Below are 72,089 nucleotides of genomic sequence, written 5' to 3'. Positions count from 1 at the left end.
GACACTGGGGGTCATAAAACCGGTGTCCCACCTGCCCACAACCGTAGCAGGTTAGGGGGCCCCTATGAACAGGTTTACCCGTCGGGGCCCCTGGCTTCTTCTCAGGGGGAGGCTGGGAACCTTTCCCTTGGTTCCCTTGGGGATTACTTTGGGGCCCTTTCTGAGACTCCTTCTGTTTACCCTTGTCCCCCCCACTCTTCTGCTGGGGACCCTGCCCACCTTTGGCTGAGTCTCCCACTGGACCCTTGTGGACCCTGGTACTGACCCAGCGGTCCGCCTCCTCAGCAAGTTTTCTAGGGTTAGATATCTTGCTATCAATCAGGTGCTGGCGCAGCTCTGGAAAACAGTTATTAGACAAGTGCTCCCACGCAAACAAATCATAGAGAGCTTCATAACTTTCCACTTTGCTGCCCTTTACCCAACCATCCATGGCTCTGCAAAAATAAGACACATATTCAACCCACGTCGTACCAGGCAATTTCTTACATTCTCTAAAAGCTTGCCTGTACTGTTCGGGGGTTAAACCATATCGCAACCTTAAAGCATCTTTCATATGAGCATACGACATCCTATCCGCAACAGGCATGTCTAACAGGGTATCTCTTCCCTCATTCACAAAGCGACCCCACAACCCCGCTCCCCAATTCTTCTCAGGGACCTGGTGGGCCAACAATGCTAACTCATATGCTTTAAACCATTGACCAATATCTTCATTCTTATTGTAATCTTTGATCACATCTTTCGGGAAGTAAAACTTACTTTCTGCAGGCTCGGATGGAATGCTGCCACCAGAGGGATTCAACTCTAACTTTTTAGCTTGGATATCCAGTTCCCTCAACCTGGCTTCACGCTCCAAAGCTAACTTCTCTCGTTCAAACTCCAACTTTTTGATCTCTAAATCAGCTTCCCTTCTACCTCTTGCATTTTCTAACTCCAACTGCCCATTTATCTTTAGCGTTGCCATCTCCATGTTGTAAGCTCGCTCTTTCGCCATTTCTTCTCTTTCTTCAGGGGAAAGACCTTTGGAGGAAACACTGCTTCCGGGAGAGGGCACAGGTCCATTCACTGGCACCTCCTCATCCCCTTCCTCTGTGGGTACCACCACCACATCAGAGGGATTTCTGGATTCCCACCAGGCCTGTAATGCTTTATAAAAATCATCTTTTCTCGAGAGGCCGGTGGTAGGAACTTCAAACTGGTTGCAAAAGTGTTTCAGCTCATCTTTCTTGTACCTTTTTAGCTTACTCCTCTCGAACTCTTCAACAACAACGATAGCAGGGGCAGTGACTCCGTTGTCACTCATGGTTAAACTGGCAGTGTTCAGAAAATCAAGTTTCAGGAAAGCGGAGAACAAAAATAGGATCCTTCCGAATCAGATTGTGACTGCGTTATGGTCTGCTTTCACTACGTAGCGCACACTAATCACTGTACATGGGTCATAAATGCAAGGTCCAAATCCTCACCGCTGCATCCAATGTTAGAACCGGCTGTCTCTAGTTGGCAGAGGTATACACTTCTGACAAATAGGGACACTCCTTTTCTAGTCAGGGCAAGGGGATCACACCCTTCGATAACCCCTGCTCACCCCCTTGGTAGCTTGGCAGAGCAAAACAGGCTTATCTCAGAGGCTGTGTGTTAAGCAATTATGACCACATACAGTAATCAAGTGAATACACTACAAATGGACACGACACAGTAGTATTATAAAAATAAGTATCTTTATATAAGACTTAGCACAAGACCAAATAACGGCAAAACTGTACACAATCGGAATAAATACGTTCGGGAAGGAAAAAGGATAGTTCAAAGGTAGTTTCTTCTTTAGCACAAGAGTCTTTAGTATCAAGCAATTCTTCTTCTTGGAAACACAGTTCTTAGCAACAGGGTAACTCACACGGGAGCTACACAATGCTGGGGCAAAGATAATCCACAGGTTCGGCGTCGACCGCGAGGAGCGCTGCGTCGTACCCCCAACAACACAGTACCTTAGGAGAATGAAGCACACGATGATCAGCGGCGTCGAGCAATCCGGCGTCGCGTCTTCGGTGTCGCTCAGGCCACAGCAGGCATTGTCGATGATGCAGTTGCACAGAGTGAGCAGCGCTCACGGCGTCGAAGGGCACACGGTTGATGCGATCAGCAGCGGGGCAGACACGAGGTCCTCTGGAGTTAGAGCCGTACTCCTACTCACTGGCGTTGCTGCTGGCGTCGGTCGGGCCCAGCGTCCGGTCGTCGTGATTGCTGGTCCTTTCAGAGGTGCTGGATTCACACTTCCAGCGGATAGCACTTTTTAGCAGGTGAAGTCCTTTAGCCCTGTGACTTCGGCAGGAGACTGGCACTCTTCCAGTCCTTGGAGATTTTCTTAGCAAGCATGAGAGTACACACACAGTTCCTCTCTCCTGGTTCCTTGGCAAAAATAAAGAAGCACTGCAGGATTCCCCCAACAACAGCACTCTGGCAGAAGGGGTAGGCAGTCCTTTAGATCAGCAGGCTTCTTGTCCTTGGTTACAGGGTTCCTTGTCAGAAGTGATCTGATTTCCTAGTTCAGGGGTCCTTCTCTTATACCCCTTTTCGTCTTTGATCCCTTTGTCTATGCCGGGGGTTTCCCAACATCCTGGGTCTGCGGTGGGTGGAGCTAGGCAGTCGCACCTGGCCTATTCATTGAGCCGGGCCGGGTCCTCAGACGCCCCGCAGGAGGTGGAGCCAGCATTGATACTGGCAGGAGCAGAGCTATCGCCCTCCTGGCAGGAGGTGGGGCTAGGATCGTCCATGGCAGGCACAGAGCCATCAGTCGCTTGGCAGGAGGTGGAGCCAGCATTGTATCAGGCAAGGCAGGCTATCAACAACTACTCTCCCCCTACTCTCAACGTAAATGTCCCACTCATCCCACACTGACTCATCCAGACCTCTTGGAGCCACCCAGCTCCTGTCACACACACGCAAGACCAGCAGAGACCAGATATGGTTAGACAAGAAAATAGACACTTTCTAAAAGTACTATTTTCGAACCCAGAGTCCAAAAACCATCCACACCAACGGATGCGTAATTAAACCCCGAGCTCAGGGATACCAAACTCGACATTGCACCGTACTCTCCGAGCCAGCTAGGATCATAGCATTAATAATCCCGGCAGCCCATTCTATCCAACGGAGAGCAGGCTACCTCGCAATAGTGAAGCACTAAGATGGCGGCACTTCACTATCAGGACATGCCAACTTGGTCAGGCTTGTCCTACCTTACACTTACAATGCACCCTGCCCATGGGCCTACCATAGGGGTGACTAACATGAAGTTAAGGGAAGGTTGGAGGGGCTGGCAAGTAGGTATACCTGCGCAGCCTGCGTGACAGTACAAGACTGCACGTGGGTCTCGCAATGACCGACCCGTAGACATTCTTTTACAAGGCCGCTCCTGTGGGTGGCACAACGCGTGCTGCAAGCCCACGAGCGGCATTTGTATTTACAAGCCCCGGCACTCCTGGTGCACTAGACTAGGGACTGACAGTAAACCAAATAAGCAAAACATGGATACAATAGATACATCATTTTAACAGAGGGAGCACTTGCGCTATGGCACTGATCAGCAGTGACACGGCGCCCAAAGCATATACCAGCAAAACATCGTAAAACAGTAGAGGCAAACAGAAAAATGGAGGAGAGACTCAAGCCAATGATGTCAGGTCTAACAAAAATCAACAGTATATATACATTATTTAAATATAATGGTTGCTCCAATGCGTGCAAATAAGTGCTCAGAAGAAGTGCTCATGCGTTTGTAGTAGGAGAAGAAGGGAGAATAATAACATAAACAATTACATTTGAATTGTTCTTTTGTCAAACAACTGAGTTTGCATCAATAGCATAGAGGTGATTGCTTGAGTAAATATTGCCTCTCTGTGGATAATGGTTTTAGTCTGAAAATCTGGAGATTAATGACATTTCAACCCGAAGCTGGGGGAGGGGCCAATTAAAAGTAGATCTTCATCAGGACGGGGTAATCCATTAAAGGAGGGGGAGCAACTTCTGGGGAAGGGGGAGGATATGAATGTATGACGTTACAACGCATACATTTACAACGCATGCCTTTACAACACAGTTTTTACACCGCAACATCCCTTACAACGCATACCATTACATTGCATGCCATTACAACAAATGTTTTAAAAGTACATTTACAATGCATTCCATTGCATCACATTATCCCCTTCGATGCTGGTGATGGAACCATTCCGTCATCAGTCACGGTTGAGCTGTGCTGATGACGGAATGGTTCCGTCAAGACCACACCCATTATCATTGGGGCCCAGCACAGGAGGAAAATATCATCCGCAGCGATGAGGTTAAACTTTTACAACGCATACCATTACAACGCATACCGTTACATTGCATTTAAAGTAAATGTTTGATAGTGTAGGGGTAAACATTACTATTCTAACTCCGGGGGTGCAACAGTAGGGTAAGTGTTGGATAGTGTAGGGGTAAAAATTACTATTCTAACTTCAGGGGGTGCAACAGTAGGGTAAGTGTTGGACAGTGTAGGGGTACTATGCGTTGTAATGGTATGCGTTGTAATGACATGCAATGTAAGGGCTGCGTTGTAGTGGCATGCGTTGTAAAGGATGTTGCAATGTAATGACTGCGTTGTAAATGTAGTGCAATGTGTTTACCGGAGGATACATATCATTAAAATCCAATTAATGAAAGTGTGTGTAATGATAATAAGGACTCTTTCCCTCGCGTGCAAAACCTCACCTGAAGTTATGCACAGTCTGGTCAGATATCTGACCCTCAGTTCATGGTGTCATCAAAGGCCAACCGGTTCTTCATCTGTGGGGAAACGTCCTCTTGACACTATAAGTGTAACATGAAATCACTATTACTTTTGTCAGTGAAACCTTTGTATCACGCTAGGTAAGCGGCTTGTCTTTTACTGCCGAGCTTTTTACTTTTCATTCAATGACGTTTGCAGCTTCAGTGAGCCTTTTTTGATGAGTCAGGGGTATCTGAGAAGGTTTCTTGAATTTCACAAATAATGGTGGTTTGATGTTACATTTATACTATCAAGAGGATGTTTCCCCACACATGAAGAGCCGGTTGGACTTCATCGAGGCCACAAATTGTGGGTCAGATCTCTGACTATGCTGTGCATAACTCCAAGTGAGGTGTTGCACACTAGGGCAGGGCCGGCCCAAGGCATGTGCAAACTGTGCACCTGCACAGGGCCGCCAAACCCCAGGGGCCGCCACGACGAGGATCAGATCAGAAGGATCACTGGCGGCCCCCTGGCAGGATTTGGCGGCCCCCGGGCAATGTTTGAGCATTGTTGTTTTCACTGACTCAGTTTCACTTGCCGGCCCCATCAGCACCGAGACAAACACTTCTCAGATGTACTTTCATAAAATATCGATCCCTCTCACAGCCTCACAGAAAGATCTATTTAAATCGAGGTATACAGTTTACAAGCAGCAGCCACAAAAGAACACTGTTATTAGTTTAATTACTCGTGTAGATAATTCATCTAGCATTCAGACAGTGGATGTGACGCTCTTACATTCAGGGATTAGAAAATTCAAAACCTGCCTTAAGTCATCTTTTAAGGACTTGTGTTACCTGCACACATGCCACTTTTTCCTCCTGTAAAGCTCCGTGTGCAACCTCATGTATTGTGTTTGTTTACAATTGTCACTTTTACCAATTGTAACTTAACGTTTGCTTTTGTAATTTGTTCACTTGTAATTTTCTCCTCATGTTTCACTACTGTTCCTAGCAGCGCGCGTGCAATCATTTTCGCTTTTTTTTCCAAACAGGAAGGCTTTTTTCAAGGGCCAACAACAATTAAAAGAATGATTTGAGCGGAAAGCTAGGGCTTATGGCAAGTATAACAATGTGTGTGAATTATATGAGTGCACAAACCATAGATTGCTTAAAAACAACAAGAAAATGGCGCCTTGTTAGAACACCGCTGCTGGCATAGTTCCTTCGCCAAAACCCATAACATTTCAGAGCCAACTGGATTAGGTCTTTTTTTGGGGGGGGGGAGGCAGAGGCGATTTTTTGTAAGGACGAAAGGCTTCCTATCTTGGATCTCACTGAACGTGCTCCTTGTTGTTTTTGAAGCCCGCTGGGGTATTGGTACAGTGCCCTCTCACCAGTATAAGGGAGACAGGCAGCTAGCTGGTGGCAACTATGACTAGTGATTGGAACAGGGGGGGATTATTTACAAGCCCCTTGCGCGACCAGTGCGTCACTTTTAATATGGGAAAAAGTGGGGCACCGGCGGCGGAAGGGGCTTGTAAATAAAATAAGCCCCAAGGTTTTTACTGGTATCCTTGGTCCATGCGGTAAGTCGTGAGGGGGTGACACCATGAGTTACCCGCACCGGGTGACACCAACCCTAGTGACGCCACTGTATATAGGCATAGAAATCATAACCATATTTAGACTTGGCTCCGCCCCGTCCGGACCTCCTCTTCCGGGGCCCCCTCCTACGCTCCCTGCTCAGGGCCACCATGAGCCTAGAGCCGGCCCTGACTAGGGAAAGAGTCTGCATTATCAGTACACACACTTTCATTATTTGGATTTTAATATGTGTTCTCCCCTAGAGGTTGCTCGCCCTCCTTTATTTGGTTATCCTGTCCTGATGAAGACCTGCTTCTAAGATTCTGATTGGACCTTTCCCCAGCTTTGGGTTGAAACATCGATAAGCTCCAGTTTTTCAGCCTGGACTGAATACATTATCCACAGAGAGGCAATATTGACTCAAGCAATCACCTCTATGTTATGGATGCAAACTCAGCTGTTTGACACGATGAAAGACAGGATCACTGCTGATGCAAATGTAATTGATTATGTAATGATTCTCCCTTCTTCCCCTTCAACATAAGCATGAGCACTTATTCTGAGCACTTTTTTGCATGCAAATGAGCAACCATTATATGTAAATATTGTATATCTGTTGTTGATTTTCAATACAATTTGAATTATCATTATTCAATTGTGTTTTTGTGTGATGTAATCTTTGTGTACTCTTCCCCCTATAGAAATAAAACGTACGCCTTTCCTCCAGATTAGAGGTCTTTGATTACTTGTGCAGAATCAGGATATTCTAATTAATTCTGTTTATTCCATGTTTTACAATGTTTGTTTGGATCATTGTGTTGCCTGTATCACATTGTACCCAGGTCCTTTGGCTGTGTGGGTCACCCCATTATTTTGGATTGGTTTAAATCAATGAGGTCATTGGAGATATCATCAGTGATGCCATAAATGATGTCATAGAACTTGTCATGAGTACTGTAATATGTGAGTTCATAAACAGTGCATGGGGGTGCATGATATAGTTAGCTCTGCTACTTATAACTTGTGAATTTCTGTAGATTTTTTTTGCAAAATGTTAATGTTGTCACTGACGTATCTACCTAACTATAATGTTACTTTACGTATAAATATATTTATATATTTTTATCGATAGCTATATATATATATATATATATATATATATATATATATATATATATATATATATATATATATACAAACACACACACACATGGGCTTTAAGAGAATGCTTTTTTTCATACAATGTGTATCTTCATACAAAAAAAAAATCACAAATAAAACAAGCATTGGCAAAGCCCAACGGACAGCAGCTAAGGTTAGAGTTCTTCATATCCATCTGCAGTGGTTGCCTTATTCCAATGGTGACTGTGCCTTGAAATTTCCGATTTTGGCTTCCATGAACTTAACGTGTTGGAATCCTCAAAGTATCGCTTTCTAAGTCCAGCCTCATGTGCGTTTCACAGCCCTCCTCGGCCCACATCAGCCAGCCAGCTTTTCCCACATACTCCGCTGCACATCATTAAAAAAGCAAAACATCCTGTCGCATGCAAAAAGCAGATCTGCCGCTGGGGAAACGCCGGGCACACTGGAGCCTTTCTTGAAATTTCAGGATTATTTGTTAATTAGACGCTGTGCTTTTTTTTAAAAACGATAAAAGAGACATGATACAGAGCAGGCTATTAACAGTTCCCAATTACAATCTACCTTCCCGGGATATAATTTATGTGGTGCTAATCGCACGTTTATCCTCGGGGTGCTGCCCAGAACCAAAGCGTAGCGTTTACTCCTCGGTTTTTACACGCAGCCATTTGCCGAGCGCCCCCATTATGTTCGGTGTTGCACATTTCGAGCAAACCGCAGCTATCTCGCGGCCAAACCACTGCACTATGTTTAGCTGAGATAAATGGGCCTCAGCCCGTCCCGGGCCTGCCGGGGAAGAAGTGTGGCCAATTAGTCACACGTTTGGTGTTCTAATTAGGAGACGTCGAGCGCTGCAGAAAATGTGCTGTTGATTTAAGCACTTCCTCGAACAATGCTAAATTGTGTTATGCGAAATTCAATTAGTTCCTTTCCAAAATGTTTCCACATCTGTTATCCTTTAGGGCTGAAGTGATGAGGAGAGAAGGAGAAGTGAAAAGCCAGCGTCTCCACTGGTAAAATATGTGAGGCCTCTGGGACTAGCGCCTTTTCCAGCTTTTGACCCCAAACAGTGATGTACAGGAAGGAAAAGAATCGGAGAGCTATCACTGCGAGGCCCTTTTAACTAAATCATTACGGAGGAAATACTGCGACTGGAGGGGGGTGTCATCTCTTATCTCAGTCGTAAAGCAGAGTTTGTTTGAAAGGGGATGGCAGGAGGGAAGTGCCCAGCAAAAATAGTTGATTGCGTAGGTAGTTTCTAAGCGCACGTTTTGGCAATTTTAATTTGTTAAAAGTTGAACGTTTTTATAGATCGTTTTATTATCTTTCAAGTTAATAAGCACTTAAACTTCAAAGTTGCTATTTTTTTCTAAAAAAGTGCACAAATCATCTGCGTTTCTTAAGTTCACCAACTCGCCCAACCTCCAACAAATCGGTGCTCGACAACGATTCAAATCTCTCTTATTCGACACCACAGGCATCGGATTGAAGGATATTTTAGGATGGGGGAATTTAAAAATGTGAGAACTATTCTCCACGTATAGCGGGATTCTTCTTTGTAATGATTTTTTTTTTTGTAGGGTTATATAGCACAAACTCGACCCGAAGGTATCAAAGCGCTTTACATCAGCCCTAGTTGCGTTATAGATGGACGTTCATTTTTTTAGGTACAGTAAGATGAAGGGGCAGATTTACAGGAAACGGACGCATCTGTATAGATGCATCAGTTTCCCTGTGCCTGTGTGAAAAACTTTTGCGCCACCATAGATGCTCCGTATTTACAATATGGCGTACTATGGCGCAAGGATTGACAGATGCGTCCGAAATTCAGACGCATCTGTTGGCGGAAAAGTCAAGCATTGCTGAGTCGTGTCGCAAGCACTACTCAAATCCAGTTGCGGCCTATTACCAATAGACTGCGTCACTCCTTACGCCTGTTTCAAGCAGGCGTAAGGTTTTGACGCAGTGGCGTCCTAAAAGTCACACAGTGAAAGCTTGTAGATTCCACTGCGTCACTTTTAAGAGGCTTTCCTGCATGGGAACGCCCACCCAGCATACATTATACCTGACGCAGGTATAATGTCACGCCGGGCTTTACAACGTGACGCATATCCCTATATGCGCCAATTTGTAAATGTTCTGCATTTGTTATGCCGCCTTTGCGCCACAAAGGCAGAAGTGCTGCACAGGGCTTGAAAATCTGCCCTGAAGTGATTTGACCAGAATCAGAAAATGTTTGAGCTTCCTGCCAAAGTCGAACATGGTTTCCCAGCTTCAAAGTGTGCAGCCTTAGCCGTTAAGCCCCACTCGCATTCCTGAGTAGGGTGAATTAGCATGTTTGTTTACACATGCCCCAGAATTTTGGTTAACACCTTTAGCGCGGCGCGAATTTTAGCGCTGTGCTGAAGGTTCGAAAAACGGGCGTGGTCGTGACGGAACGGTTCCGTCATCAGCACAGCCCAACCGACGCTGATGACGGAACCGTTTCCTCATAAGCGTCAAAGGGGTTAAAAGGTTTGAAGTTAGTGCCCTAAGGAGGCTTTGGAGACTATTGTCCATTTCATGGTTGGCCAACTTGATCTGTAGTGCTCTCCTTTCGCCCCCCTCCGCTTGTTACTGCCACCAGCACTTAGCGTTGTAGGACTTGGAGACTCAACACTATATAACTAAAATACTTGCATATCCCATATTGCAAAGCGCTATTGGCTAAAAAGCCATGACTTGATGTTAAATGATGCTTTATTTGCTACTGATTCTTACATGATTCTGGGTGGATTTATTGGGTTTCTTATATGACAACTGGATAAAGCTATCAATATTTCCATAGTAGAGTTTCCTGTAGCATAGCCTTTTTAGATTTTAGTATTTGTTTCCATTGGACGGTAGTAGATCATTATTAAGTATGGCTGGGTTTGGGGGTGTGGCCGAGCCGGAGGCGAAGATGGCCGCCTGCGAGTGAAGCTCCAGCAATCGGTCAGTCTTGTCTGCGATTTCCTCTGGCAATGCATGAATTTCAGCATTTGATCGGCGTAGCTGATGGTGAAAGCGATGCGGCACACAATGATCTAAGTGCTGGGTGCCAGTACCCTTCCTGAGTAGAGAATCGTCGTGCCGGAGGAGGTGGGGTGCGTACGGCACAACCATATCTGGCGTCCCGGAGAAATACGATGAGCGCCTGCCCATTTACAAGAGGAAGGCCCCGCCGGTTCACTGCAGAAACGGACCGGGTGAGTCGGGCCCTATGCGGGTGGTGCTCACCCTCCCTTGCCATTTGATTGCGCCACGGCCGGAGGGCCGGCCGCTCTACCCCTCTGCCCTGCCATGCTTTGCTGGGTGCGCGAGGGGACAGGGCCCTCCGACTTTCACCGCTGGGGGTTGGGTGCTGGCCTGGCGCTGCGGCGGCTGCGATGGAGGCGGATGTGCGTTCGGCTGGCACCCGACGCCGAAAACAGCTATATTTGCCTGCTGGGACTCCCCGAGGCACCCAGGAGTCCTCCATGATGCCACATGATAACTGGAGCCACTCTACCTATATTTTCAAGATGCCGCAATTATAACTATGACTCACAAACAGTGAAGGTTGCACTGCGAGGCCTGACCATTAAGATCCTGTCAATAGTGCAGGCGCACCCCTTCTGCACTGGTGCCCACTAGTTTGCCACAATGACTCTCATGATGCCCTGAAGGGAAGCCACCATTTTGTTTGCCATACCCGACAGGACACAGCCCTTGCTACATTCACACATTTGCGCCAGCCTGCTACCCTTCTTGTCTGGAGCGTCTGGGGCCTGTAAAAAGCTGACACCTGACCTACTGCCTGTGCATAATACGTTTCCGTCTGAAATCCCCCTCTTCTGCCGCCCTGCATTCGTGGAATGGGACCCAAGGATCCTAGGCAAAGAACCCTGCCTTTTGAAAAAGTGTCTGAAGGTGCAACATCACACAACGTAGTCATGGTTGAAAAGGATCCGGCCACGGCGCAACCTGGGCCCTCGGGTGCCTCCGTCGCCTCCCTGCTGCTGGATATGAAGGCGTGATTCAAGACACTGGACTCCCGCTTCGACTCCCTGGACCAGACAATCACATCCTTGGGCGTCAAAGTGCGGGCCTCGACAGGCGCCTCGACGTGGCAGAGACTCATGTCTCTGACCTGGAGGACGGGAAAACTCAGTCTCTGAATGGCTGGAATGGGCGGAACGCCTACTCAAGGAAGTTGCCATAAAAAATGAGGACTTGGAAGCGTGCGGACGCCGCAATAACGTTCGCATCATGGGGGTCCCAGAGACGACATCTACAGGCCAAATGGACTTCTTTGTGGAGAAATTCCTTACAGACCAATTTGGCAGTGAGACTTTTACAACTGGCTTTGTGGTGGAGAGAGACCACAGGTCGCTGGGCCCTAGACCTAATCCGGGTATCCCCCCAAGACCCATCATAGCACGTCTCCTGAATTTTAGGGACCGAGACACCACGCTCCGTCTGGCAAGAGAACGCAGCACGGTTGAGTGGCAGGGATCCAAATTAGCCTTTTATCCGGACTTTACTCCAATGGTACAGGAGGCACGCTGCAAATTTCAAGGGGTTAAGGCTACATTCGCAATTTTGGACTCAAATATTGCATGCTATACCCCAAGAGACTTAAGGTTGATGTGGGCGGCAGATCTCGAATATTTGATACCCCAACAGAGGCCCAGGAATTCTGCAGCACACACAAGACATGGAATTCACAGACCTTGGCGAAGGGTACGCTTGCTTCCCTGCCTCACAGCGGCTCTGACCCAATTGCGGACCTATTTTCGTAAACTGGTGCTGGATGAGGGTGTCTTGCATGACCTTGTGCAATCTACAGTTTATATATGGGAAATCGCATTGTTCGTTTTGATTTTTATCTACAGATACGGCACTAGGCCGGGTCGATTCTGGGCTCCCATCCCCCTCTGGTGTAGCCGCTAAGTTGGTTTATCTCATTTTGGGGCCCACTTACTGGACCACAACTGTTTGCCCGGCGATCCCTATGATTCCCGAGCGTGTTAACTTACTAGGGGTTGGCCACCTAAGGGATGGTAGGCGGCTGGGTGGGGGGATGGGGGGTAAGTGCACACACTGCGAATGTTGTTGTTTACACTTTAGTTTAACATTGCTTGCCAAGTTTTCATCACTTTACAGTCCTGACAGGAGCATGTCTATACAGAATTTATATGCCACGGTAAGGTAACGTACAGGGGCCTTCAGCCATCACCCTAATGACCCGGAATATCCGAGGCCTCAATAATACTCGTAAGAGGTGCCAAGTGATTCATTATCATCTCCGGCACAAGATTGATATAGTTTATTTACAAGAAACACACCTCCCCCCTCTGATTCGGCTCGTTTTGGCGCCAGCTGGGGCACTCACAGATACTTTGCCAATTATAGAATTTACGCTAGAGGCACATCGATACTGATACACAAGAGAGTCCCCTTTACACTTATTGACGTGACCCGTGATCCAGTGGGCAGGTACGTGATAGTCACTGGCACTCTGTATGGCCACAAAGTCACTCTGATTAACGTGTACGCTCCCAATGTTGTTGCCCCTGAGTTTTTTCACCACCTGACTGCCCGGATTGCAAAACATGATCCACATGCGTTACTTCTAGGGGGAGACGTCAATCTGTTAATAAACACCACACTGGACAGCTTGTCCAATGCACCTAATGCTAAACCACGGGCGAGGCGTGCCCTGAAAGATCTCTGTACTCAGTATACACTGATAGACATTTGGCTGCAGCGTAATCCCACCCTCACCAGCTACACTCATTATTCTGGCCCACATGGCACATGGTCCAGGATAGAATATTGGCTGATCTCTCCCAGTGTAACGGATTGGTTTGGCTCCCTCATTACACTCCGTAGCACATATTCTAATCCCACTCCCCGGTGGCCTTGCATTTGATGCTTCCACGCCCGGAAGGGTATGAAAGGCAATGCCGGTTCCCAAGTATGGCCCTCCAGGATGATGTGTTCGAGGCAGAAGTGCGAGAGGCAATAGAGGACTATTTCAAAGTCAACACGGGCTCGGTGGACACAGTGGCGGTTCTGTGGGGAGGTTTCAAGGCAGTCATAAGGGGGGTATGCATCTCCAAGCAGGCCGGAGTGCTCAGGGATCTTCATCAGAAGCTGGCCCGCATCGAACAAGATATAGCCAAGCTAGACTCCCAGCACGCATCCCTCCCACATCCGAGAGCTCAGGCAGAGAGACTCGCCATTCTGGCGGAATACAGAGACACAGCAGACAGGGAGATACTCTAGCTGGGAAAATATCAGACAGCACGACGATACAGAGAGGGCGAGCGGCCTGGCAGGGTAGTGGCACAAATGCTGAGACCACCTTACAGCAAATCCTACATTACTGAATTACACTCAGCTTCCTGTGCCGTGCTCACCACCCCATCGGCCATTAAAGATGAGTTCCTGGACTATTACACCACATTGTACTCCTCCAGGGCAGACTCTGATGGAGCTGCCCAGACTGCTTTTTTGGATGAGATCGCACTGGTGTGTCTAGACAAATATATGCTAGACTTTATGGTGGAGCTCATATCAGTTACTGATGTCACACTGGCCATAATAGACACCCTGCGAAGTTCCTCTGCTCTGGGGCTTCACAGGGGATTTTTATAAAGAAATCAAGGACTGTAAAATCCTAGCAAAAGTTAATGCAAATATGCTATCACAGCTGATGGAGTATATCATTTCACCAATGCAATCTGGCTATGCCCCCAATGCTCTACGTCCCTGAATCTCCGCACGCTGTTTGCTGTGCAGTACAAAATGCAGCTCGACGTCCCAGCAGCTGCGGTACTACTAGACGCGGAGAAAGCGTTTGATTCTTTAGAATGGCCTTTCCTCGTGGAGGTGATGCAACGCATGGGATTGCCCTATGGCTTCATTTCCACAGCCTCCCTGTTATATAGTAAGTCATTGGACTGCCAAGCCATGCCTTCCCTGGACCGGAAACAAGCTTCAGAGGACCGGTTTCTGGCATTCCAGCCGTCTTCAGCCCGGCTTGCTTGAATCCAGTGGTGTGGAGAGCATGGGACTCACGTCTGAGCATACCCATCCCACTCGGGTTGGCAATTGCAAAAACCACAGTTGATGGACAGAATGCAGAACAATGTCATACATTCACACCAGTACAGAGATCTGGGCCTAAATACATCATTTGTTTGTACTCCACACCACCCCAGTTCAGACATGGCCATATGCAAATCAGTCTGACCCCGTGCCTCATGGGAACAGTCCAGCCCGAACTGCCAAGCCATGCCTTCCCTGGACCGGAAACAAGCTCCCGAGGAACGGTTTCTGGCATTCCAGCCATCTTCAGCCCGGCTTGCTTGAATCCAGTGGTGTGGAGAGCATGGGACTCACGTCTGAGCATACCCATCCCACTCGGGGTGACAATTGCAAAAACCACAGTTGATGGACAGAATGCAGAACAATGTCATACATTCACCCCAGTACAGAGATCTGGGCCTAAATCCATCGTTTTTTTGCACTCCACACTACCCCAGTTATGCTCAGACGTGAGTCCCATGCACTCCACACCATTGGATTCAAGCAAGCCGGGCTGAAGACGGCTGGAATGCCAGAAACCGGTCCTCGGAAGCTTGTTTCCGGTCCAGGGAAGGCATGGCTTGGCAGTTCGGGCTGGACTGTTCCCATGAGGCACAGGGTCAGACTGATTTGCATATGGCCATGTCTGAACTGGGGTGGTGTGGAGTGCAAAAAAATGATGGATTTAGGCCCAGATCTCTGTACTGGGGTGAATGTATGACATTGTTCTGCATTTTGTCAATCAACTGTGGTTTTTGCAATTGTCACCCCGAGTGGGATGGGTATGCTCAGACGTGAGTCCCATGCTCGCCACACCACTGGATTCAAGCAAGCCGGGCTGAAGACGGCTGGAATGCCAGAAACTGGTCCTCGGAAGCTTGTTTCCGGTCCAGGGAAGGCATGGCTTGGCAGTTCAGGCTGGACTGTTCCCATGAGACACAGGGTCAGACTGATTTGCATATGGCCATGTCTGAACTGGGGTGGTGTGGAGTGCAAAAAAACGATGGATTTAGGCCCAGATCTCTGTACTGGGGTGAATGTATGACATTGTTCGGCATTCTGTCCATGAACTGTGGTTTTTGCATCAGTTATGCATAAACACAACTTATTCCTCTCTCTGCCCTTATCATACTTAGGTAGCTGTGAAGCATGGTCCCAAATGTTCTCCACCATGTACAACCATTATGTGGAAAACCCCAAACAGTACTCAGAAAAAGATTATAATATGATTCTAGCTTACATTGAAACACACCAGGGATTCGATCCAGCGGGAAATGGGGGAGAGGGATCACTGGACCCAGATGCTTGTATGAATTTGTATAATACTAATGAAAACAGTACTTGGTTGAAAGATGAACTTTATGATTTTGCTAATTTTAATCATTCTCAGTATTTCCAGCAGTTTGTCACCAGGAACGTTACAAGTGAACGCATTATGCCCGTCCCTATCTTGAATTCTTCCTCTGCTTTCTGTGTACAGTGAATTGGGCATGTGCAAGTTGGGAATAGTGTTTGTAATTACACATATAGAATGAACATTTTTAGCAGTCCTCCACTGTTGACACCACCGAATGTGTATTTTGTATGCGGAGAAAATGCTTACACCTGGTTACCACGGGATGGGCTGGGCAATGTTACCTGTCTTTCCTGTACCCTCCCGTATATATAACACCATCAGATTATCACAAAACTCATCAACTTCATAACACAAAAATAGTTTCCAATAGACAGCGAAGGCAGCTCGGAATGACTGAGGTTGATCAAACTGATACTTCCTTGCAACAGTTTACGGATTTTACAAAGGGATTGGTCTCTTTTTGGGGACCGATATTCAATAGTAGAGAAATAAGACGATTTTCCAGGATAGTGGAGAATGTCATAAACATCACTACTGAGATTATGACAAATATTACAGTAGAGCTTCAGGCTACGAGGCTCGTTTCTCTTCAGAACCGGATGGTTCTTGACGTTATCTTGGCTGATCGGGGAGGAGCATGTTGGGTGATCGGCAGCTCCTGCTGTGTTTACATTCCAGACTCCGCCCCCACGGTTCACTTGGCTATTCAGAAATTGCATCGCATTGCTGCAGAAATGCACACTGAGAATGGATCCTGGTCACTCTCTAGTTGGTTTTGGGGGCTTTTATCTACTTGGGGTTGGAAATTATTGATGATAGTTGCTGGAGCCGCAGGTATCCTCTTCACTTGCTGCCTATGTATGCAATGTGGTCCAGCCTGTTGCTCCTATTGTGCCACCAAATTGACAGCCATGCTTGTCCCCTCTCCTACCCTTTATAAGCCTCAGATGCTTCAACAGGAGATTCGTGAGTTAATGGCCATTGATGTGGAAGTTTTCCAAGATTAATATTTCTCTTAGTTAGCTACATCACGCTAAAAGGAGGGTTTGAGGAACCAAAATCTGAATTAGGCCTAGTAAAACACATAAATACGGTTAGAAATTAGCGTGATGTACCTATTAGACTAATGTAGGTGTTCGAGTGTTAATAAGCTCACATATGTAATATCGTTGGGATTAACGTACACATTATTTAGCTTTTTGTCTTCTCACTAGCAATATAGTTTGATCTGACGGGCGCCATCTTGGGGTCTAGTCCGCTTGCAGCAGTAGTGGAAACCTACCATTACACTTAGTAAGAGCCGGTCTCCTGAGAAATGGTCTGACAAATGTAACAAGCTGCTGCTTCTGCATGTCAGGCCTGTCAAGGTTATAGGTGGGGTAGGCTGGATAAGCACATTCTAGGAGGCGCTGTGCGGACTCTCCTAGAGCTGGCAGAAGGGAGTCACCCTCCTCGATCTTGCTGTAACGAGCTGAGCTAAAACTAAGGACGCTTTGTGTGCCATATATGGTCTTTCCTTTGCACCAACCTGTACCAACTTGTATTTTTCCTTCTTAGGTAACGGTTTCGAAATGTAGCAGTATATATGCAATCTGTTGATAATGTGCCAGCAGTCTTCTCGGCGGACTTCGAGGGTTTAGGTAGCGAGAGGCTCCTCTGGCAGAGTTTTTTTGTATAATTACCGATTGGACCTTCTGCACTGCCAACTGACTGATTATTGGTAAATGGTATTAGGGCTATTTGTAAGTATAGCTCTATTGGGTTGTAATACATTTTCGGTACTTCACTGGTTGACCAACCTCTGAAAGGTGGCAGGGGCATTCTTCATTGCAAAGTGCATAACACGGAACTAAAAATGCTCATCTGGTGTGGAGAATGCTGACCTCTTCTTTGCCCCATCAGTCAAGGCGATCTGCCAGTACCCAGACGTTAATTCAAACGTGCTGAGGTACCGTGCAGCCCCTAGCCGATCAATGAGCTCATCAGCTCTGGGGATGGGGTGCGCGTCAGTCTTTGTGACTGAATTTAGCCCTCTGTATTCCACACAGAACCAGAGTTCTGGTGTGGTACCCGGCGCTGCAGCCTTCAGGACCAAGACCACTGGGCTGGCCCAAGGACTGCTAGACGACTCAATCACCCCTAGTGCAAGCATCTTTGAGACCTCCTCTTTGATGCAAGCCCTCACCCTGTCAGTTAACCTATAAGACGTGTGCTTCTCAGGTATGCTGTCTACTGTGTCCACATCCTAGACGCATCAATCTGTGACACCAGGAACCAGGGAGAACAGATCAGAAAACTGTCCCAGCAACTGGCGGCAGTCATTCTGTTGCTCATGGGTCTGGGTGGAAGAGAGGTTAACACCGTCCACTGACCCATCTTGCTCTGAGGCTGACAGGAGGTCAGGAAGAGGCTCAGTCTCCTCCTCCATTCCAGCATCTGTTGCCAAGAGCATGCCCACTTCAGACCTCTCTAAGTGGGGCTTAAGGCGGTTGACATGTAGGACCCTCAAGGGGTTCCTAGGAGACTGCAAGTCCACCAAGTAGGCAATTGGACTCTTGCACTCCACAACCTCAAATGGTCCGGTCTAATTATCTTGGAGCGCGCAGGGCTCCACTGGGGCCATGACCCACACTTTCTGGCCAGGTTGAAGCTCTACCAGAGTGGCATTCTGGTCATACCAGCGCTTCATCTCCTCCTGGCTGGCTTCCAGATTCTCCTCAGCGAATTGCTGAAGCGCCTAGTCTGGTTCCTGAAGGCCAGCATGTAGCTATATACAACCTGGGGAGGTTTCCTGGGAGATTGCTCCCAGCCTTCCTTAACCAGTTTCAGAGGTCCTCTGACTGGGTGTTCATAGAGAAGCTCAAAGGGACTGAACCATAGAGATTTCTCTGGTACCTCACGGTATGCAAACAGTAGGCACGGTAAGAGGATGTCCCACTTACGCCTCATGGGTTCTTCAAGACCCATAATCATGCCTTTCAGGGTCCGGTCGAACGTTTCAACCAGCCCATTTCCTTGGGAGTGGTAAGGAGTGGTGAACTTGTAAGTCACAGCACATTCCTGCCACAGGGACTTCATGTACTTGGAAATTAAGTTGGTATCCCGGTCAGACACTACCTCGCAAGGGAATCCCACTCGGGAGAAGATTCCCATCAGTGCTCGTCCCACCACGGGGCCGCCACTGTCCTCAGAGGTATGGCTTCCAGGTACCGGGTGGCATGGTCCACCAAGACCAGCATGAACCTGTTGCACATGGCTGTCTAGGGGTCCAGTGGCCCCACAGTATCAATCCCTAACCCCTCAAAGGGGGTACTGACCACAGGGAATGGCTGGAGAGGAGCCTTGTACATCCTCCCACTCTTTCCACTTGCCTGGCAGGTCTGACAAGATCTGCAATGAGCATCAGAATTCTTGCGCATTTGGGGCCAATGAAAGTGGGTGACACGCCTCTCAAAGGTTTTGTCCTGCCCCAAATGTCCTGCTAATGGCACATCATAAGCCAGCCCCCGTAGGAAGGCTCTGAACTTCTGGGGTACCACCAGCACATGGGCTGACCCAGGTGCAGCAACCTTAGGCTCACTATACAGGAGACCATTCTCCCAGTAAATCAAGTGTGACCCTGACTGATTACCTGCTGCCTGGCCTGTAGCCTGTTGCCGCAAGCCCACAAGAGAAGGGCACTCTCTCTGCTCCTTGCAAAATTCCTCCCTGGGGGGGCCTCCTTCTTGCTGCCAATGGGTCAGCTCAGGCAGGTCCCCCAGTTCAGCTACTTGCCCCCAGTAGGCTCCAGGGCATCCCTCTCAGGGTCTACCTCCTTCTAGGCCGTGGGAACTTCGGAAGCCGGTTTCCTGCGCCCCTCGCCACTTCTCTCTTTGGTAGGTTCCTGGGCCTCCCTCTCAGGCTCCAGTTCCTCTTGAGAACACCTGAGATAGAAGGGGGTTCCCCGAGACTAATAGATGATGTAGGCAGGAACGAGGGGGGTAAAATTATACAAGAGCCAATAGAAAAAGTCACCCTGCCAGGAATGATGAATGGAGGTCCCAGATGGGATCCGCTTTTGATTGGGGGGGAGGAATATCAGGAGAGTACCTAAGACCAGAGGGACGAATGGACCACAAAGAGGATCATAGAAAATATATATTTTTTGATTTTGTTAATTTAGTGCATTTAGTCATATTAATAAGGTGTTCAGAGATTATGCGTGTAAAAATTCCTAGGGTCATCAGTGCTGTTCATCATTTTTAAAGATAAATACATAAAAGATACACAAAAGGAAAACATAGGCAAAATATATAGTGTTCCACTCTCTCCGGGAAATAAAACAGGGGGCTCAACAGGCACTCTAGTCTAAAAGTTCATTCATACTCTAACACATTCAATCACTTCATAGAGATAATAAACATAAAGGCTGCAACAAAAACGAGATGGAATTATGGTTGCATGGATGTGGCTACACTTTATGAAAGGCAAGGAGATGGAATATTGTTGCCTTTCCTGATGGCAAACGCCGTAATAACGCCAACGCGCGTTTCGGTGAGGGGCACCTTCGTCAGGGCTGGCAGAAAAGAGTGGGGAGGGGAACACACAAACTGAGGGAAATGAGGGTAGAGGACTCTAGAGGACAGGGTCCTTTCTGAGAATCGTAGAATAGGGTGGTAATGGTTCTCAGCGATGGATGGAGGAAGGATCACGCTGGTATCCAGGTGAGAAACTGATCAGCGATTGGGTAGCAGGCGATCAATTTTTGGGAGGCCCGGGCTTCCTTTGTTTGGGGGGCATTAGTATGCAAGTAATAAACTGATCAGCGGAGAAATGACGGTCGATCAAATTCGAAAAGGCGGGGGCTTCCTTAGTTTGAGGAGCACTAGATGTAATACGGTAAGCACAGCCGCGTCTGGAGGCTAAAGATGTAAAAGCGTAAGTTGGACGCTAGGTAAGTAGAGCCGGTGGAGACTAAAATAGCGGAGGTTCACTCTGCCTGAAGGCATTATGGAGGCGGCGTCAAGCTCAACCTGTATCCGCAAGGCTGGTAAGAGGTAGGGTTCGGGTCTCTAAAGTGATCTGGATGCTCGAGTCCAAGACGCGGAACGATCAACCCGGGTGCTGGCTGGATACCAGGACGCCTCTTGAGAACCCCTACTGGCTGCCAATGACCGGGTGGTTACGCACGCCCAGTCAGGCAGTCCATCCATCTTCAAGTGAGTTGTTTTCTCCACCTTTTCCCAAGGGAAGCTCTCCAAATCATTTTCCAACAAACAGTCAACAGGCATGGCGGGCCTCAGAGCTACCTGAAGAGTACCAGAGACCACCCCCACTCAAAGGGAACCTGAGCCATTGGACAATGACTCTCTGTGTTGTCGGCGTTAACATCTCAGCAAAATGCATGAGGGACAATCTGCTCTTGAGACACCAGGTGACTCCCTGGCTCCTGTATCTCTAAGAGCCTCCACTTTTTGGCCATTGACGGTCACTCGCTGCCCATATTTCTTAGTGTTCCTGGGCAGTTGAGCTTCTGAGACCATCTCACAGTCTCCTAAAGAGACTACGGTCATCTGTGCGGGACCCCACCCACCTTGGACCTCAATCTCCCCCCCCCCAAGGCTACGCTAGCCATCTGCCGGGGCGGAGCACCAGTGGGTGCTTGTTTACCAAACAGGCAGCACCTGGTATCATTCACCTTATGACCAAGGTCGCCATACTTGTAACACTTCAGGGGCCCCTTGGAAACAGGACTACCTGTCGGGGCCCTTGCTTTCAGGGGGAGGCTGGGAACCTTTCACGGTGTTCCCTCGGGGACTACTTTGGGGCCCTTTGCGGAACTCCTTCTGTTTACCCTTGTCCCCCCACTCTTCTGCTGGGGACCCTTCCCACCTTTGGCTGAGTCTCCCAGATGACCCTTGTGGACCCGGGTGCTCACCCAGTGGTCCACCTCCTCAGCAAGCTTCCTAGGGTTAGTCAGCTTGCTATCTATCAGATGCTGGCACAGCTCTGGAATAATTATCAGACAAGTGCACCTATGCAATCAAATTAAAGAGACCTTGAAAATCATTAACCTTGCTGCCCTTTACCCAACCAAGCAATGCTCTGCAAAAGAAAGTGACATATTCAACCCAAGTACTGTTTTCTAACTTTTTGCATTTCCTGAACCTCTGCCTATAGATCTCAGGTGTAAAACCATATCTAGACATCAATGCATATTTCATGTGGCTGTATGAATTGTGGACTTTAGAAGGCAAGTCTAACAATGTGTCCTGCCCCTCACTAAGGATCCTTCCCCACAACCCCGCTCCCCAATCTCTCTCAGGGACCCGGTGGGAAGACATGGCTAACTCATAGACTCTGAACCACTGACCAATATGATCTTTTTTGTTAAACTCCTTCACCACATCCTTGGGAATATACACTCTACTTTCTGTATGTCCTGACGGTATGCTGCCACTAGAGGGAGTAACTTCTAAACTTCTGGTTTTAAACTCCAACTCCCTCAAAACCTTTTCGTGCTCAAACTGCATTTTCTTTTCCACAAGATCTAATCTTCTATTTTCTAATTCCAGTTGCCTATACACCTTGAACGTGGTCATCTCTATTTCATGACTTCTTGATCTCTTTCTGTTCTCCAACTCCTCTGGAGACAGACTTTTATTAGAACCAATGCTGCCTGTGGGGGAAGTTGCATTCCTTCCTCCTGAGCCCAATGGCCCTTCCTGTTGAACAATTGCCAAGTCAGCCCCCTCCTCAATTTCAGGGGTTTTTCTTGCTTCTACCCAGGCCCTCAGTGCCTTGTAGAATTCTTCCTTCTTTTTGAATCCAGCAGTGGAAACATTGAACTTTTTGCAAAAGAATTTCAGGTGTGCAATTTTGTAGCTTTTCAATTACTCTTCTTCCCATTCAAGATCAGCAGAGGATATGGATTCCGCTCTCTCTACTACGACTGAATCAGGCATCTTTCAAAAACATAACAAAAATCCAACAAGGATTCTACCAAAAAGTATGTGGTATCGTTAAGGTCTGCACTCACTAAGTAGTGTTCACCAGTCACTGTACATGAGTCACAAATGCAAATCCAGAATCCTCACTGCTGACTACCAATGTTAGATTTGGGGGTCTCTAGTTGGCACAGGTAGGTACTTGTGACAAATAGGGACCCTCACCTCTAGTTAGGATAAGGGGATTACACTCCTAAAATAACCCCTGCTCACCCCCTTGGTAGCTTGGCATGATCAGAAGGGCTTTACTTCAGAGGCGCTGTAAGTTAAGCAGTTGTGACCAGATACAGCAACCCAGTGACAACACTACAAATGGACACCACACAGGTTTTATATAAAAAATAAGTAGACTTTATATAGAGTTACCACAAGACCATAAACAACAAAAATACGCACTATGATTACTGTAAGATGGTAGATTTAAGCTTAGTTCAGTTCAGTTCTTAGATGCGACACTCTGCGTCAATGTACCTTAGGTTGCGTTGCGCTTCCACGACAAGCAATGTTGCAGCGATGGGAAATGACGCAAAGTTCCGATACAAAGATATAAAGACGTGAAGATCTTCCAGATGCGGCACAATACTCGGGGATGTGAGAAGTTCTCGGTTCGATGCGTGGACTGCAGCAGCGACACCCTTACAATGCGACGACAACAGCTCCAGTGGTGACACCCTTCTCCCACGATGCGTGAAGCTTCCGCTCGATGCGAAAACTACAGCGGCGACATCCAATATGTGACTGCAGCAGCTCCGACGGCGGCACGCTTCTCGGGGATGCGAGGTGCTCTTGGTCGATGCGGTGCAATGCGATAGTTCCAGTGGCGATACCCTCCTCCGGAGCTGCAATGGCAGGCACAGCGACGGCGACACTCTCCGACCTCGTTACGAGATTCTTCTCCTGATGCCGTGCAGTGCGACAACTACAGCGGCGACACCCTCATTTGGAGTTGCGATGGCAGCAGCAGCGACGGTGACACTCTTCCTCTTTGTTGCGCCATGCTTCTCTCCGATGCGGTGCAGGCACAGCGACGGTGACATTCTTCTCGTTGAGTCGCGCTTCCAGCTCCTTGCGACACGCAGTCCCTCAGAAGGCCCAAAACAGCAGCAGGCACTTCCAAAGAACTCTGGGGAGCTGGGAGGTGAAGTCTGTTGTCCCTGAGTCTTAAGCAGGAGGCAAGCTCTTTTACAAGCCCTTGGAGATCCTTCACAAGTTGAATGCAAAGTACACAAAGTTACTTTCTTCTTCCTTTGGCAGTAAGGCAAACACTGCAGCCCAATCCCCCAAGCAGCACTTCAGCTTGGGAATAGTCTCTCCTCATATTCTTCAGGTTCCTATCCTCAGTAAAGGTTTCTTCTTGTAGTCCAAAGTGATCTAATTTCATGGGATCAGGGTCCCAATATTTATACCCCAAAATCCTATAACGAACAAATCTATAACGAACCTTTAAAACATTACAAATAGTAAGCAAACTGATATATTAAGATTGATCTTTTGCCCAGTCCAAACCAGTTCTGAAACACTCTGTTTACCAGACTTCTCCTTTCCTTTCACAGTGCAGGGCAGGCACATCAGACGCCCTAACAGGAGGTGAAGCCAGCATTGTGGAAGGCAAGTACAGACCTGGAGCACTTTGTTTACAGGACTCCTTCTCTTCTTTCAGTGTGCAGGGCAGAGACATCAGCCGCTCCCCAGGGGGTATATCCAGCATTGTGGAAGGCAGGCACAGCCCTATTCAAAGTTCAGGTGCAACTCCTACCTTCCATCTCCATGCAGATCTCTCTATTCACCACCGGGTGACTCAGCCTGTCTCCTGGAATTCCCCAGCCCTGTCACTCACAAAACCAGACATAGGAATACACAACCTAGCAGAGGCTGATTTCAATGGTTAGACAAGCAAATACATACTTTCTAAAAGTGGTATTTGCAAACACAGAATATTAAAACAAACTTCACTAAAAGATATATTTTATTATTCTGAGTTCATGCATACTAAACTCGAATTTCTACCATGTTCTCTGAGACAGTTAGGATTATAAAATGTAATGACTCTAACAGCCCATTCTGGCCTATGGAGAACAGGTAGCCTTGCAATAGTGAAAACGAAAATGTCTGTAATTCACTATTAGGACATGCCACACACATCAGGGCTTGTCCTACCTTATACTTACAATGCAACCTGCCCTTGGGCCTACCATAGGGGTGACTGATATGAAGGAAAGGGAAGGTTTAGGGACTGGCAAGTGGGTGCACTTGCCCAGTCAGTATGACTGTACCAGACTGTACGCAGGCTATGCAAGGGCAGACCTTAGACACATCTTACAGGGCTGCTTCTGTGGGTGGCACAACCAGTGCGGCAAGCCCACCGGCAGCATTTGGATTACACGCCCTGGGCACACTCAGTGCACTAGACTAGGGTCTGACAAGTAAGCCAAATAGACAATTATGGAACCACTAATTAGTACATCAATTTACAGTAGGGAACACTTGCACTGTGGCACAGGATAGCAGTGGCACAGTGCCCAAAGCATACAACACCAGCAAAACTACATGAGGCAACAGCAAAAATGGAAGGGAGACCCACGCCAATGGTGCCAGGTCTAACAGACAGACTTTTCAAAAGTTGGAGGAACAGCTCGACAGATGGCTGAGATTGCCGCTATCTCTGGCTGGCCAGGTGGCTATATTGAAAATGGTGGTCCTTCCCAAATTTTTATACCTCTTTAATAACATCCCGATCCCCCTTTCTGATGGCTTCTTCCGCACTTTGCAGACACTCATGACTCGACTGGTATGGGGTGGGAAGAGAACGCGTGCCGCTGGTCTACAATGACTCTACTGTATGACAGGGGTGGGTTCAATGTGCCTGATTTCCAACTATATTATTTTGTAGCGCAATGCCACTATGCGTTCGCTTGGTTCCACCTCGAAGCACACATATCCTTTCTATCAATCAATCATTCAATCATGGAATTTGTAGAGCGCACTACTCACCCGTTAGGGTCTCAAGGCGCTGGGGGGGGGGGTCGCTACTGCTCGAACAGCCAGGTCTTGAGTTGCCTCCTGAAGGTGAGATGGTTCTGTGTCAGCCGGAGGTGGGTGGGGAGGGAGTTCCATGTCTTGGCTGCCAGGTAGGAGAAGGATCTTCCGCCGGCGGTGGCTTTGCGAATATGTGGGACGGTGGCAAGGGCGAGGCTTGCGGAGCGGAGCTGGCGGATTGGCGTGTAGAATGCGAGGCGGTTGTTGAGGTACATGGGGCCCGCGTTGTGGAGAGCCTTGTGTGCGTGGGTGAGGAGTCGGAATGTGACTCTCTTGCTGACGGGGAGCCCGTGCAGATTCTTCAGATGGGCAGAGATGTGGCTGTGGCGGGGGATGTCCAGGATGAGTCTTGCCTAAGCGTTCTGAATGCGCTCTAGTCTTTTCTGGAGCTTGGCTGTGGTGCCGGCGTAGAGGGTGTGTCCGTAGTCTAGGCGGCTGGTGACGAGGGCCTGGGTGACCGTTTTCCTGGTTGCGGTGGGGATCCATCGGAAGATTTTTCAGAGCATGCGCAGGGTGTTGAAACAGGACGATGTGACGGCGTTGACTTGCTTGGTCATCGTGAGGGAGGAGTCCAGGATGAAGCCCAGGTTGCGTGCGCGGTCCGTGGGCTTGGGGGCGGTGCCCAGGGCAGGTGGCCACCAGGAGTCGTCCCAGGCAGAGGGGGATGGTCCGAGGATGAGGACTTCCGTCTTGTCTGAGTTCAGCTTCAGACGGCTGAGCTTCATCCATTTTGCGACGTCCTTCATTCCTTCCTGGAGGCTGACTCTGGCGGTGGCGGGGTCATTGGTGAGGGAGAGGATCAGCTTTGTGTCGTTGGTGTAGGAGATAATGTTGAGGTTGTGTTTGCGTGCGATGGCCGAGAGGGGGCTCATGTAGATGTTGAAGAGGGTGGGGCTGAGCGAGGATCCTTGTGGGACGCCGCAGATGACTTTGGTAGCCGCGGAGCGGAACGGGGGGAGGCGGACTCTCTGGGTTCTACCGGCGAGGAACGAAATGATCCATTCTAAGGCCGGGCCTTGGATTCCAGTGTCGCTGAGGCGTTGTATCAGGGTGCGGTGGCAAACCGTGTCGAAAGCTGCTGAGAGGTCCAGGAGGATGAGTGCGACGGTTTCCCCGTTGTTGAGCATAGACCTGATGTCGTCGGTAGCTGCGATGAGGGCGGTCTCGGTGCTGTGGTTAGCTCGGAAACCGGACTATGGCCAGAAGCAGACCTGGTTCTCCCTGACAAATTGTGCGAGCTGCTAACAGGGGTTTTGACACGTGACAGACACGACATACAAACAGTGTCCACAACTGCCTGGGCGTGGCATATGTAGACAAGTTGAAAAAATGCACAGGCGCCACACAACTATATTCCTCCGCCCTACCTTTACCCAATGCCAGATGGTTTCCAATCACTGGAGACAAGGTGGTACAGAACACTCTGTCCACACTAGATATTGCAAAAGTGCGTGGTCTCCTCCCGGGGGGGGGGCCATATTCCCTCGATAGATGAGGATGCCAGGTTCACCGATTGTAACTTCATGATGCGATTCCTCCTGAGCCACATGAAATCCTCACTGCGTACTGCTCTCCCCACTTACCCTGTTAACCCTGACTCTTTTCCTCTACTAACACTGGTGTTGGAAACCCATGGTGGCACATGCCTCATTTCTAAAATGTACAAAGCCTGCGCTGGGATGCTGCCTGCGGACGACTCCAGCCTCAGACAGGCCTGGGAGGCGGACACAGGTTGCACCATCACGGATTGAAAATGGGTCAAATGAAGTGAGGCCATCAGGACATTTCATTTAACTGCCGCCATAAGTTGCTGCACTTTAAATGTCTCTGCTGTGCCTACTTTACACCAGCCTTGGCACATAAGATAGATGCCGACAGACCACACACCTGTTTGAAATGCACTGCACCACACGCCGATTTTATACATCTGGCATGGTCCTGTCCCCGCTTGTAGTCCCATTGGTCTGCGGTACATGTGACTCTGGGCAAGATAATCGGCCTTCCAATGGTCCCCATTCTGAAATAGCTCTTTTAGGGTACACTGTACAGATTTCTAAGAAAGTCAGGAAAATAGCATCATTGGGGCTACTATTAGCTAAAAGGGAGGTTGCCATTCACTGGGGCAGGAAGTCCACTCCTAAGCTACAAGATTGGCGAGGGAAGTCCAGCACACTGCAACACCAATGCTGAGATATACGTTAGTCTTATGCCAACATCACAACCAAGGGATATATGGGGACCACTGAGGGCCTACTTTGAGGCCACCAAGCGAGCCTCTACCACACAGGCAAATGATGGGATAGTACCCGAGGGAGTGGGCTGAGGGGATGCTCTCAGAGCCCCAGTTCTCCTCTTCAGCGCGGCATGTTCTGCTTGAGCCGTGATCCATTAGCTACACATGGGAGGCACTGCAGATTGGGATGCCCAATCTCTGGGAATGGGATTGGGGAGGAGGTGGGGGGGTTGTGCTGGGCTGGCTGGGGTCCTGGGCTGGAGTCTGTGTAGACCGCTATAATAACCACCACTGTGTATATATCTGTCAGGTACGACTTGATTGGTTTGTAATGTGATTATTTGCAATGCAATGTGACTATTATTCTTTATCTGAAAAATAAAGTGTTTGAAGAAAAAAAAAGTATTGCTTGGTTTAGAGTAGTTAAGTCATTGATGGCGTGATTTTCAGAGCACTACAATGTATTTTACACGGGGTCTGACTTATTACCCCACTAGTTAACATGTCAAAAGAAAAACCTCAATCTGTCGTATTGTAATGTATGATAAAAAAAAACTTGCCCCGCCTGCAGTGGCATTGGGGTTTGGTATATCTCTCAGCCTTCTCATTCTCCAGGCAATATGAGGTGGGGCGTTTTTTGTGGTTTTACCCATTGGGGTCACCAGAGAGCACCCTTTTTTCAGGGGACCTGGAGTATCCTTGGAGTGGGTGGTTCCATTTGGATCAATAGGTAGCATTTGGATTGATGGTGGGGATGGGTCCAAGTGTCCAAACCTGGCAGAGATTACTGTTAGAATGAGCTGAAGCCATTTTTTTTGTCATCCATTTTAGTTACGCCATGTGTTTGCTATGTGCTTACCCGTCTTCGCTGTTGCCTGCTTCTCTATTACACCTGAGTTATCGTCTACAGTTAGCTCCTGCAGCATAGAACCTGAGTACTGCGCATGCTCAGAGAAGTTTTAGCTGTTAGGATGCACCTGTCATGTATTCAACTGTCAGGCTATTTTAAGTGATGTCAGTAGTGTTATAGCTCCTCCCTTTTTGTTGACTAAGCGATTCTCATGTATCCTTGTAAGTGAATGTCTATTTATGTGTACACTTGTACTGCCTCTCTTTGAACCTCCATGCTTACACTGCACTTACTACATTATAAAAGGCCCATGGTTTCTGTACTCCATGTGCTGCCTCATATATTGCCTGAGGGTTCTGTATCGATGTAGTTCCACTCATGAGTCCTAATAAAATACTCTTTTGATATTACAGCTTCTGTGCCAATCTCTACTTTGTCAGTCTAAAGGACCAGTGCTCAAAAGGGCAAACCCCTGCACCAGGTGGGCTCCTGAAAAGGCTCACCCCCACACAAAGCATGTGACATCTGCATGATGGGTGTGACTTGAATGACACAGTAGTGTGTTAATTGCTGGATGGTTGCTTAAGATACATCCACCCTGACTCTGACCTTGAGGCCACCAGGCAGTGTGGTTGTTTTGGATTGGTGTCTGGAATGTTGTGGTCTGCATCCTGAGCCCTTTCTGTGTAACCAGTGCTGCATGTGTGTGAGAATCAGCTGAGTTCCTGATGAAAAGATGTTTGCAATGCCTAAGCCGAGTTAATTACAGGAGGTGAAAGTGAGACTACCAAACATGTTTGTGGGGGAGAGGATACTGTGAATGACCTTGTCATCAGGTTGGCCCACTGTTTTGCCATTGCTTTCTAGAGTGGGTAGTGGTGGAGCGGTATCCCAAGCAACTGGAGCAACAATGTTACTGTTGCAAATAACATGATAGAAAAGGAGTCCCTTAAGCAGCCTGAGAGTGTGCCCAGCAGCTTTGGGGCACATCTTCTCAGTCTCAACTAATGCCTGCAGTGCAGCCAACTAGTAGACAGATGGAGTGGCACCCGCTACTCTTCCAGTGCCCAGGGCAGTCACACCCAGGGATTGTACAAAAGAAAACAAAGGTGAGAAGGCAGCTCATCTTAGTAGTGGGCTCAACCAGGTGCTGGCTCCATAGGACCTGAGAGGTTTGCATTTATCTGCAAAAATGAAGGCAAAGAGTAAGAAGGGGTAATGTGTTGATTTGTTTGAACTCACTACATTGAAACTAAGGTAGGGGAAACCCTGATCAATTGTATTAAGTGTTTCGCCATATACCAGTCAGTACTCCTTGAAAAATCACTAGAATAGGTTCACAGACGGTCATTTACACGAGCAAAATAGTGGGGGCATATGACTGTTGGAAGAATTTACGATAAAGCCTTCCAGTTAATGAAAGCTACTAATCAGAATATGTTTTGGGACCAGGCAGACATTAATTCATGGTTGTGTGAGAGATATTTCTGACTAATATTGTCTGCTTAGCATCGGTAAAATTTTGCATTAAAAAGAAAACACTGAATCGTATTTACTTAACATTCGTCAGGCAAGGCCTAAACTCCATCTTGTATTTATACACGTGCTTGGTTTAATTTCTTCTCTCATCGCACGTGGCAAAATGTGCACTAATCATTCAATCAATCAATCAACATTTTAGAGCATTTTCACCCCTGGTGGTATCTGGGAGCTGGGGTGTGAGGTCTCTGGCAAAAAGCCAGGTCCTGAAGAAATGGTGGATAGAGGGAAGACACTAGCAGAAAAGGGCAATACAAAGAGCAGAAACACTAGTGACCAGAAAGGCAAAACAGAGGGCAGAAAAACGAGCAGAAAAAACAAATTAGAGGGCAGAAAAATAAGCAGAAAAGGAAAACAGTTTAGAAGAGGGCAAAACAGAGGACAGAAAAACGAGCAGAAAAGGCAAAATAGAGGGCTGAAAAATGAGCTGCAAAGGAAAACAGAGCATAAGAGGACAAACAGAGGGCAGAAAAACAAGCAGAAAATGGCAAAATAGAGGGCTGAAAAATAAGCAGAAAAAGATCAAAAAGAGGGTAGAAAAAGGCAAACCAAAGGGCATAAAAAACAAACAGAAATGGCAATACAGAGCAAGAGGAAGAGAGACTCAAACAGAAAACAGCAATTAGATAAGCAGCAGAGGGTAACAGACCTCGAGCAAGCTGGAAATCAGAATTGTCAGAGGAGGGGCATGCAGGAGGACCTTTCCTTTCCTTCTAATTGTAACTGTTCAAGTCCATTCCTGCATGTTCTCTGTGGGTGTATTCATTTTATGAGTCTGCCATTGTTTTTTTTGTAACTAAGGGGCAGATGTATCAAGATTCCATTTTGCGATTTCTAAATAGCGATTTTTAAGGAATTGCTATTTAGAAATCGCAAAATGGAATGTATGTAGAAAATCGCTATTTTTTAGCGATTTCTTAATCTTCCTTATTTGAGAATTCGCATTTTGCGAATTCGCAATTAAGGAATGATTTCCCATGCATTCCTATGGGCCAGGAGGCCCATAGGAATGATTGTGAAAATATTCGCAATTTGCGATTCGCAATTTGCGAATCGCAAATTGAGAATAATTTCAGGATGCAGGGGTGTCTCAAAGACACTCTGCTGTACCCCTGAAATCTACATGTGTGTGCATATGGCGCACATATGCACACATATGTATGTGCGTCACATGCCACCTTCACAAATGCCAAATAGGGCATTTTTAAAAGAATTCCCAAATTACCACCAACTACAAGTTGGTGGTAATTTGCGATTTCTTAACTCAAATTCACAATTTCGAAAACCTACATACATCGCAATTAAGGAATCGCAAAATTTGTGATTCCTTAAATGCTTAAGCAAAATAAGAAACCGCACATTTTTGTGATTCCTTACTTTGCTATTTTTTGATACATGACATATTTCTACTGTCACATCCGATGGCATTAGGTGAAGAGAGAACTTGTACTTATTTATTTAGTGTATTATGTGTGGTAGGGCTGCATTTAATTCTGTATTATGCTTGGTTGAGCCTTGCAAAATGTTGTTCATTTAATGCTGACTGGGTTTTTTTTCTGTGTATTATCTTGTGAAAAGCACTCATTTCAGAGGTGAGCAATGAATCGTCTCTTGATTGGGGTGGGGGAGTGTTCCATTCTGCCTACGAAATTGGTAACATTATGGCCCCTCTGCGTTACTCTTTAATGTGGAATTCTGGCCAAATTCCACCAATCTGTGTATGGCAGAATTTTTCTCCTGCAAAGCTTCAGAATATGCAAGCTGGCGAGTGATATTTTGCATCCCCTAGAGCAATTTTCTAATGCAGGCAGTCACCAGCATTTGCAAGTGGTCTCAATCAGGGGGCTGCCATTCAAGTAGATTTGCTGCCTCTCTAGTAGGTTTTGTAATAGAGCGGCAGCAAAATCATCTCAAATGACTCCGCCCTCTTCCTCAGAATCTCACAGAGTTTTTCTGTAACTCTGTGGAGTTCCACCCAACCCTACTCTTGATTCTAAAAGAGAGGACCCTTATCACTTTGTCTCATCCTTAGAACTTAGAATTATTTTTATATTTCCTCTGAGACTTGTTAGACCTCCTGCTGCTCTGACTGGGCCTTTTATAAGTCGATTTATTTGATTTATTATGCATTTTGACTGTTTTAAGGTGTCGCCTGAGCCAGCGCATGCGCTGCTCTGGCGAGACATTTAGTGAGTGGGCATTTGAAAATGCTACCACATGCTTTTGTTTGTGGCTACGAGTGTGTGGTTACACACGCTGGTGCGCGCTTACGAGCACAGGCGCCATCTCGTGGGCACCCTTACAGCCCGCGATCTTGCAAGTGCGCATGCACCACTCACACTCAGGAGACCACCTGGGGCACAACCAGGCATCTGCTACCACCTGCTGCTCGCAAGCGTGCTCACAACCACAGAGAGCGTCTCGCAGCCACTTTAAGACTTGTCTCACATTGCACGTTGTACAAAGTGAGTGCATGTTGTCTGTTTGTGTTTCCTGGAAGCACTCAGGCTACAGTCTGCCGTCTTCATGCATGCTCTGTCGGGGTGCGGGGACAGTGGAATCTCTCACCAAAACAACTGCTGAATGGATCTAGCCCCGGACTTTGCTGTGTTTTGTGGGAAATATCTCAGCATTGTGTGTGCAGTGTTGGTTTCCCAGCTTCCTATTTCAGGCTAACTATGGAGGTGCCATGTTGTGCCCAGCTCAAATTGAGCATCTAACTTTGTTTATGCCACTTAGTCTTCCCTGCTGATATGGCCGCCACTTTCACAGCAGCCCATAGGGAAGGCATTGCGCGCTCAGCCCTTCTCTTTGTTGTTGGCAAGTTTATGTGAGCATTGAGGCTTCCTAAGTGTAAGGCTACCTTTGAGATTAAGATGCATAACCTGTAGTTGCTTGCCACAATGTCCCTCCCATCCTCAGCCTCCCACTTGCTTTTGCTTGAAAGTGCTGTAGATACATTCCCATATTTCCTTGTGCTATCGTTAATCATAATGTGAGCAGCCTCAACAAATGTACTTTTACTCCAAAGTCCTGCTGGCAACCACAGCTACCCCTTGTTATCTTGGGCACGTTTGTGTTGTTTCTTGAGCTTATATAAAGGCAGCTGTAAAATATGGAAACTACTCCTATATTATTGTGACCCTGACACCATGTGTAATAGTGTGCCCCCGTAAAAGCAACTGTGAGTGTTTAGAAAAACTGCAGTTTGATTCTCAGATCCCAACACTAAAGGATACCCGATGTGTGCATTTCCCCATGGCTCCCCCAAACTGTAACTGTCTAGACACTTTCTGTAGCTCTTTTCCAATATTTTGTATTTTATAGAACTCAATAAGTATACATGATGTTGCTTGCCGCACCGTCCTAGCTGCTTACCGCTCCCCACTTCCTATGCTATGATATGTTGCTTGAAAGCGCTGCAGACACTGCATGGTCTTGGGCCCATATTTCTGTATTTCCTTTTGCGTTTTTAAACTCTAAATGTGAGCAGCCTTAAAAGTTTTACTTTGGCTCCAAGGTCCTGCTGGTACCCGCGGTCACCACTGGTTGTTGCAGTCACATTACTGTGTCCTTGAGCTTCTGTAAAGGCAACTGTAAAAAGATGGAAGCGATTCAGCTCAGCTCCTAAATTCTTCTGTCCCGGACAACTTGTGTAATCGTATTTTTTCTGCTGGGGTCTGAGACTCAAACTTCAGCTTTTATAAACATTCACAGTTGCTTTTATAGGAGCAACAAAGGCGTATAAGAATGAACGGGCTGACTTGAGTGTTATGACGGGGACTGAACCATTGTCAAATACAACATAAATGTCCCGGACAGTGTCACAAAAACACTGTTACAATTGTGATTTAGTCAGGTACAGCGTGCTTTAACATCATGCCTTTGCATAAAAAGCATTGGCATAGCCAATAGGTCTCGCCTTTAGGCCCTTATAAGTGTTTATCCATGCAACAGTTGATGTTGTTGCATCAAGGATATTGTGCTGCATAACTAAATACTTATAAGGTCCCAAAAGTGAGACCTTTTTGTCTTTTGCCAATGCTTGTTTAGATTGGCATTATTTTGCCTTCTGTAATGCATTTTAATGATTCAATAATCCTTTATGGTTCATAACTTGTACCTTGCCTCATATGTTGCAAGCCAGTCACCTGAAACTCCAGGTGTTTCCGATGGGGCAATGGTAATCCCTAAATCCCAATGAGATCTAGTGAGGCAGCAATGAACTAGACTCTGTGCCCCAGTGAGTTCCCAAGGGGAAGGGGAGTTGGGATGACAGTGAAAGAACAATACCAGTTCTTCTATGGGTTGCTTCTGCATCTAGCCCCTCTTCTCTCGAGTGGGCGGTTGGACTAAATTCAAGGGTCAGGAATAGTCTGTGTACCAGGATCTTGGCTTGGTCAAGTGGTGTAGGATTCTGCAATGAAAGAGCATGTATTAGTCTAGTGCAGTCTGCTATGCAGATAGGGTTTACAATATGAGAGCGGGAGAAACCAACACGCCAAACAATTTGGACGGGCTCACTTTGATTTGAAATTTCTAGAATCAAGACTCAATGGTATGCTATCAGGAACACAGGTTCGTATATATAAATACACAGACCAGTTATACACTTTCAGAAAACAAGCAAAGTGGATTTAGCACATAACTGTGGTTTATAACATCATGATCCTTGTAAGTCTTTTGCCAATACTGATTAGCAACGGTATGATCTCTGTAACTCTTTACCAACAACCACACAAAACCAATTCTTCTAACTGTTGGTGCCTTATATCTATCACCTGATAATCAAGAAATTTGCCAACAACAGTGTTTGTTAATGCCCTCCTTTTATGGAAAATTCGGCTTTCCCAAAAACACAGTGCCCAAAGTCATAGATAAAGCCTTCAAATGGGAAATACACCTTTCCCTTTGCAGATTCTACCTTTTACCAACAAGAGTATTGTATTGCTGCATTGACATCATTTGCGCATTAAAAATAAGCCAATCTGTTACCTTCCTAGTGAATGTTTATTGCTGTCCAGTACGTCTTGGCCAAAAAAGAGATGTCACCATTTTCATGCTGTGCTACTTTTCAGGTACTGTGGTAGTGTTGCAAAGAAGCGCAGCAGAATGACAAAAACCTCGGCAGCTGAGGGAGAACAGCTGTCAGGAAAGCAGAGGAGCACTGACAGGATCTGGAAACCAGGAGCAGGTAAGTGACTGTTGATCCAACAAGCCTAAGCGGAGGCTTAAATCAGCTGGAGGCTTTTATAGCTGTTCAGAAGCTGGTGCAGGAAAGCATGTGTACGGTGGCAATGGCTTGTTAACACTGCAACTGCTGGTTTACACGTGGCATAGTTTAAACAGTGGACACATGTTTTTGACATTTTCACATTAGTTCATTTACAAATTAGGTACGTTTGACAGTTGGCATGTGACACCGCACATGCAGGATATGGCTAGCCACAACTGTGGTGCACTGAATGTGTCCTTCACACTAAGACAAAACAAGTATTGGTCTGTGACAAAAGAAAACAAGAATTGAACTTGGCTTTATGTGAATAGTGCATCCTAATGCATGTGATAAGAATACGAAGTCACACCTGATGTACACAACAATATGGGTTATAGGTGTCCTTCTGGGTGGGCTCTGGAGTGACTGGTACTATGCAGTGTGGAGTACATGGTAGTTGCCCCTCCAAAAGGTCTCCTTATAGGCTGTGGTTTGGTGGGATTCAGAGCATAAAAACGCCAGATCAGGCAAGAGCATTGACAAAGGAGGCTGGTTCCCAAGAGCACTCAGAAGGAGGGTACCCTTTACAGTCAATTAAATAGTACAATTTCCCATAAATGAACTTTGCATCGAGGATACATAGTACTTCCCATTCTTGATGGTCTCCAACTACTCCTGGAGGAGGGGGCACATCCCTACGTGTGTGTGGATGACATGGTTTAATAAGGGAGAGGTGAAATATTGGGTGTATGATATACTCATCAGGTAAGTGTAAGCATACTGTGACAGGGGTCAAGATAGCACTAATCGTAAAGGGACCTATGAATCACGGTTGTAATTTCTTTGGCCCATCAAGCTTGATGTTGCGAGTGGATAACCACACCATGTCTCCTTCCCTATACTTAGGATCTGGCGGCATGTGCTTATATGCTTGTGTAGTCATGGTTAGTTTGTTTTGTGCTAAACATTTTTGGGCTTGTTTTTGCATGTTTTGTAGTGCCTGTAATCATTCTGAGACTGAGGGCATTAAGCCAGGTGCATCAGGTAGTATTGCTGGGAGAGTTTAAGGGTGATAACCTTTGAGGAAGTAAAATGGGGAACACCCCAACACTGTATTCACACTGTTATTGTATGTGCTTTCCACCAAGGGCAGAGCCCGGGCCCACTTATTAGTTAGGGTGGATGTTAACTGCCTAAGGGTCTGTTCCAAGGATTGGGTGACCTTCTATGTCTGACCATCCATTTGAGGATGGTAAGCAGAGGAAAGGGCACCCTCAATCTCTAAAAGGGACTAGAGCCTTTCCAGAACTTAGACGTGGATTATGGTCCATGGTCTGACACAATCTTAACAGGTTCATTCTTATGAGCTGTAAAAATTGTAATCAAGTGTTTTGCCCCAACAAGTAATGATGCCATTCTGTGAAAACTGCCTTTATGGCCAATAATTGTCTCTTTGCTACTCTGTATTTCTGTTCAGCTGGGAGTAGTTTTTATGAGTAGTACGCTAAGGGGTGTAGGTAACCAGTTTTAGGATCTTTCTTGCAACAGCTACTTGTGAAGCATCCGCTTAAAAAAATGGCTGTTCAGGGTCTGGATGTAACAGAACAGGTGCTGCCGCAAACGTGTGCTTCAAGGTTTGTAAGGCTTGCTCTGCCACTTCTGACCATAACAATGGTTGTCCATTTTTTTAATTGGCAATTTTCCATCACTATGTCTGAGACTCCAACAATAAATCTCCTATAAAAGTTGGTAAATCCAAGGACTCTCTGGACTTCTTTGACAGTAGGAGGTGATGACCAAGTAAGAATGGCCTCCAACTTTTTGGGTCCATCCAATGACAAATGGTAACCAAGAAATTCCACTGACCTGGCATTTCTTTTGACAGCTTCTCTGGCCACCAAAGGTGTCCTGCGAGCTTTATGTTGGACTGGAATTGCATTTGGCTTCAAAATTATCTTATGCTCATATCCTTTAAGACAACCCAACTCATCCTTAAATACATCCTTAGCTTCCTTTAAGATGTCTTCTAACGAGGGATTGTCTATGACTAGTACCTGTGTTGTAACCCTGGGATCTATAATGATAGACAATTCAAATTGATGCATCCATCCTAATATAGGTGGTCCATCCCTTGATCCCTTGCAACATAGACTTTACCTTTAATCGATCTTCCATTGAATACAGTGATTGACTTCATGTATCCTACAAGATCAATAGTTTCACCCTGATACCTTCCAGGATTTATGTCTTTGAGATGTAACTCCTTACCAGGCCATAGTTTATCAAAAATGCATTTAGGAATAATGGTGTACATAGACCCACAATCAACCATCAATTCAACCATTTCATCATTAATTCTAAATTCTGCCTTTGGCCAGTTCATCCTACCAATTTGATCACAAGGATCATCTATCGACCTGTAAAGGAATATCATTAGTAGAACTATTCTCATTCTGAAATACAGAGTCATTACCATCATCAATCATAGCTACTGTTTCTTTAAAGGATTTCCTACACATGTTTGAAAAGTGACCTTTCCGTCCAAATTTTAAACAGTTCTTGTCAATAGCTGGACATTTGCGATAATCAGCATTGTGGGATGAGCCTCCACACCTGTAACAAGATCTAAATTGTTGTCTCCTCCTTTGAGAATACTTCCCAGATTTAAAAACAGCTGAAACTTCTGAATCTCCACTAGATGTTGAAGGAGTATTACTAAAATTCATCTCTTCTTTCTTGTTTATTTGTCGCATACAATACTGTGATAGTTCAAGAACCTTTGCTATTTCAATAGCATCTTTCAAAGTAGGATTTCTGGCCGCCCAAAGTCTTTCCTGCGTTTTCTTACACCTACACTGCACAATAAGTTGATCTTGTACCATTTTGTCAGTCATAGCACCAAATTTGCATTTTAAAGATAATTCCCTGAGTTTCGATACAAAATCATCTATTGATTGATTTTCTCCTTGTTTGTGGGTGTAAAATTGATGGCGATTCATATCTATGTTAACCTCTTTTGCATATCTTAACTCTGGACGTCTCTTAGTCTCATCATATACATTCTCAATAACACTGCCATCTGGTAAGGTTGCCACGGGTAGGTACTTAAAAATACGTTGCCCTTCTTTTCCAAGATTATTCAGCAGTAATGCTTTCTTTCTCTCTGCACTTAATTTTGATCCATTCATAGCCTCAATGTAGTTATCAAACATGGGCAGCCAGTCCTCCCACTCTACCAAAAGTGGACCTGGCGAGGCTAGGAAAATAGGCGGTGTAACTATTGTGCTTTGGCTAGCCATGATGACAGTAGTGCTAGTACAAAGAAGGATCAAGTAAAAAGACAATTTTAAATGTGCTAGTGTTTGTAAACAAAAGTCAAGTACACAGGTTCCCTTCGTAAGTATGTAAATCAGTTGCTCTGGAACCTCCATGTTATCGTCCTAGACTTTCCTCAACTTTCTGCAAGGAGCTCCTTTCAGGCTGCAAGTGTAGCGTTATATTGTAAATGAAATAACAATAATAATAAAATAGTACCTTTCAAATTTGCACAGCATAAAGTATTTTAAAGAAGTTCTTCCTTCAAGAGAAACAATTTGCTTTCTTCCGAAAGATTTCCATTAATCCAAGATGGCCGCTACGTCGTTCCGACGTCTTTTCTTTGGGAAGTTGGCCTTGTTGTGTCAGCGTCTTGAGCGTGGTTTTGGTGAGATTTCTACATGCGATCGAGCATATGTGACGTATTCCTTCGTCAGCTCGCGCCTCACATAAAAGTTAAAGGCCTTACTCCCAAATGATTCCGAATCGCTTCAATTTCTCTTTTTTTTATAATAAAAAAAATACTCACAGTGATCAAATCCCTTGCGGCATGTTGCAGCTTTCCGGTACGTCTTTTACTCAGAGGAATTAATATTCAATCCTCACAGTGGATTCATCAGCAACTTCTACCTCAGGAATTACCACTCAGCCAGAACATGTCACCAAAATGTGGTAAGTGATAAAAAGCTTCACCAGACGTAGTTACTTTACAAGAGTAAAGTATTTATTCTAATAAGTTCTTCAGAGTAGAAATCTGTGGCTCTCCCTCTGGCTGGTCGGTCTGTAACTGCCACAGAGTTGAACCATCCAACCTCATAGGAATGTGGAATGCACTAGACACAGTGCTCAACACTCCATAACTAACATAGAAGATTACAACATAATGTTCTCTTAAACACTGTAGAATGTCACTCCCATGATGGGTATTCTCCTGCTCTGTTTTTGAAAAAATCAGGATAATATCTATGTAGACAACAGCACAGATATCCAGGAAGTCATGGAGAACTTCATTGATAAAATACTTAAAAGTCGGTGGGGGATTGCAGAGACCAAAGGGCATTACAGTGTATTCAAAAAGGCCACATTTTGTGCAGAAGGCTCTTACCACTCATCTCAATCGTTTACAGATATAAGGTGATAAGCACAGTGTAGATCTAATTTTGTGTAGATGGAGGGGCCATCCACTTGATTTAATAGCAAAGGAATTAATGGAGATGGGCAATAATTTTTAATTGTTGATTTAATGACTTCTCAATAGTCAATGCAGGCCCATAACTCTCCCTTCTTGTTTGAGACAAAAAAGAGGGGTGAAGCGACAGGTGAGGTGGAATGTCTTATGAACCCTAATGCCAGCCATTTGTCCAAATATTTCGATAGGTATTGGTTTTCCAGCTCAGAAAGAGCATAGATTCTACTACATGGAAATATAGCCCGGCAATGAGATCAATTCCACAGTCATACACTCTGTGCTCTGGTAACACAGTAGCTTATATTTGGTCAAAAACATCAGAAAACTCTTGGTATTCCTGGGGTAATGTGCCAGGGTGGGTATTTGTTCATAGCAGCACAAAGAAGTGGTGTGACCGTGTATTCTGCTTCTTGGTAAGACATTGTTAGACCTGACAACCTTGGCATGGTTTTCCCCCATCTTTTTGCCTCTGCCTCCTGTATTTTTGATGCTGTGCTGGATTTCGTTTTTGCTAGTTTAGATGCTTTGGACACTCTGCCACTGCTGATCAGTGCCAGAGTGTAAGCGCTCCCTATGTAAATTATCATATTGATTGGGTATACCTGATTGGCATATTTGTATCACCATGAAGTCCCTAGTAAAGTGCACTGTGTGTGCGAGGGCTGGTGATGACAGATGCTACTAGTGGGCCTGCAGCGCAGATTGCGCCACCCACATAAGTAGCCCTAAAATGGTGTCTCAGGCCTGCCAGTGCAGTGCCTGTGTGCAGTCAGTGGACTGCCATGTCCGCCTAGCCAGTGTCCCCACTGGCTGGGCCTAACCCTTCCCTGTCTGTGCACATCAGTCACCCCTATGGAAGGCTCAAGGTACCCCCCTGGGCAGGGTGCAGTGTATGGGTAAGGTAGAGCATGTACTAGTGCAGGTAACATGCTCTGGTAGTGAGCAGCAGCCATTTTGTGTGCTCACTGCTGCAAGGTTATCGTGCTCCACAGATTAACATGGAGGAGGCTGGTCCCAATGGATACCAGCCTATCTTCCCCTAGGAACAAGATGGGACATAAGTGATTGATATCCCTGAACTCAGAATTTAATAACACATCTTTTTTTTTAATTTTTTTTTTTTATTTCAAATCTTTTTTATTGAGCAAAAACAGAAATGATAACGGCCATAAGGCATCAATAGAGTTACATTGGTATTGGAGTGACGCCGTGGTCAAGCATGGATTAGTGCATATAAAACAAAACATACATACATACAGTAACGGAAAATAAAGCATAATGAAAACTAGAGGGTAACAGCAGACCGGATCTGTAAATGAGACGAGATGAATGAGTTGAATGAATAAATAAATGGATAAACAAATAAATAAATGAACAAGGTAAACAATAAAATATGCCATCATTGCAATCTTTACAGTTGTGCACAGTTCCGTAGAGCTCTCCATCCAATTCTAGTCAGATAATACCAGGTATACTTTGTCATCCCTGCACATTGTGTCTAAGTCTGGTAAGCCCATGTGGGCGGGATATAACCAGTACAATTCGTGCATCGGGCACCCCCACATTTACTAAGTGTTGATCTCATTGGTGGTTTATCATGGTGGATCGAAAGTAAAGGAGGCCTGGTCTAGAGAAGACCATAGTTTTTTGTTGGTAACCTGCCATGGTGATGAGTGAAGAGCGGGATTGTCAGTGCCCCTAATGCAGGATAGCCATTCCCTCCAGGCATTAAAAGAGACCTCAGACGCTGATTTCCAATTGCATTGGACTACCTTGCTTGCTAGTGTTAGCAGGAGATCCAGGAGCTGACGGTCATGGTCCCCCTTTAGTAGTGGGTCTAAAGCCCCCAGGATAATGTAGATGAATTCCCTTGCAGGGTGTATGTCAAACGTGTGCCCAATGTAGTCAAAGATTTTAGTCCAATATGTTTGGAGCATGGGGCAATTAAATAACATGTGTGGAAGGTCACCAATATCCGAGGAGCAGTTCCAGCAGGTCGGTGTGTCTCGTAGGCCAACCTTAAATAATCGTTGTGGGGTCCAGAAAGCCCTGTTAAGGATCATATATTTGGTCTGTGATAGTATCGGCGAGACCTTATGTGTGAGTGCTGATGCATGTATCCTGACCCAGTCTATGCTTATGCCAGTGTTATTTGGTTCTGATTCCCATTTGGCTTCGTTACGCCTCATCGGTTTGTTGGGTGTTGGTGCAAGAAGTTTATATATTTTTGAGACAAAATGTACAGAGGATTGAAAGTGAGGGAGCATAGATTTTAGCCAAGGCATCGCTAGTTTGAATGTTCTGCTAGATAAGGCTGACTTTAGCTTCAGGAACGAGTAAAAGTCAATCGGTAATAGGGAGTGTCTAGCCTGCAGAGTTGAGAATGGTAGTGGCATGTTATTTTCGTGTAGATCAGCAATCACATTAACACCTTTATCAGACCAGTGGTCCCATATTATGGGCGATCCGCCAATTTTGATTGACGGGTTACGCCACAAGGAAGCAGATGAAGAATTATGGATTTGTAGACCAGTTTTGTGAGCGCGATCTAACCGCAAGAGAGCCCTCTTGGTATTAAGTATGATGTATTTAGAATTCGTAAGGTGTGAGAGATCCATCGTGAGTACAGCAGAGAGCGGGGCCTTTCCGATAATGGATCTCTCAATGTCAATCCATAAGGGCGTATAAATAGGGTCTTCGGTAAACCCGGAAGCTCCTTGTCTGCAGAGAAAGGCGGTTTGGTAGTTTCTGAAATTTGGTAGACCTAAGCCCCCTTTAAGCTTTGGCAATTGCAGTTTCTTCATGGCAATTCTCGGTTTCTTCCCTTTCCACAGGAAGTCCGTTAACGACTTCTCGACTTTATGTAGAAAATCCTCTGAGAAGGTCATGGGGAGCATACATGCCATATAGTTTACCAAGGGACTGATCATCATTTTTAATGTTTCCGCCCTACCCCACCATAAGAGGAACTTTGGGGACCAGCCATCTAAGAGTTTTTGTATTTTTTTGTAGAGTATCTCCTCATTAATTTTTAGGGTGGTTACCAAATCCCTTTCAAATTCCAGACCTAAGTATTTAAAACTCTTCGGTTGCCAGGTCAGCCCGGATTCGCCCAGGATGTTTTTATCACACAGATTGTTTAACGACTTCACCTCAGTTTTATCCTTGTTCAGGGAGTACCCAGATACACTTGAGAATTCTTCGATTGTGGAGAGTAACGCCGGTATAGCCTTATCAGCTTTTTCACTCATGACCAATACGTCATCAGCATAGGCCGTGAGTTTGATTGTACAGCCTGCGAACTGAACTCCTGCAATTTCAGGGTTTTCCCTAATATAGTACAAAAAGGGTTCAATTGCCAGGAGGAATAAGGACGGGGACAATGGGCAACCCTGCCTAGTGCCTTGCTCTAGACTAAAGGGGGAGGAGAAGGCGCCACCAGCCCGTACTCTAGCAGAGGGACAGACATAGAGGGACATGACTAACCTAGTGAATAGGGGACCCAGGTCGAATTTGTGTAGCACAGCATTTAAATAAGTCCAGTCAACTTTATCAAACGCTTTTTTCGCGTCTAGTGTGATAGCCACGGTGGGCGTGGATAAGAATTTCGCTTTTTCAATGACGTGAGCCAGAATTCTCGTGTTGTCGCTCGAAAGCCTGTTCTTCAGGAATCCCGCTTGCGAGGGGTGTATTAGGGTCGGCAGAACCTTCTGGATGCGTTTTGCTAAAATCGATGCAATAAAATAAAATAAAATAAAATAAAATAAAATAAAATAAAATAAAATAAATAATAAATAATAATAATAATAAATAATAATAAATAATAAATAATAGATAAAATAGCTTGCAATCTAAATTTATCAGTGAGATAGGCCTGTAATTTTTGGGGAGTTTATGATGTTTGCCTTCTTTGGGTATTACAGCAATTACGGCTTCAGCCATAGTTCTTTTGACCTCTCCTGTGGTGCTAATTTCTTGAAAAACTTCTAATAGAGGAGTTGCAAGAATATGGGCAAAAGTCTTATAAAACGGTGCAGTATAGCCATCAGGGCCAGGGGCTTTCCCTTTTTTAAGGCATTTGATCGCGCTAACAACCTCCGATTCAGAGATCGGTTCATTTAAAGCTTCCTTTTCTGCGGCCGTAGGTGTTGGTAGTGTGCAGTTTGAGAGATACTTCTCCATTTTTTCATTGTCAACATGTATGTTCCTAGCATAGAGTTTCTCATAAAAGTCTTTGAAAATGTTCGCAATCTTAGTGGGATCAGAGTTAGGAGTACCATTTCCATCCATTAAGGAAGTAATGGTGTTCTTCTGAATTTTAAATTTAAGATAAGCCGCTAACCCCTTCCCTGCTTTGTTCGAGTCACAGATTTTAAAACGCTTCTTCCTGTCCAGCCAAATTCCTGCCTTCTCACTGATAAGTTTATTATAGGTGTATTTTTGATTGGACAGTTCATTTAGGACTGCAGGGTTCCTACTCATCCGGTATTTGTGCTGAAGTTTCGAAATGTCCTCTTCTAACTTCAACAAGGCCGCAGTGCGGTTTTTATTAATAGCAGAGGATATTTTTATAATAAGTCCCCTTATAGTGGATTTCAATGCCTCCCAACGGATGGTGTCTGAAGTGTCCCCTCTCTTATTGGACAATAAAAAATCTCTAATGGCGGTGTCAAGGGTTTCTTTGTGTTTCGTGTCATTAAGAATAGTATCAATGAATCGTCACATAGATTGACGGGTGGATGGTTTAAGATTAGATAGTGTAAGGGAGACGCATGAATGGTCAGAGACTAATCTGGGAGCAATGTCCGCGTCTTCAACTCTTGCCACTGCGTTGTTAGATATGAGTATATAGTCAATTCTCGAAAACGAGTCATGTGGCGGGGAGTAGAAGGAGTAGTCTCTACCATCAGGATGCAGTAAGCGCCACGTGTCCACCATATGGAATCTATTGCATAGTTTCATGAATGCCTTATGGGCTTTGCCTGGGCGAAAGACGCATTTAGAGTCTCTATCCAATACAGGGTCATATGGGAGATTGAAATCGCCTGCCAAAATATGGAGTGCTGTGTCAGGAATGGAGATGATCTACTTCGAGAGGCCTACCCAGAAGGACGGATCGTGTGTATTTGGGGCATAAACAGTTGTGATAAAGAACTCAGTGTCATCTTTGAGTAATTTCGCCGAAATCCACCTCCCTTTCGTGTCTGTTGTAGTAGAGACTATGTCCACATTCGCATTCTTGGCCACCAGCATCACCACCCCATTCTTTTTTGAGATTGCTTCAGAGCCTATCACTTCGGTGTAATATTTGTTACGCAGTGTGTGAAATAGCTTCGCCTCTAGTTTAGTCTCCTGCAGTAAGGCTATATCTCCACGTTGCCTACGTAGATAATCAAGTACCTTTTGACGTTTAACTGGCTGGTTGAGACCTTTCACATTTAACGATAATATTTGAAGATTAGCTATAGTTGTTGTCCCTATTGGAGTGTCCATTACATGAGCCATCAATTATACAATAAGTGATACCGTCTCATGACCCATGCGAATGCGCAAAATTTGGATCGAAAAGAGGGTCTCATCCCTTTGTCCAAGCCAGCAAAGTCATATCTCGCATTGAATACAGGGCTAGTACCTTTTGTATGGAATCGGCGGACAGAGTTTAAGCTCCGGAACACAATGTGGTGCAATGTACGCAAGTTAGGATGCAAGATGGACAAAACTAAACAAAACGATATACAAAATGCAAAAACAATCCCCCCTTCACTCCCACCAACCTTCCTCCACCCTCCTCCCTCACCCACAACCTACCCCTCCCTCCCCAATAGTAGAAACAACAGAACATGGCGACTCGGGAATGACGACCACGAGGCCGCCTCCAAGCAACTTACTCATAACTATTAATCTTTGGGGCTACAATCCCAATTTAGTGAAGGAATAAGCCAAGTATGTAGGCAACAATAAACGACAGACAACAATGGTGCCATGACCTTGAGCGCAGGAAGGTCAATACCTTGACTTCAGTATCATAAACCAAGTATCATAAACCAAGCACAACATCAACAGTTATTACCAATGGGAGTGCTATAAAACAACTCCACAGCACAGTACTTCATACTTCAGTACTTCAGTACTTCATACACCAAGCACAACAGCAACTGTAGAAGAGTTATTGTGGGTGCATCTGACACCAATGGGAGTGCTATAAAACAACACCACAGCACAGTACTTCTTGAGGTCCAGGAGGGACACGGGCAGTATCGTGGCAGCACAGATATAATCATTGTGAGTCAATTTCCAATCAAGGATACAAGAGATCGCTCTGAAACAGATCCGGGTTCCAAAGGACACGCTGACAGGGGGCCCAAAAGGTACATAGACCATTAACGTGACAGACAAAGTTGGCCAGAACCAGATCCCATGTGGGTGTGCCCTTATTAGTTTCTATCAATTACAGACGTGGCTATCACCTCTTTAGCAATACCAGACAAGAGAGCCTCATGTCAGTTCCAGATCTGACAGATACTTCAATGTGGATTCAGGAACATGAGAATAACAGTACCATAACAGTACCAAAAGTTCAATCCTAAACTCATCCTGAGCCAGCTGAAGAGGCACCTTGTTGAGCTGAAGGGGAGACCTCCATGGTGCCATCGCCGTGGTCGAACAGGAGTTGTCGCAGTTTTCTCGGGTCAGAGAACACATGTGTCGGATGTACCATGTTACAACGCATACCATTACAACTACCTACTATTACAACGCGACCATTACAACACATATCATTACAACGCATAGCGCTTTGAGGTGCTGGATAGTGGTAAGTATAATTTACTATTCTAACTCCAGTCCCCGTGGACACTAGGGAAGGTGTTGGATAGTAAATTATACTTATTCCCTATCCTAGAGCGCCCCCCAGCGCAATGCGTTGTAATGGTATGCGTTGTAATAGTAGGTAGTTGTAAAAGTTGCGTTGTAACAGGTGTATACCACATGTGTCACACCTTGTATGGTTACTCTAAATTTCGTCGGACCAATAAAGCCATACATGTGACCAAGTGACTTCAATTGGGGTCTCATTGCGAGGAAGGCCTTCCTGATTTCCATAGTCTCCTTACTGAAGTCCTGTGAGATGAAGATTTTGTGACCTTTCCATAGCACATGGTTATGCTTGCGGGCGAAGGTAAGTATCTGCTCTGTGTGCTGATATCTTAGCGGTTTACACACGATCGCTCTTGGGCCCTTCTGATCCTTAGAAATTCGACCTGGTACCCTATGTGCTCTATCAAACTCTAGTGGCTGAGTGAAGGTTAGATTTGTGGCCTGCGTGAACCACTCCTCGAGGAAGGGTATGCATGAGCCATGTGATTCCTCTGCTTTCTCCGGCATGCCAAAAATTCTTAGGTTCCCCCTTCTGTTTCTGTCTTCCAATTCCGCAACTTTTTTCACAAGGTGGTCTGAGCATAAGGAGAGGTTCTTGATCGCTCCACACGTTTTATTCTGAAAGTCTTCCAGTTTGCTTATCCTGGCCTCGGACTCCGTAATTCTTCAGTTGATGTCTTTGATATCCTGGCGAATAGCTACCGCCTCTTCCTTGGTGGATTTGGCCAAGTCCCTAACCTCTTCTAGCCTGCTCAAAATTGTTGCCATGGCATCCGTCATTTCTTTATTCCCTTTGACTGGCGTCGGTGGGTTAGATTTCAGGCGTTTAGAAGTTATGCCATTTTCTTTGTCTCCCATCCTTAAGTTGTAGTTGTGCGTAGCGATTAGACCTGATGCTGTCATGTTCTGAGTCCCACCAACTCACGGCGCAGATACTGAATTGCGTTGCGTTGCGTCGTGAATTGCACTGCGTCGTGAATAGTGAAAGACGATTTTTATTGAAGAGAGATCATAGGTGCACATTCATCAGCAGGAGCCGTCGTTTGCACAATGCTCGTGTTGCTCCTTGTAAATATCATTTAAATCATTAAATGTTACTCGTACCCTTGTAAATAGCACTAGCAATAGTTGCTGCAGAGGTTCAACCAGCACGTCATACACAGTGTCACAGACTCAGTCCATATACATGCCACCAGCTTTCCCAGAATTTCCGCAGGACTATCCAGTGCCTTGATATCAACTGCGACAGAAATTCAAACTAGGCTCTGTGAATGATTGCAATGGTTGTTCTTACATGTGCTTGCAGCATTATTTCCACGGAGCGTGGTCAATTATTCTATTAACCTGCTTACAGGTCCTCATAGCATATGAGAGGCCACAGTGTACATCATGGTATTCAGGCACAGGGTTGCACAGACACGATGTCAGCTTAGCAAGGGACCGCCATTTTAAACAGTCATCTCAGTCATTCATATAGCGTAAAAGATCCTGCTTGCAGCGTTATTTCAGAAAAGCTGCATCTGAGCGTTGGTCCGATTTTTATATTACATCAGTTTTCTCATAGGCATATGCATTTATCTGCAGTTTCGCGGTCTTGGTGCAGGGTGCTCGAGTCGCGGAGACAGGCTCTCTGGGTGGCCGCCATTATGATTCGCCAACGCGGTATTCTATAACAGCGAGCATTCAACCGCCACACTAACAGCCTCGCCTCCTACTCACTGCGTCGATGCCGTGTGGGTTCAAGGTCCTGCGCTGCCCAGGGAGAGCCCCAACAGTCCGTAGTGTGCAGCGTGGTCGAAACTCCGGGAGACCGGGGGACCACGTGGTTGTGTCTGCGGTCGAGCTCCGTCACGGAGCGCAGCCTCCTCGGTCAGGGCAAACGGGGAAAGGTTGTTTTTAAATTCTGGGTTTGAGAATAGTACTTTTAGAAAGTGGCTGTTCTCTTGTCTAACCTTTCTGTGCGCCTGGGACTGTTTGTGGATTGACTGTCTGGTTTGAAGGTGACAGGGGCTGTAGAGCCCCCAGGAGGTTGTCTGAGTCAGCCCGTGGATGAAAGGCTGCATCTGCTGCCAAGGAAGTGGGAGGAGATAGCACCTGGGAGTGACTAGGGCTGTGCCTGCCTGACCACAATGCTGGCTCCACCTCCTGCTGGGCGACTGTCACCTCTGTCCCTGATACTGAAAGAAAGAAGGAAGCCAGGAAACCCCCAGTGCCCCAGCAACACCCAGAACTGGTTTACACCGGGCTCAGGGCCCACTTGCACAAAGACGTCAAAGAACTTCAAAGACTTTTTGGGGTATAAGAGAAGGACCCCTGGCAACAGAAAATCAGATACTACAATCAAGAGGAACCTCTGCTGGAAGAAGGACTGCTGAAGAACTGAAGGAAGATTGCCTTGCTGTGTGCTCTAAGGGCTGACCTGTTCTGCTGACCAACTGAAGCTGAGGAGAAGAGGGGCTTTGCTGTGTGCTGTGCCCCTGCTTACTTGAACTAAAGAGACTTTGCTGTGTGCTGTGTCTTCAACTTGAATCTCCAAGGGCCTGAGAAGAGCTGGCCCCCTGTTTTGCAACCCAGGGACATAAAGGTTGCCCAAGGACTACAAAAGTCTGCTGTGCCCCCTGAAGCTGCTGTGTGCTGAAGAGATCGTGAACACTGTTGTTTGGTTGTGCATCGCGCTGGCTGCTCTCTAACCTGAGTGAGAGTGCCGCGCTGACCACGCTTGCCGTGTTGAGGAGATCAACGTGTTCATCGACACATGTTGGGTGAATACCGGAGGTTTGTGGGCCTTCCCAGTGCAGGACGCACTAAAATCAACTGTGTGCCGCTTCACCATCGCGGCCCGGGGTCAATAAACACCCGCCGAAGTGCCCCGTACCTTGCCGGTACCGACACTGCAAAGATCGAGCTTGCTGCTCTCTGATTGGGCGAGAGGGCCGAGCCCCCTCACCATCGCCACAACGGTATTGGCCCGTGCACTGTAGCGTCATCGACGAGGCCGTGCTGTTGTTGGTTGACAGCACCCCGTCATCAGAGGCTGGTCCCGGGAGCCGCACTGCCATTGGCTGACTCCCGGGTAAACAAGGAGGCTCGTCGCAAGTGCCGCAATGTGACTGGCTGGTCCGGGGAAGCCTGAGGAGGAGAAGAGCTGCGCCCGCAGCGGGAAGGAGACCCGTCCTCGAGACCCAACGCGAATGTTGGCGGCCCATGGCCTGTGTCCCGAAGAGCTGTGCTAGCTCCCTGCCGCTCCTTGGAAGTGCTGAGAGCGGGTGGAGAGCAGCAGGGACCGGCCGGGGCTGGGAGTCAGTCCGTTCTGATCGGCGCAGTACGCCCAAAGCTCTTGGTGAGGCACGCTCGCATGGTGTGGGCCCGGTAGAGTGAAGGGCTGATTTTAAAAATAAATCACACGCAGGCATTATTTTAACATTGCATATTGAGGGCATTTTAGGAGCAGTATAATTTTTACTGATGCTAGAGACTTGAGACTATTTTTCTTTATTGATAAGAACTTCCTACTCACGTGCAACCATTAAGATAAAGTGCAACATTTTTCCTAAAGCAGTAATTAACTTATATTGTTGATTTTTACTGCTGAAAATAGATAACGATATATTTTTATAAATATACTTACCTGTGTGGTCTCAGTTTGTGGTGGATTGGGGATTATTGTTGTGTTAAGTGCATTTATTACACACATTGCCTTGGGGATAAACCTGCCTGCTCGCTTCAAGCTACCTAGAGGGGGAGCAGGGGTTATCTACTGTGTGTACTCCGTCACCCTGAGTAGAAGCAAGGGTCCCTACTTGGTCTAAGGTACTTACCTCTGCCAATTAGAGACCCCCAGATCTAACATTGTTGGACAGCGGTGTGGATTTTGAACTAATATTTGCACTTGACCTGCAGTGATTTCTTGTACATCACTAGTCTAGTTTAGCAGCACAGGTTGCACAAGATTTTTCTTTTTGGTGAAACCTATTTTTGAAAGTCTAGGAAGCATCATGTCTCAGAAAGCTGTGAGCGAAGTAGCAGAAGTGGAATTTGAAATTCAGGAACTTGGATGCCCAGTGAAGGGCAGTTCTAACAAGGAAGAGTTTAGGAAAGCTCTAAGAGCCTGGTGGGAGTCTAAACATGTTGACTCAGAAGATGTTACTGGAGAGGGAGGCACAGAGGAGAATGCTTTTGTATCCGGTGATTTGCCAGTGAGGCCAGCGTCTAGGGTTGGCAGCAACCACTCCAGTAGGGTTATTTCTCCAGAGGAGCTGGAGGATAATCAGAGAGCTAGGGCCCATGAGATTGAGCTTTTTAAACTCAAAGCCCAAGCAGAAGGGAGGAGACTGCGCCTTGAAAGTGAGAAGAAGGCGGAGGAGAGAAGGAGTGCTCTTGCTTTTGAAGAGAAGAAACTCCAATTGGCTCATGAGTTGAGCATGAGGGAGCTGGACATTAAAGCTAAACAGGTGGAGTCCAGTCCTAATGGTGGCAGCGCACAACCAGTACAGGCGGGTAAAGTATACATACCAAAGGATCTGGTACAGAATTATCAGAGGGGTGAGGACATTTATGCATGGTTTAGATCATATGAACTTGCCCTAAAGATGAATGAAGTGCCTGAGAATAATTGGGGGGCAGGTTTGTGGAAGCACTTTGAGGCCTCTGGGAGGGATGTCTTGGCACCCTTAGAAGCAGCAGGTACTTTATCCTACCCCGCTATGAAGGAGGCTTTATGCCTCAGGTATGGGCTCACTCCAGAACAGTACCGCCAGAAGTTTAGGAACTTCAAGAAGCTTGATTCAAGTACTTGGGTGGAGTGTGTGAGTATGTAAACGCGTGCACTGGAAGGTTGGATAAAGGGCAGCAAAGTTACTGATTATGTGGGGTTGTGTCACTTGATTAATTGGGAGCCCTTGAGTAGTCTATGTGTTCCAGAGCTGCGCCAGCATCTTTTAGACAGCAAGTTAACTGATCCCAGTGAGCTTGCTAAGGAGGCGGACCACTGGACTAGCACCAGGGTCAACAAGGGGTGGTAAGTACCCCAGCCAAAGGTGGACAGGGTCCCCAGCAGAAGAGTGGGGGGGACAAGGGTAATCAAAAGGAGTCTTCTAAAGGGCCCCAAAATAATTCCCAGGAGAAGTAGTCTCAACCCCCCAAGCCTAAGAACTCCTGGCCCCATAAGGGCAAGCAGGACAACAGGTCCCCGCCTACTTGCTATTCATGTAGGGAGGTGGGGCACATTGCCCCCAAATGTCCAAACAAACCTCCAGCACCCACTGGTGCTCCAACACCGGGGTTAGCCAGTGTAGCTTTGGGAGGGGATTTGATTTCTAGTGGGGAAGAGGGGTTAGCAGTGATGACCCTTGTCTCTTTAGGAGACCAAGAGATGGCCCAAGAAACCTTGCTGCCCTTAAACACTAAGAAATATGGGCAGAAGGTGACCATCAATGGAAAAGAGATAGAAGCTCTGAGAGACACAGGGGCTAGTGTGACATCTGTCAGGTGTCAGTGGGTGTCTGAAGAGCAGATCATTCCCAATGCTGTCCGTCCTGTGGTGGCAGCTGACAGTTCAGTGCGCCTCTGCAAGTTGGCACGTGTTCCATTTGAATGGGGAGGAGTCCCCGGTATATTGGAAGTTGTTGTACGTGATGCCTTGCCTGTAGCTTGTCTATTAGGTAATGACCTGGAGAGCTCTCCATGGAAAGATGTGGAGCACAGGACTCACTTGGAAATGTTGGGCTTGCCTGCGTGGATCTGTGTGATCACACGTGCAATGGCAGCCAGTTAGGGTGGATTAGCAGAACTGGAGCCTGGAACAATGGCCCAGGGACCTGCCAAGAGAGGAAGGGGTAGAGGGCGCGGGAAACCTGCCCCCACCATTCCCACAGTCCAGGAGGAAGCAGAACCTGAGGGAGCAGGTGGCCGAACTGGGGGAATTGCCTGAGCTGTCCCAGTGGCAGCAAGATGGTGGTCCCTCCAGGGAGGAATTCTGCCAGGCTCAGAAGGAGTGCCCTTCTCTCATTGGTGTGCGGCAGCAGGCTGCAGACCCGGCAGCAGGCCTGGGGTCCAAGGAACATTTGATCTACTGGGAGGATGACTTACTTTATAGTGAGCCTAAGTTCGCTGAGCCCAGTGCAGCCCGTGTGCTGGTGGTACCCGAGCACTTCAGGAACTTCCTACTGGGTCCGGCTCATGACGTGCCTCTCGCAGGACATCTGGGGCAAGACAAGACCTATCACAGGCTTGTCACCCACTTCTACTGGCCCCAGATGAAGAAGCACGTCGCTGCCTTTTGTAAGTCTTGTCAAACTTGTCAGGCCAGTGGCAAGAGCGGAGGGAAGTGCGTGGCACCCCTCCAACCCTTTCCTGTGGTGAGCACCCCTTTGGAGCGGGTGGGCATTGACATCGTGGGGCCCCTGGACCCCAAGACAGCCCTTGGCAACAGGTTTATCCTGGTCTTGGTGGACCATGCCACCCGGTACCCGGAAGTAATCCCTCTCAGAACAGTCACAGCCCCAGTGGTGGGCCGTGCATTAATGGGGATCTTTTCCCATGTGGGGATCCCCAGAGAGCTGGTTTCTGACAGGGGTACAAACTTCATCTCTAGGTACATGAAGTCTCTGTGGGAGGAATGTGGGGTGACATATAAGTTCACCACTCCTTACTACCCTCAAGGAAATGGGTTGGTTGAAAGATTCAACCGCACCCTGAAGGGCATGATTATGGGCCTAGAGGAGCCCATGAGGCGGAAGTGGGACGTCTTGTTACCATGCCTGTTGTTTGCTTACAGGGAGGTGCCTCAGAAATCCTTAGGGTTCAGTCCCTTTGAATTGCTGTATGACCACCCTGTCAGAAGGCCTCTCACTCTGGTGAAGGAGGGGTGGGAGAAATCCAGTGGGAAAACCCCTCAGGATGTGTTCAGCTATGTGCTGGCCATCCGCAACCAGACCAAGCGCTTCAGGAAGCTCGCTCAAGAGAACCTGGAGGCTAGCCAGGAGGAAATGAAGAGATGGTATGATCAGAACACCTCTCTGGTTGAGTTCCACCCTGGTCAGAAAGTGTGGGTGATGGCGCCGGTGGAGCCTTGTGCGCTCCGTGACAAGTGGTCCGGGCCATATGAGGTGGTGGAGCGCAAGAGCGAGGTTACCTACTTGGTTAACCTGAAGACTCCCAGGCAGCCCCTGAGAGTGTTGCATGTGAACCGCCTCAAACCCCACTTTGAGAGGTCAGAAGTGACTATGCTCATGGATACAGATACTGGAGGGGAGGAGGATAGTGATCCTCTCCCTGACCTCCTGGCAACCAAGGAGCAAGATGGGTCAGTGTATGGTGTGATACTCTTACCCACCCTGACCCCAGAGCAGCAGAAGGACTGTCGCCAGGTCTTGGGTCAGTTCGCACCCCTGTTCTCCCTGACCCCAGGTGTCATCAACTGGTGTGTCCACGATGTGGACACTGGAGATAGTCTGCCTGTAAAACAGAAGTTTTACAGGGGGGCTGACAAGGTCAGAGCTAGCATCAAAGAAGAAGTTTCCAAGATGTTAGCGCTAGGGGTAATTGAGTCCTCCAGCAGCCCCTGGGCTAGCCCAGTGGTCTTAGTGCCTAAGAAAGCTCTTACACCTGGTGCCCCCCAGAACTCCGTTTCTGCGTGGACTACCGTGGGCTCAATGTGGTCACCAAGACTGACGCGCACCCCATCCCCAGAGCTGATGAGCTTGTGGATCGGTTGGGAGCTGCCCGGTACCTGAGCACTTTTGATTTGACTTCAGGGTACTGGCAGATTGCCTTAACTGAGGGGCCAAGGAAAGATCAGCATTTTCAACGCCAGAGGGGCACTTCCAGTTTTGTGTCATGCCCTTTGGGTTGAAAAATGCCCCTGCCACATTCCAGAGACTGGTCAACCAGGTATTAGCAGGGCTGGAGGAATTCAGCGCAGCATACCTGGATGACATTGCTGCGCTCAGCTCCACTTGGGAGGAACACTTGCAACACCTCTGCGCAGTGTTGAAGGCTCTGCAGAAGGCAGGCCTCACTATCAAGGCCAGTAAGTGCCAGATAGGGCAGGGATCAGTAGTGTACTTGGGACACCAGGTGGGGAGCGGCCAGGTGGCGCCCCTACAGGCGAAAATTGATACCATTCTGGCTTGGGAACCCCCCAAGACCCAGACTGAGGTGAGAGCCTTTCTAGGTCTCACCGGGTATTACAGACGGTTTGTCAAAGGTTATGGCACCATTGGGGCCCCTTTGACAGAGCTGACATCTAGAAATCAGCCCAGGAAAGTGAATTGGACCGAAGCCTGTCAAAATGCTTTTGACGCCCTCAAAGCTGCCATGTGCACAGCACCAGTGCTTAAGGCACCTGACTTTTCCAGTGAGTTCATTGTGCAAACTGACGCTTCAGTGCACGGCGTGGGAGCAGTACTCTCACAGATCAACGATGAGGGTGGAGACCAACCAGTGGCTTTCATTAGTAGGAGGCTACTCCCCAGGGAACAGAGATGGAGTGCGATTGAAAGGGAAGCTTTCGCTGTGGTCTGGGCCCTGAAGAAGCTGAGGCCCTACCTGTTTGGGACTCACTTCCGTGTTCAGACCGACCACAGGCCCCTCAGATGGTTAATGCAGATGAGAGGTGAGAATAAAAAACTGTTGAGGTGGTCCATTTCCCTACAGGGGATGGACTTTACAGTGGAGCAGCGCCCTGGTACAGAACACGCCAATGCTGATGGTCTGTCCAGATTCTTCCACCTTAGTGATGAGGACTCCCAAGAGGTTGGGTAGTTCTCCCCACTTTTAGCTCAAGGGGAGACGTGTTAGACCTGACACCCTTGGTGTGGTTTTCCCCCATCTTTTTGCCTCTGCCTCCTGTATTTTTGATGCTGTGCTGGATTTCGTTTTTGCTGGTTTAGATGCTTTGGACACTCTGCCACCGCTGGTCAGTGCCATAGTGTAAGTGTTCCCTATGTAAATTGTCATATTGATTGGGTGTACCTGATTGGCATATTTGTATCACCATGAAGTCCCTAGTAAAGTGCACTGTGTGTGCCAGGGCTGGTGATGACAGATGCTACTAGTGGGCCTGCAGCGCAGATTGCGCCACCCACATAAGTAGCCCTAAAATGGTGTCTCAGGCCTGCCAGCGCAGTGCCTGTGTGCAGTCAGTGGACTGCCATGTCCGCCTAGCCAGTGTCCCCACTGGCTGGGCCTAACCCTTCGCTGTCTGTGCACATCAGTCACCCCTATGGAAGGCTCAAGGTACCCCCCTGGGCAGGGTGCAGTGTATGGATAAGGTAGAGCATGTACTAGTGCAGGTAACATGCTCTGGTAGTGAGCAGCAGCCATTTTGTGTGCTCACTGCTGCAAGGTTATCTTGCTCCATAGATTAACATGGGGGAGGCTGGTCCCAATGGATACCAGCATATCTTCCCATAGGAACTAGATGGCACATAAGTGATTGATATCAATGAACTCAGAATTTAATAACACATCTTTTAGGAAAGGTTGTTCTTAAATTATGGGTTTGAGAATAGTACTTTTAGAAAGTGGCTGTTCTCTTGTCTAACCTTTCAGTGTGCCTGGCACTGTTTGTGGATTGACTGTCTGGTTTGAGGGTGACAGGGGCTGCAGAGCCCCCAGGAGGTTGTCTGAGTCAGCCCGTGGATAAAAGGCGGCATCTGCTGCCAAGGAAGTGGGAGGAGATAGCACCTGGGAGTGACTAGGGCTGTGCCTGCCTGACCACAATGCTGGCTCCACCTCCCGCTGGGCGACTGTCACCTCTGTCCCTGATACTGAAAGAAAGAAGGAAGCCAGGAAACCCCCAGTGCCCCAGCAACACCCAGAACTGGTTTAGACCGGGCTCAGGGCCCACTTGCACAAAGACGTCAAAGAACTTCAAAGACTTTTTGGGGTATAAGAGAAGGACCCCTGACAACAGAAAATCAGATTCTACAATCAAGAGGAACCTCTGCTGGAAGAAGGACTGCTGAAGAACTGAAGGAAGATTGCCTTGCTGTGTGCTCTAAGGGCTGACCTGTTCTGCTGACCAACTGAAGCTGAGGAGAAGAGGGACTTTGCTGTGTGCTGTGCCCCTGCTTACGTGAACTAAAGAGACTTTGCTGTGTGCTGTGTCTTCAACTTGAATCTCCAAGGGCCTGAGAAGAGCTGGCCCCCTGTTTTACAACCCAGGGACATAAAGGTTGCCCAAGGACTACAAAACTCTTCTGTGCCCCCTGAAGCTGCTGTGTGCTGAAGAGATCTTGAACACTGTTGTTTGGTCGTGTATCGTACTGGCTGCTCTCTAACCCGAGTGAGAGTGCCGCGCTGACCACGCTTGCCGTGTTGCAGAGATCGACGTGTTCATCGACCCTTGTTGGGTGAATACCGGAGGTTTGTGGGCCTTCCCAGTGCAGGACGCACTAAAATCAAATGTGTGCCGCTTCACCATCGCGGCCCGGGGTCAATAAACACCCGCCGAAGTGCCCCGTACCTTGCCGGTACCGACGCTGCAAAGATCGAGCCCGCTGCTCTCTGATTGGGCGAGAGGGCCGAGGCCCCTCACCATCGCCGCGACGGGATTGGCCCGTGCGCCGTTGCGTCATCGATGAGGCCGTGCTGTGGTTGGTTGACGGCCCGCGTCATCAGAGGCTGGTCCCGGGAGCCGCACTGCCATTGGCTGACTCCCGGGTAAACAAGGAGGCTCGTCGCAAGTGCCGCGACGTGATTGGCTGGTCCGGGAAAGCCTGAGGAGGAGAACAGCTGCGCCCGCAGCGAGAAGGAGACCCGTCCTCGAGACCCGTCCTCGCCGCAGGAGCAATGCGAATGCTGGCGGCCCCTGGCCTGTGTCCCAAAGAGCTGTGCTAGCTCCTGCCGCTCCTTGGAAGTGCTGAGAGCGGGCGGAGAGCAGCAGGGACCGGCCGGGGCTGGGAGTCAGTCCGTTCTGATCGGCGCGGTGGGCCCGAAGCTCTTGGTGAGGCGCGCTCGCATGGTGTGGGTCCGGTAGAGTGAAGGGCTGATTTTAAAAATAAATCACACGCGGGCATTATTTGAACATTGCATATTGACGGCATTTTAGGAGCAGTATCATTTCTACTGATGCTAGAGACTTGAGATTTTTTTTTCTTTATTGATAAGAACTTCCTACTCACGTGCAACCATTAAGATAAAGTGCAACATTTTTCCTAAAGAAGTAATTATCGTATATTGTTGATTTTTACTGCTGCAAATAGATAAAGATATATTTTTATAAATATACTTACCTGTGTGGTCTCAGTTTGTGGTGGATTGGGGATTATTCTTGTGTTGAGTGCATTTATTACACACAGTGCCTTGGGGATAAGCTTGCCTGCTCGCGCCAAGCTACCTAGAGGGGGAGCAGGGGTTATCTACTGTGTGTACTCCGTCACCCTGACTAGAAGCAAGGGTCCCTACTTGGTCTAAGGTACTTACCTCTGCCAATTAGAGACCCCCAGATCTAACAGACATCATCCTACAAAGTGACTAATCCAAGGTTATCGTTTGCAAGACCTTTGGGTTGTGGTATTCTAACCAAAGTGAACATAGGATGACGTCAAATGTTAGTCTACCAATAAGGGCAAAAGTTATTTGTTATGTGTGACTGTTATCACAAACCAAAGCCAGTGAAGTGGTGCTGAACCGCATGAGTCCAAAAGAAAGAGCAGAAGCATCAATTTCTCTAAAAGGTTCTGGTTCATCCTTTGTCATTTAAGAAATACCCAATCTTTCGGCCAGGACAAATCAAAAAAGTTCCCAGTGGCCCCTGAGATAATAAACACAGGAAGACTTTGTCTTTTTTGTGGGGACATAATGAATGATGATCTAATGGCCATGTGTCTAGGAATTTGAGTAACAACGTTATTTACATATTGCGAGATCTAATGGGTTACAACTCTCAAAGAGGCAACCCCGTTACTCTTTGAGAATGTTGGTTTGCCTGTACTGTACCTACTGCATCAATAGTAGCTACAGTCTTTTTCTTTTTGGGTTTGGCAGTACAATCTCGGGCAAAGTGACCAGGCCTGCCATAGTAGAGAGAGAGACAGAGATAAGCTTTATACTGCTTGTCTTTTTCGTCTGCTGACGTATGCTCATGATTCCTGCAATTTGCATGGGTTCAGAATCAACTGTCTTATCATCTGTGTCCTACTTTTCAGCTTTCAGGGCCGCTACTCTAGAGTCACCCTTTGGCCACTCGCTTCTATGTTCTTCTATGTTCTTCTAGTCTGTGATCCAGTTACACTACTAGATCAATAAACTCAGCACAATCCTCTGGAAATTTCACTATGTGTGCCATTACATCTTTTAGGTCATCCTTGAGGCCTCTATAAAATAAAGATGTGATTTTCTCTTTTGGGCCAATGTGTTTTTGAAATAAGGCGATTAAAATTAGTGATGTAAGTTAAAAGATCCTTAGAACACTGCCACAAATTCAGTAACTCATTGTCACTGGACTGAATGAAAACATGTTGTGCAAAGAGCTGAGTCAATGCCTCCTTGATGGATGCATAGTTGAATAAAATTAGATCATTGGATTCAATTAAATGAATGGACCAATTTGCAGCCACACCACCCAAATAGGAAATAACAAAAGTGACCTTAGCTGCATCAGTTGGGAAAATCTGTTGTTTACAAAGAAGTGTAATTGGCACTGGCTCATGAATATCGAGAACTGTGCACTATCTCCGTTACATCTTTCAGGATGGTAAGGGGAACTTGACTAGATGTCATGACAATAACATGAACATTTTTATATGGACGTAAGGTGGAGGAAGGTCCAATGGATGATTTATAAGCATTATCAAACTTAGCTGGACTTAAAACTGGGTGAGTCCCTTTCTCTGATTGTATCCTTCCACTGTGCAAAATCGTTTTTACTTTTTAGTAACTCCTCCCTTAAACTAGCATTGTCCTCCTTAAGCTATGGCATTATGCGTATGCGTGTGCGTATAACATTAGTTAGCTGTAAGTTTCGGGAGGGGTCTCTGCGAAAGCTTGGAGTAGATCGTCAGTGTCGACATCATTGCCCAAAGGGAACACTCATTTTTGTGCCTTAACCATCTGTTGCAAGCCACTCACCTGAAACTCCAGGTAGTTCTGATGGGGCAATGGTAATTGGTAATCCCCAAATCCTAATGAGAACTAACGAGGTAGCAATAAACTCGACACTGTGCCCCAGTGAGTTTCCAAGGGGAAGGGGATTTGGAATGAGGGAGAAAGAAACAATACTGATTTTTCTATGGGGTGCTTCTGTGTCTAGGGCTTCTGCTCTCTGATGGGCGCTGGGACTGGATTCAAGGGTCAAAAATAGTCTGTGTACCAGTATCTTGGATTTATCAAGGGGTGTATGATTCTGCAATGAAAGAAAACATATTAGTCTAGTGCAGCATCCTATGCAGATAGGGTTTACAATATGAAAGGTGCTGGAACCAACATACCAAACAATATGGATGGGCTTTCTTTGCGTTGCAATCTCTAGAATCAAGAATCAAAAGGTATGCTATCAGGAACACAGGTTTGTATATATTAAAACACAGCAGTAATTATACACTTTCAGAAAACAAGCAATATGGCTTTAGCAAAGAACTGAGGTTTATAAAATCATAATGCTTGTAAATCTTTTGCCAATACTTATTAGCAACAGTATGATTTCTGTAATTATTCACCAACGCCTGCACAATATCAGTTTGTCTAGGTGTTGTTGCCCTGTATCTATCGCCTGATAATCAAGAAAGTTCCCAACAGTATCTGTAAATGTTAATGCTCTCCTTTTATGGGAAATGCAGCTTCCCTAAAATATAGTGTCCAAAGTCATAGATAAGTTTAGAGAGAACAATGGTTCAGGGTTGGTATCAATGGGGCCAGAGCAAGAGAGTAAATATCCTGGATGGGGACAGTGGGACTTCAATTTATACTGGACAATTAATCGTCAGGGGAGCAAGAATTTAGGGAAACATATGTAGTGTAAAATAGAAGGTTTATTTTACACAAGTATAAATTTCGTACTTGAAGTTATATTCAGGTGCTCACATAGAGTGAAAGGTGCGTAATGTGACAAAGTGAGGGTGAACTAAAAACATAACATCACATTGACAACAAGATTGGAACTCCACATGAGTATATACAATGGAAGGGGTTCCCATTGTAAGGGTCGACGGCGTTTCGATCTTTTAGGTACTTAAGATCATCTTCAGGACATATAGCGAGCAGTCTGAAACTAAATCGGAACAAGGTATATTTACGATAAGACCCTACACATGAACTATTTGCAGTGAGTATGAGTTCCCAGTGTTTTTATAGTAAAAACAATTACAGTGCAACCTCATTGTAAATTTGAGGTAAGGTGAGTCATGTAACAGTGTGGAAGATCAATGAAGGGTGGGGCGCGCGAGGCGCAGGGTTGAATTAATGAGCGTGATGGAGCATCATGCAAATGGACCCGCAGTGGTGAACTTACTCTCAATAGGGTGTCACTATGCAACAGGAGAGTAGGTCTGTAGTCACTGTAGCAATGCAGGTAAGCCTCATGCGTCGGTAGGGTGTATTGATGTTTTATCGAGGGAACAGAGCGATAGTAAATGCCCTACTTGTGCCAGGGAAATTGTATGCAAGGGGATGGTATATTGATACCACAACGGAAGGTATCAGAATTGTGGGGTCAGCTCCCGCTCCGCCCTTCTTGAGGTAATCAATTGAATGTCTGAAAAGGGAGAAATAATTTAATGGTGGAAACATCTGGAGGTAAATGAAGGTTTATTTCAAGCTCGATAGAAAACAGGAGTTGAGTGCATCCTTCGTTTTTGAAGTACGATCTACCAACTGTTGGTGGTAATCGTGGTTCAAAGAGGAGATGGAGTGCTCGAGAATTCACAAGGTTAAATAATTATATGTTATAAGAAGGTTTATATAGAAAGGAACAGAGCACATGCTAGAAGCATGATGTGCATGTGTAATGCAGTGGTGGAAGCCTGAGTGCATGTATACTTAGTAACAAGCTCACTACAGTGTCCTAAAAGCCAACGCCACCTGTCTGTAGGGCAGCCCTGCCCGCTGACTCATGCCTACAGTACGGTCCAGCAGGTCCTTAAAATGAGACAGTTGTGACTGAATGAGGTCAGAGATCACATCATTACGCAAGGCTACATCGCTTTTTTGCACATGGGCACTTAGGGTGATGCACCCCACCTCTCCCGCAGCATCGCGTTCAACAGGTGTCTGTAGGACAGAGCTGCCCGCAGGCTCAGACCTACAGTATGGTACAGCAGGTCCTTAAAATGAGACAGAGATGAGACTGAATGAGGTCAGAGATCACATCATTACGCACGGCAACATCGTTTGTTCGTACCTGCGCAGCCAGGGTGATATACCCCACCCGTCCCGCCGCACCACTCTCAATTGGAGGCCCTGTTCACCCAGGCCGCTCTTCTTACCTGATGTCATTGTTGTGTGAGCAAACACTAAGGGCAGCAGTGCTCACAATTCAGATGGAGTGTTGATTGCAGGATGGTCTACACCTCATGGAACCCTTTCGTAGACGACGGGCAGTAGGGCTCACAATTTAGAGCCCGTGTTGATTGCCAGGATGGTATACACCTCATAGATCCCTTTTTCTTTATTGCGCATTGTGATATGCGAGGTGGATGCAGCCATATCACCTGAGGCAGTATGGAAGAAGAGGGACGTGCGTCATCGTGGTTATCCTATTTATACATTCACAAAGTGGGCTGGGCTTGCGTATGCCAGGCCAGGCCAGCGTAGTTGTGTGAATAATTATTCCGGGTACCTGGATGTTGTTCAGTTCCTGTCTGGCCAGGAAGTGTATTTATGTGTGTTTCTATTGTAGTTTTGACCTTGCAGAGTGTGCAATTTAGAATAGTGTAGCATGTGTCAAGAGGGCGGAAACTTTCGTTAATGATACGGTGTTTGAGAAGATTGAATGGTGAACATTACATATCGTTGTCAAGGTTGTGGATATGCACAGACCCATGTCATTGGTGTGCGGTATTATTGAAAGTGTTGCTGTCATGAAGCGTACACATGTGATTGTGGTCGAATGGAGGGAGGATCAGCAGTGAGGCTACGTCATACACAGTGATAACACTCATTACAGTCAAGCAATGCATGTCAAATGTGAATCTGAAAGTCTCACATATAACACACTACTATACTGGTAAAGCCTGACAACAGAGCGTACAGCAAAAGAAATCTACACATTGCTGTTTACTGTTTGTCATATGTGATCTAGGATGTGCACTCTGCCCGTGGCCCCTGATACTTCTTAGAGCCACGAATACCCAGGCCAAAAGGGAACACAATAAAGTGCACACACACACACCAGGGGCATCGTGTAACACATATTTGTTTTTTGATGGAACGTTTGAGATGCATGGCAATCCCATGTGGAAGGCCAATGTAGAGAGCATGAAAATTGATCAAGATGATTGTTGCATGTTGTGTGTAGTATAAGATATGTGTATACAGGAAAACACTTTTCAAAAATGCTTTCTAAGCAGAAGAGGTGTCTCTCATCAATTGCTGTAGAGAGAATGAGTAAAATGGGTGGGGTCGTCAAACTGTTACAATGGGAAATGTTATGAGCCAATCAAATGCTTTTTTTAAGGTCACATGACAATCGCGCACCAAGCACGGAAGGAGGCGGCACCTGAAGCGATTTTGACAAAATATATTTATCATAATATACGTTTATTACAGTTAGAAATATATAAATGTTTAAAATATTTTAGATTATCGCTTGCTCTCATACACTGTTTAAAGTTATTTAAAGTTATTTAGATATACTTTTGAGATAAAAAAAAGGGAATGGCATACCCGGCGTGACCCCATAAGTACATGACGTAACGCGTGGCTTGGTACTGCCTACCTGTCGAATACCAAAGGTGCACCTGGGGTGACTTCATGTGTATATGTTGTTATGCAGGACGTGGTGCCACAATGTCATCGGATATGAAATGCGCATCATTTATGAGTTTAGCAATATGGCGGATAGGATTCGTGTGGTGATGGAGCTTGGTACGCTACCGGTATGGGAGTGCAGTTTTCTCCCCCCCCCCAAAAAAAAAATATACATATTATTTGGGGAAGATATAAAACATTACATAATTTTTAAAGTTAAAAAAAGAAGTATAACAGAGTTCCAAAATATTTTTAAAAAATTGAAAAAATATAGGTTTTAGAAACATTAAAATATGAAATTTACATTTAAAAAACCTTAGAAATTCACTGAAAAAAACAATCTGCAGCTCCTTAAATTATGTTGTATTATCAGTCTCCTTTGCCCCTCACCCAAACCGCAAGGCAGCTTCTCATCAGCAAATAGCTGCCCTCAGGGATTGGTCCAATTACCTTTCCCAGAGATCTGGCAGTGTCTTTATACAAAACAGCTCCAAGCTCCACAAAGCCCCTGTAGAACTCTTCCTGGGCAGGTACTCCACATGAGAGGGTGGAACTCTCATAATATGTGTGCTCCATATTACCTACTGGCGGCCGCCAGTAGGTATATATAGTTAGGATTTTTTCTCTATGGAACTTTTGAAAATTCTATGTCTAATAACTTTGGCGTTTGTGGACGGAATCGGCTGCAATTTTCAGGAAAATGGCACATTTTGTTTCTGAGCAGCCCCTGAAAATTTGGGGGGGTTCCGTCAAGGGGGGGCCGAGAAAAAAGGGGGGTCCCAAAACGCGCTTTTCCCATTCATTTTTCCATAGGGCGTTTGGCCTCACTTTTAGCTCGAACGGCTGAATGGATTTGCACGAAACTTGGCAAAATTGTAGGGACTGTTAGCCTGATGTGCCTTTGCTGGGTCTCAATATATGTGCTCCAGTGGATTTTGAGAAATTAACGTTTAAAAAAACAGATATATCTGTGACAGCGTCCCGGATAGCGAACCGGTTCGCATACTTTTCGCGTAACGGAGCTTTGCGAAGCGAAGCTGATTGGCTCTCCAGTGTCTGTCAACATTCTAAACAGTCCGGAGCGGCCGCCATCTTGTTTCTCGGTAGGATCGAGACACAAGAGGAGGCCAAAACAAAGGGGGAAATGAAGGAAAGGGGGCAAGGTAGACCCCTTCTGACCCCCTAGGATTGATGAGGGGGATATTAAAGTGCCCCGCGGGGCCCCAAAAAAAAAAAAATTGTTTTTTTTTGTCGTAGAGGCGCAAATCGGTACGTGAACCGTGCAGCTAACCGGCAGCGTAACGGGAGTCTGAGAAGAAGCTGATTGGCTGTCAACTTTGTAAACAGTCCGGAGCGGCCGCCATCTTGTCTCTCGGTAGGATCGAGAGACAAGAGGTGGAGAAAAACGAAGGGGGAAATGAAGGAAAGGGGGCAAGGTAGACCCCTCCTGACCCCCTAGGATTGATGAGGGGGATATTAAAGTGCCCCGCGGGGCAAAAAAAAAATAAAATGCAATTTTTCGCCGTAGAGGCGCGTCCCGGTACACGAACCGGGCAGCTAACTGGGCAGCTAACCGGCAGCGTAACGTGAGTCTGAGGAGAAGCTGATTGGCTGCCAACTTTGTAAACAGTCCGGAGCGGCCGCCATCTTGTCTCTCGGTAGGATCGAGAGACAAGAGGTGGTGAAAAACGAAGGGGGAAATGAAGGAAAGGGGGCAGGGTAGACCCCTCCTGACCCCCTAGGATTGATGAGTGGGATATTAAAGTGCCCCGCAGGGCAAAAGGAAAAAAGAAAAAAAAAATTGCGATTTTTCGCGGTAGAGGCGCTTACCGGTACGCCAACCGGGCAGCTAAACGGTAGCGTAACGGGAGTCCGACATCTTGTGTTTTTGGAGCGTCCGGTTTGCGTACCGGGTAGCGTTCCGGTAAGCGTAACAAGGGGAAAACCAAGAGAAACAGTAAAATAAAATTTAAAGGAATAGATTTCCACCAAACTTGGCAAAATTGTAGGGACTGTTTGTTTGATGTGCCTTTGCAAGGCCTCAAGATATGTGCACGTGTGGATTTTGTCTAATTAAGGTTAAAAAAAATATATATATATCTGTAAGCGTGCTCTGGCGCGCTTACGTTACGGGTTTTGTTTGCGCTGCAGAGACGATACGTCACGTTTATGTGACGCGTCATGAGGCGTCTCACGTGGCTACGTGATACGTCACGTATAATAAAGAATATATTTTACAGCTATAGATATTAGCTTTTAAAAAACCAATGAAATTCACTGAAAAAACCATAGGTTATAGACCATATATAGTTAGGAATTTGCATTTACAAAACCTTGAAAATTCACTGAAAAAACCATTGGTTATAGACCATATATAGTTAGGGATTAGCATTTTCAAAACCTTAATTTACTTGCACAAAACCATAGAAATTCGCATATATAGTTAGTTGCAATAACTATATATCGCGCACCCGCAATCCACTGCTGATGATGTCACATATTACATCATTCATGACATGGTCAGTGACATCACTGATGACATCACTGATGACATCTCAAATGACATCACTGATGACATCTCAAATGACATCACTGATGACATCACTGATGACATCTCAAATGACATCACTGATGAAATCACTGATAACATCTCATTTGACATTACTGATCACATCACTGATGATATCATTCATGTGATAATACGATGAACCTCTTCAGACTCTAATATAACCTTAGATACAATCAGTGTAAACAGACACTCACAGACTGTCACTCATCCATGGAGTTACTCACACACCTAGTCAGTCATGCAAAGAATCAATCACACCTCAATTTCCTCAACTATACAGTTATAGACACCTTACTTAATCAAACATATACTAACACATATTTACTCTCCTATACAATCACTGATACAAGTTCACAATGATCCATACAGCCACTCACACATTCACTGGCTCTTATGCACAGTTATTTATATATGTCAACTCTTACATGTACTGTGTTTTACATATGTACTTACTTTGACATGTAGCACTGAGAAATCCAATCACTCACCAATACACTCATGGAGACAGTCAACCGCCCATACAGCTGTTTCCACATGCACTTTTGAACCCATACATCTAGTGAATCAACTGCTCACACATCTATGCACAGAGTCACACACCTCCCAGCCACCCCCACACACACACTCACTCTCCCATACAAATACTTGGGCAACCAATCAATAACCCATATAATTACTCATATAGCTACTGATCAACACATTCAGCAGTTTACAGAACAACAGATATAATGATGCACAAATTAAGACAGTTTAGTCACTAACCCATGCACTCAGTGAGACAGATTTAATCATTCTCTCATACAGTCAGTCATGCACCTACTAAATCCTTCATCCAGACACTTATACATCCACTCATTCTTCAATATGTAAGACATATTTTAACTTTACAGAAACATACAGTCACTGGATGTTGTCATCAGTGATGTCATCAGTGATGTCATTTGAGATGTCATCAGTGATGTCATTTGAGATGTCATCAGTGATGTCATCAGTGATGTCACTGACCATGTCATGAATGATGTAATATGTGACATCATCAGCAGTGGATTGCGGGTGCGCAATATATAGTTATTGCAACTAACTATATATGCGAATTTCTATGGTTTTGTGCGAGTAAATTAAGGTTTTGAAAATGCTAATCCCTAACTATATATGGTCTATAACCAATGGTTTTTTCAGTGAATTTTCAAGGTTTTGTAAATGCAAATTCCTAACTATATATGGTCTATAATATATATATATATATATATATATATATATATATATACATATATATATATATATATATATATATATATATATATATATATATATATATATATATATATATATATATATATTACCTACTGGCGGTCGCCAGTAGGTAGTTATAGTTAGGATTTTTTTCAATGTTAAATCTCAAAATTCTATTTGGAATAACTTTGGCACCGGTTGACGAATCTGCCTGAAAATTTCATGAAAATGGCCTCGTCGAGCTCCGGTCCTTCCCTGAAAGTTTGGGGGGGATACAATAAGCGGGGGCCGAGATAAAAGGGGGGTCCCAAAACGCGTTTTCCCCATGTTAATTTCCATAGGGCGGTCGATTTCACTTTTAGCCCGAACGGCTGAATGGATTTACACCAAACTTGGCAAAATTGTAGGGACTGGTAGCCCGATGTGCCTTTGCTATGTCTCAAGATATGTGCTCCAGTGGATTTTGAGTAATTTAGGTTCAAAAAAATATATATATCTATAGCAGCGCACCGGTGCGCGCACCAGGGAGCGCTCCGGGCGCGTGACGCGAGGTGCGCATGGAAAGCTGATTGGCTCTCGGGTGTCTGTAAACATTCCAAACAGTCCAGAGCGGTCGCCATCTTGTGTCTCGGTAAAATCGAGACATAAGAGGTGGCTAAAACAAAGTGGGAACTGACCATAAGGCGTCAGGGATAGACCCCTTTGACCCCCTAGGTTTGATGTGGGGGCTATAAAAGGGCCCCGCGGGGCATTTAAAATATTTTTTTTTTTTCGTTTTGCGCGGGGGAAGCGCACGGTGCGCGCACCAGGTAGCGCACCGGGGAGCGTAAAATGAGGGAAAAAGATGACAGAGTTTTCAAAAAATGAAGTTTTGATTTAGAAATTGGAGGTAGTTCTAAAAAGAACTTTTTTTTTCTTCTTTTTGTTGTTTTATATTTTTTTTGTGTTTTTGGAACTTTTTGAACTTTTTTTGGCTTTTCAAAACAGTTTTATATTTTTTTTTGTATTTTTTAGGGGGAGAAACAAAAAAAGGGAATTGAAACTGGCTCAACTGGAGCAAAAAAACAAAAAACCCAAAAAATTATTTCTTTTTGGGGCACTTGTGATTATCACCTGCAAGGACGATGAGCTTAACACTTTGTTCCCCATAGGAGATAAGCTTGCCACAAGCAGTACAAGTAATTTTAAAATCAGCAAATCTCGGCTGAATGCAAGGCATCACCTCAGATGTTTCTGGTTGCGAGGAAGTGGGTTGGTTTCTTTGGGAGGGGGTCCTTGATGACTGGGGGAGGTTACTGGCCAGTTCCCGGAACTCTGCACGAGAGTAGTTGTTTGGATGCTTTCTTGTCATGTGCCGAATCATGGTATAGTTACCAAAAGAATATTTCTTGTTTGGGTTGCCCCGTGAAAGTTCATCATTGCAGATGAGGCAAGTCACCTTGGGAGCATTCACCTTTTTTTTCCCCTCTGGAATTGAAAAAAACTGCCAAACAATGTGTGGTTTGGGTTTGTAAGGTGTATTTTCTTCTGGCAGCCATCTTCTTCTCCCCTCCTCCTCTTCCTCTTCCTCCTCCTCCTGTTCTTGACCACCAATATAATTTGGAGCTGGTCCTCTTGGTGGTGGTGGTGGTGGTGGTGGGGCAGATGCACCAGCTGATGCTACTACTGAAGCCATTATTTGGAGCAAAAAAGTAGAGAGAGCAACAAACAGGTCTTCCTCAGTCAAAGGACAATGTCAGAATAAGGAAAAAAGGTGGGGTCTTTCATCATTTAGAAAAAAAAACTGTCCTGAACCAATGAGAAGTGTTATTTTCAGGTCACAAGACCAGGGGCTTCATCATTATGAAACTAAAACTGTTATGAACCAATGAAAAGTGTTATTTTCTGCTCACATGACCCGACGCGCTTACGCTACGCGCACGGGGGCGCGCAGCGTAAGCGCGTCGGAAGTTTACGTTGTGCGATCGTATTCGCTCGAGTACTTCCGGGTGCGCTTACGCCGTGCGTATCACGCGGTCGCGGCTACGCGATACGTCACGATCATGTTTTCGTTTGCGATATTGGCGCTCACGAGACGCTCCCCGGAGCGCGCCCGGGGGCGCTTTTCAGAAATACGCTTTTCGGGGCGCACTCCGGGGCGCGCTCTGGGAGCGCTCCCCCCAAAAATTAAAAAAAAAAAATGGGATAATTGTAGAGACAGGTAGCCCTATTCTGAAGTGGTTTGTAAAAAAATTAACTTTATAAAAATATGTATTGTGCTACATTGGGCTTAATATATGTTAGAGCCAAAATGTAGCCCAAATGTAGCCCAAAGTAGCCCAATGTAGCCCAAAGATGGCCACCAGAGATCAAAAATTGTAAATGTAGCCCAAAATTCAACTAGATGTAGCCCAACTGTAGCCCAATGACAGAATGTACCAGAGTGTTAAAAAGAACAACTAGAGTGCTAACAGTCTTATTTATAAAGTGAAACTTATAGTTAGGAATTAGCATTAAAAAAACCTTTGAAATTCACTGAAAAAAACCATAGGTTTCACACCAGTTATAGTTAGGAATTAGTATTTAAAAAACCTATTAAATTCACTGAAAAAACCATAGGTTTCACACCAGTTATAGTTAGCTGGAACTTTTACTGATATAAAACCATTGAAATTCCCACGTTATAGTTAGTCGGACTCACTATAACTTGCGCGTGCAATGCACTGCTGATGACATCACATATTACATCACTCATGACATGGTCAGTGACATCACTCATGACATCACTGATGACACCATCCAGTGAATATGTGTCTTTCTGAAAAATAAATATTAGTGAGTTATGTTTAAATATTTAAATACATATATTAGTGTTTCACTTTGTGTATAAGTGGCTACATGTGTTGATAAGTAGCTACATGCGTATGTATATGGGTTATTTGATATTTTTAGTAGTATCAGTATGAGTGTCTATATGGTTTGGTGGAGGTATTACTTAGCACATAGATGCATGAGTGACTGACTCTTTGTTTGTATGTGTTTTGAAGACAGCATATGTACAGGACTGTATGGGTGGATGAGTGTCTATATGTGTTTGTTAGTGAGTGAATGACTGTCTCACTAGTGTCTTTATCAGTAACTACATATGTTTTAATCTAGTATATATGAATATTGATGTATATAAGTGAGTATATGTGAGAGTAAGAGATTGTAAGATTTCCTGTTTAAATAAGTATGTGTTTCTATAAGTGATTGTTTAAGAGAATAAATATGTGTAATTTTCAGTAGAAGTAAGGTGGAAGTGTGTGTATAACTCTATATTCAAATAAATGGTTGTTCAATAGTTTATTTGCACGTGTGAATATGTGTGTGAGTAACTTTTGGATGAATGTCGGTGTGTAACAGGATGTATAGGTGTATCTCTTCATATGATGAGTGAGTATATGTATGAGTGACTATATAGAACTGTTGGTGAATGAGTGGATGTGTATATAGATAGTGGAAGTACAGAATTGCTTGTTGTAACTGATATAGGTATGTCCATTTTTTAAAAATTTCAGTTTCTATTTTTGAATATGTGTCTCAAGGGTTACTTTACACTGAGAGGAGGTCTGTGACTGTGTCACAAGGATGGTGTCATCAGTGATGTCATGAGTGATGTCACTGACCATGTCATGAGTGATGTAATATGTGATGTCATCAGCAGTGCATTGCACGCGCAAGTTATAGTGAGTCCGACTAACTATAACGTGGGAATTTCAATGGTTTTATATCAGTAAAATTTCCAGCTAACTATAACTGGTGTGAAACCTATGGTTTTTTCAGTGAATTTAATAGGTTTTTTAAATGCTAATTCCTAACTATAACTGGTGTGAAACCTATGGTTTTTTTCAGTGAATATATATATATATATGTATATATATATATATATATATATATATATATATATATATATATATATATATATATATATATATATATATATATATATATATATATATATATATATATATATATATATATATATATATATATATATATATATATATATATATATATATATATCCGATACCAAATAACTCGCCGCACTCGCCTTGGTTAAGTTGCAGTTTCTTTATTCAAAACGTGACAAAACACCTACGCGTTTCGAACCGTAGTTCGTGTTCACGGTAGCCAAATTGTGTAGTCCCTTCATTGTTTTAATGCAATTGTGCCTATAGAGCACGCCCC

This window comes from Lissotriton vulgaris, chromosome 6 (genome assembly GCF_964263255.1).
Source record: "Lissotriton vulgaris chromosome 6, aLisVul1.2, whole genome shotgun sequence".
NCBI classification, from domain to species: domain Eukaryota; kingdom Metazoa; phylum Chordata; class Amphibia; order Caudata; family Salamandridae; genus Lissotriton; species Lissotriton vulgaris.
The sequence above is the reverse complement of the archived record's forward strand: the minus strand, read 5'-3'. Positions refer to the sequence as shown.